Raw genomic sequence first — 72,089 nt, 5'->3', positions numbered from 1 at the left:
AAGGAGCTACCATTTTTCCTTGCGGTTACGATAACTAAGGGGTAGTTGACTTAGTTTCCTTTGTTGATTAATAATGCCCAGTGTTTAAGACAAAGATAATTAGAATATTTATGCTCACTTTATATCAACAAGGATTTAAGGTCGTAAACACAGGTACTGATCCACAAAACAATGAAAACAGCCCACTGTTTTCAGGCAGTCCAGAGTCCCCGAAATCCTGTGAAGTGAAGACCCAGCTGCACCAATGTGCATTTTGTACCTGTCTCCCTGAGGTCAGAGTGCACAGAAAACCATAGAAATGTAGACCCTGGGAGGTCTTGGGCAAGTCCGGTCACCTCTATGTACCCTCAGGGCACAAGAGCTCTCTTAGGGTAAATATTAGAAGATACATGTGGACTCCCTATGATGAATAAAAATGAATTATTATTATTATCTTTAACACTTCTTATGGTAGTAAGAGCATTAGCACCATGGGACTTTTGATAATTTAACTAGAAATAGTCTAATTTTTACCTCTACTCCCTGTAGGGAAGAGGTAAACTCCATGTGAAGTTTGAAATAAATAAGATTCAATGGCACATTTTTAATGTGCTAAAGTATTTTCAAATGCTTTCTGATGTCATTTGCATATAAACAATTTGTCTGCTAATTACACATGAGTTATTCAGTTATTAAAATAAGCCCTACAGGACTTATATTGGGCAATATTTGAGTGGGTTACTTTTACTTACTTCGAAAATAATCAATTTGTATTTCTTCTAAAGTATTTCATTTCATACTTTGTTTTTTCACCAATGCTCTTGCCCCCATTTTGTACTCCAGTCCCCCCAAATAGTCTGAATCAATGAAGTTTCCGTGCATTAAGCACAAACAGTGCTTGATAGAACACTTAGTTCTAAAGCCTGTGATTTGTTGGTGCTGCTTGGGTTCCTGTTTGCCCATGATGAACTAATGCATTAAAGACACATGAGCAATATCCCAAGGCAACGGTTGTTGATCCATTCTAATTGCAGGATAATAGACACGTTGTATAACACCGAATAATCAAAAAATCATCTATATTAGATTTTGGAGGATGGCGTTTGCATCTATATTTAATATGATTATCTTATTCAGTGAAGAATTCCTTTTCAGTGTTGCAGTGAAGCCTCACCATGAAAATACAATTCAAGGACAAGATGCAAAGGAAAGAATACTAGACTAGATGGATATATGGGGTTCTGGTCCCATTCCTGCCATCAGCTAGCTGTGTTAACATGGAGCGAGCTGTAGTGCCTCTCTGGGTGTCCCTTTGCTCGCAGATATTCAGATGAGGTTCAAAACGAAAATCTCTTAGAGTCATTTTGCAATTCTATCTCTTGCTCAATATCTCCCAGTCTACTCTTGATGGGAAGAGTGTTTTTATATCCCTGACCAAAGACCCCTTCAAACCTCTCCCAGACTTTCAGAGAATAAATAGAATATTTAGCCTTTTATTTAAACAAACAAACAAAGAAACTAACTACAAGCAAGATGTCATCAGGGCAAGTAATTAGCTAAACTAATTCAAGAAATATCAATATTTTTTCTAAAGCAGGAGGTCCAAGTTTCAGCCTTTTGACCTTGGGCAAGTCATTGGATGCGGTTACCCTGGTGGTATTTCTAGAGTGACAGGTCGTAGACACTGATTAAAGCCCTGTTCCAAGTGCTAATGTGATATATGATTCTATGTAAATGATATCAGTAAGTCATGTGCTGTGATATGAACAATATAATCTCCCTTGGATAATTAAGGGCTACTATCTTATATTTGAGTTGATCATTAATTTTCTCTGTTTACTGATTTTTTTGTATTTTGATTTTTTTATTCACTATGATACCTTATGATTTAATCTAATCAGAGACTAATGTTTATATATACATATATTTATACATTTCCCCCAAGATTACTCTATATTGCTCCAAAGATTCAATTGCTTGAGCAATGTTTTTTTTTTCTATTTGCTAGTGAATAAGCATCTTCCAAGACATATATTTACATATATATTTATATATATAAATTTACATACATATTTATATATATATAAATTTATATACATGTCAAATTATGAACAATATAATTCATATTTCACAGAGCATGTTGACATGAGTCTCTCTTAAAAGATTTGTCTCTCATGTTATTTTCACTTTCACCAGCTATAATGGAAGAGGCTAAAAAGAAAAAAAATGGCTAACCCATGCATGTTTGCTATTTTATCCACTCCTTTGAATTGTGTATTTACGTGCGTGTGTGTGTGTGTGTGTGTGTGTGTGTGTGTGAAACGGTTGTACCTTCTGGATGAGTTCTCGGCAGTAAGCCCATTTAAAATTTGTCATGCCTCATGATCCTGACAACACATCAAGAGGAGCTGATTTAGGAAAACACAGATTGTTTGCTAATCCCTACTGTGAGTGGATTTCTTATTAATTATTTTTTGACTTTGAACCTTTTAAAAATATTCTTTAAATGTCATTATTACATGGAAATAATTTTTTTTTTGATTGAGGCAATGCTGCTTTTTGAACTGATTTGAATCTTACCTTTTTAAGGTGTACGATTAAAACAAATTATTTAAAACTCACTGCTTTTTTACCAGTTTTCCAGTTTAAATAGATTTTGGTATCTGCTCACATAGTAAATCTTTTTTCTTATGATTCAGACTTCTCATCTATTCCCTTATGCTTTAATAGATACATACAAACCCAGAGAATGCTTTATTTCCTCATTTCAAGCTTTTAACATTTAAATAATCAGCCTTCTTAAAATGATAGAAAATTGGATCTTTGAGTTTAATAATCTCATAAGAAGTCAGGGCAAAATGAAATTTTTAGTTTTTATTGGTCATAGAATCAAATATATCTACAGAATAAAGTGAGATAATGTGGTTTTAATACAGGAGCTTTATTAAATTACTTTAAACAGAACTTTAAAAGAGCTTTCCCAGTTTCTATTTCTTATGTGCTATTTTTTGAAATAGTTGATGTCAGGAAAAATAACCAGTTTCAAACCATACTAGTGTATAATTCAGGAAAGGAATAAATTCAGGCCAACTTTTCTCTTTCCATGCTTATTAGATTGTGGTATAGTCATTTCATGCACCAACTACTTTCTGAGTGCTTCTGGAAGCTAGAGGACGGGGCAAGGAAGAATCTTGTCCTCAGGGGGCTGACACAGTCGTCTTGGGGAGAAAAGGAAAGTCCTAGGAAACACCCGGAGAATATCTGCATGATAACTTTCAGAAAGAAAATCCAGGTAATGAACGGTGTTGGTGAAAAACCACAGAGGTACAGAAAACCTCTTATATAGGGAATCAACAGAAAGACAAAATAATGGGAACTGCAGAAGAGAAATGTGGATTCAGCCTCTCTTTGGAGATGAAGTAACAGGCAAGGAACAAAAGGAGATGGCTGGGGCTATGGGCCTAAGCCAGAGTTTGGACTCAATGGAGAAGAAGAAATAACTTTTGGAAGTCTCCAGTGCTCACTATAGGGGCATTTGAATGGGATCCAGTGTCAGATCCCAACCAAGTCCCTAAAACAGGTGAGGACAAACATGTTTTATCTAAAGAAGGAAGTTTCCACTCAACTCCAGATGCGGTAATAAGGAGTCGATGGAGATCTGGTATGGCCAGATCTTCAGATCTTTCAAATACAGCCAGATGATTTGATTTTAAAGGAAGTGCTCCTAATTTTAAACGTTTGGTCTTCTTCACTACTTGTGAGACAAATTAAAGATACCTGCTGGCTTGATTACAGCCTAAGACTGACCTAGCGACAACTCCCAGGATAAGGAACATGGGAAGGTTTAAACCTGAGAGTGACATAATCATAATCATGAATAAGAAAGAGGATCCAGGGGCACCTGGGTGGCTCAGTGGGTTAAGCCGCTGCCTTCGGCTCAGGTCATGATCTCAGGGTCCTGGGATCGAGTCCCGCATCGGGCTCTCTGCTCAGCAGGGAGCCTGCTTCCCTCTCTCTCTGCCTGCCTCTCCATCTACTTGTGATTTCTCTCTGTCAAATAAATAAATAAAATCTTTAAAAAAAAAAAAAAAAAGAAAGAGGATCCAGGCAACCACACAAGAAATGAGCAGGAATCAGATCAAGACAAAAACGGGTCTCTGGGAACTGGAATGGAGGATCTAATTCAAGAGAAATTGCAAAAGAGTCGACAGACCTTGGAAATGTTATTAGTTCACAGATGAAAAGTAAAGTCATGAAAGAAACCTACCCCAAGGTTTTGAATTTAGGGGTCCAGGTCAATGGGGATAGAAAACAGCTTAGGGGCAATGAAAACCAATTTATTATGTATTTTCCTGCTTTCATTAGATTTTAAATTAATGAGAGGGAGACATAAATGTCAAAATTGAGTAGGGACTTAATTGATCTCCTGTATAAACACTACCTATTTAATCACATCCTTCTACACATAGAAGCCGCTCATGCAGAACCTTTTATTTTTGAATTTGAGAAATGTAGCAATTGGCTCATTTTTTCAAACGCACATTATTCTGTGTTTACCTATGCAGATATTCATCTGTTCATACATGTATAGGGTTGCCAGGTTTTGCAAATAAAAATACAGGATGCCCAGCTCAAGTTGGATTTCAGATAAACAACAAATAATTTTTGTGTAAGTGTATCCCAAATACTGCATAGGGCATACTTACACAAAAAGTATTAATTGTTTCTCTGAAATGCAAATTTAGCTTGCCATCCTGTATTTTATTTGGCAACGCTGTGCATTTACCATCTTGTTTCTCTTGGATCGAGTCTTCTTTCTCACCCCATTGTTTCCACTTTGGCTCTTCTACAAGCCATTCTTCATAGAACAGGCAGGGTGATTTTTCAAAATGTGCTTATGGTCATCTCCTTGCGTAAAACTTTTTAGGGGCCTCCCTTTGTCCTTAGAATAAAATTCAGACTCCTTCCTGTGACTCGCAAGGCCCTAAATGATCTAGCCCATAACCCCCTGCTAAACCTGGTCCTGCACGTACAGTCACCTGCTCAAACTCATCTTGAATACACGGTCCCTCCCCGCAGCTAAGTTCGCAGCCTCTATCCTTCATTTTTTTCAAACCATCCACACTGATTTGCACTTTAGGTCTTTGGCACTCCCTGTTCCCTTGCTTTGGAATCTTCTTTCTCCAGCACTTGGCTCACCCGTCCCTGTCATCATTCAGGTCTTAGCTCCAGGGGGACCTTCTCAGAAAGGTTTCCCATGGCCAGTCTATCAGTATGGTTTCTCAGCCTCAGCACTACTGACAGTTTGGGCTGGATCATTCTTTGAGAGGATGAGTTGTCCCGCGCCTTGTACGATGTTGAGCAGCATCCTTGACCTCTTCTCACTAGATGCCTTCAGTTGTGACAATTTAAAAGGTCTCACCAGATGTCCTCAGGGGCAAAATCACCCCTGGTTAGGGACACACTGAAACAATCAATCTCTTTCCACTCTATTTCGATCATATGATCCTACTTTCCTAACTTCACTCTCTGCAGTTTTTCTGTTTGCTTTTATTTACTTGTTTATCATCTCTTTCTCCCTCACTAGAAGAGAAATACTGTCTACACCATTTGATCCATTTTACTTCCCTCTCTATCCTTATTGTCCAGAACCATGCCTGACATAAGGTGCTCAATAAACATTTATTGAATATATGCCAGATACATTCAGATGACCTTTATTGAAGAGCTAGCATGCCCCAGGCACTGTTAGGTTTAGATGGAATAACAATGAACATGACATTATGCCTGGTCTCTTGTCTCTCTTATACCAAAGCCCAGTCATGAACTCCACGTTACAGGAAGTAAGAATGACAGTCCCCGACAGGCTTACCGCCATCTTGTGTAAGGTCCAGGGAAGCTAACCACGCCACACTGCTTGGATGAGTTCCGTACAACAAAGAATTATCCTTCTCCAATGAGAACACTGTCCCTGAGAGAAATACTGTTTTGAGCCGTTCAGCACTCACCAGTTGCTAAGAATGTCACTGGGCACAGACCCTGGAGGAGAGGTGGGCAAAGGAGTTTCACAAACGAAAGTTAGGTAACTCACTAGAAGGAGGAAGGTCCAGTGCTTGAGAGGAGTAACACGTGTCTCTTGTAACATGGTAAAGGAACCAAAAAGAAGTGACTGAAGACTTTCTTAGAATATGGAGATTGGAGAATTTTATGAAAAAAAAAAAAAAGTTCAGAGAGTATTTGTTGTATTATATCATTTGTGTTAACTCTGATAGAACATAATTCTTGCTATTAATCATGGCATACATTCTTCATGTGGCAGTGATACCCAGGACTTTTTCCTGTTTTTCCTAGTGTCTGTTTAGCTTCTAAAGCAAACTCCAAAAAAATTAAAGTCCGCATACCCACGAAGAAGTTCACAAACCCTAAGTGTGCTACTCAGTACTTTTTCACAGTAGCAATCTACCCACATGGCAACTTCCCAGATCAGGAAATAGATCAGGAAATCCCAGCACCCCCCCAAAAGCCCCCTCTTATTTCAGTGTCTGTTCCCCACTTTCCCACGAGAGAACCTCTATGCTGAGTCCTATCATCACAGAGTGATTTTATCAACCTTTGAAGTTTATACATATGGAATTATATAGTACGTGCTCTTGTGTTTGTCTTCTTTTCTCAGCTTTGTGCTTATGACATTCACTCAGGTTGTTCCTTAAGCTTTATTTCCTAGATCGTACCACTGCCCAAATATGTCCACAATATATTTATTGCTTCCTGGTTTGACCTTTTTCGGATAGTGCTTCTGTGCGTATTCATATCTGTGTCTGTTGTAGGTGTGAGTCTGCATTTCTGTTGGGTACGTAACAAGGAGTGGAATTGCTGGCCCATCAAGTATCTGTATGTTCAGTTGTAACAGATTCTGCCAAACACCCTCCCACAGTGGTTGATTTAATTTACTTGCATGAGTGTTCCATTTGGTCTACGTGGGAAAATAATTTTTTAAAAAGGCAGTAACTTGTAAGATCAGGTAATGATGAAAAAAAAAAAAAAAGGAAGTGTTGCCTTAAAAGAAACACTGCCTACTCTATAGTAATTTTATGTATGTGTGGCATACTTAAGCATTTATAACAAAGCTGATCACTTCCTTTTGTGAAATTTTACCCATGTGCCTACTTGAACCTCCTTCAGACCAGATAATGATGCCAAGGATCTACTGAGTCTAGGAATTTCAAATCATTCCCTGAATATTGGGGATATGGGAATAACTTACTCTGTAAGTGTATAGTGTTCCTTTAACTAAATCATAAAAATCATCGCTGTGTTATATGAAAAGTTTATGAGGTCACATGAATGCTTGCTTACTGTGCATATGGTAAGAGCTGTGCATTTCAAGTTAAATATAGGAGCAGTTCTGGCTGTAAAGAAGTAGTTTAAGAAATCAAGAGAACTATAAATGGCCATCTGCTCTCTTCTCCATTTTTATTTGCTGAATTAACCCAGTGCAATATTTTAATGAATAATGGGTTGCTATTCCATCTGCTCATTAATTTTTTTCACACCATACAATAATCCATCATTTTTACTGAGTGGAAACAATTTGCTACTTTGTAAAAATATTATTTTTTAAATAAAGGCGGTGGGTATAATTCAACTTTCCATTAACTTCAAGTATTTTTTAAAGATGAAGATACTGAGAGCATCATCAGGGTCAGGGTGCTGGGAAAAGAATTTCTATTCTTTGTGATGACACTGTACATTAGATGGCATGGATCCTCATTTCATAAGATATGTATGTTTGGGCTTATTTGAAAAGAACAAGAAGAGAACCTTTCTCTGTATCACCAAAGGTTGCGCAGATGTAAAGGCATCAGTGATAATGAACACATTGGCAGAAGAGTATAAGAATTAGTTCTTCAAAAATAATGCAAAGCATATGTCACTATCAGAATGGAGCTTCTGGTATTGCGAGTCTGTACCCAGTGCTATGCGTCTCAAACTAGTGGAACATATTAATGCGTGTGTGCATGTGTGCATGTGCACATGTGTGCACGTTTAAATTAAAATTTCATTTAAGTACGTTTTTAATTTGTTTCTGTTTCCTGGCCTCTGTCCTTTTATTTCTCTTAAGTTGGCTTGTCACATTATATGCATTATATGCTTTTGGGCCATTTAAAGTTCACATGTCCGGGAGCAGATGTCAGTTTAATGACATCTTTAATGCCTGCTGTGCTACTTCCCCAAGTAGATTCCCTGAAACAGGATTTGGCCAGAGGGTTTAAGCTGACATTTGGAGAATTGATGAGTGAGGTGAGAGGTGGAGAAGAAAAGGGAAAAGGCTTTAAAATATGCTGGTATTGATGATTTTTAAGATTTCTACATCATTTACCAAATATTTTCTCTTCTGGTGGTTTTCTAGCCCAGTTGGTTTTAAATAATTTATCAACAGATTTTTTAAAAGCCTCCACTCCAGTTCTCATAGGTTCTGGGACCTGAGGGTATTCTTACCTATCAGTAGAGATATATTATTCCCTTTAAAGGTAAGGGGTATGTTGGGCAGAGAGTATGGAAATGATTAGTAAACAGGGTTCCTATGGATTACAGGAGCCTAGCCTACATTAATATTATTTTGAAATAATCACTAAATTCTGGAAACTATGATGCTCTAATCGTCATGGAGAAAATAAATGAACCATTTAGGGGCACACATTTAAATCCCATCAAATTTCACTTGTATATTCTTTCTATCCAATTGGAAGAATTAAAGCCATACATTTTTTACTTGTTCCTTAGAGTTTATCTGTGAAATATTACATACTTACATTTTCCCAAGACTCTTGGACCCCATACATTTACTCGTAGGAGCTCCCACACCCAATTTTTCCCTATATTACTAACCAGAGGATCTGGTAAAACTAGCATTATTCCTTCCCAATACATAAAGAAGATGGTACATTGGGAAATTTTTTTTGAGAGCAAGTTACGTTAAAATTTAAAGACCAAGCAGAAAAGAGACTCCAAAAAATTAAACTATTCAATATTTTAAATGGTCCAATATAAGAAGTTAATGATTTCTGTTTGGTTGTATATGAATATAAAAATGTCCAGACAGATAGCATACCAATGGTAGAGAGGTTTTCTCTGTGGATTACATACCCTGGAGGAATTTTAATTTTCATTTTTTACATCCGTGTAAAATTTAGTTTCAAAACAAACTACATGGACATCTTTGTGAACCAATGTTCAGAGAGATGACACTTCAAAATGTTTTTGTGAGCTACAAAACTTAAATAATAAATGAGTGTTTCTTGACCACAGTCTGTTATAAACTGAGGCATGCATACAATGCACCTTTTACAGTGGAGAATCGGCTCTATTGTGGTAACACCAGGACCAGAACTCAGCTGACACTGGCTCCAAAGAGATGTCAGTAAATTCATTAGTAAGTCCTGTCCAATGGAGTCAAGATCATAGAACCATTTTCTTCAGTTACAACATGGGAATGTAATGGGGGAAAGTCATTATGTTCCATGAACATTTACTTGTGAATTAATGGAAATAATTCCATTCGAATATACTTTAATTTGAAATAGACAACACATTAATATTTCTAATACAGTGTGATGATGGAAAATGAACTATGAAGGGTGATATAGCCTTCTCCTTGAACCTTGAAGAAAATGTGCACGACAGAAGCCATTTTCCTTCCTCTCTTGAGGAATGACTGGAGGGTTCCATGAGAGTTACTGTGCTGTTCTCTACCACCCCATCCCTAGTGACAACATAGGCACACAGGCACACAAGAAGATCTCAGGAAATAGATCATAATATACAGATATGACTGTGGAAGTGGATTTTGGCATCAGGTAGCCTGGTCAAATCCCCGCTCCAAATGTTAATGACTTCTGTAGTCTTGGGGCGACTACATAATCACTCTAAATTTCAACGTAAGCATGTGGGGATAATATTAGCTATCTTCTGGGCTATTGTAAAAATTAAGATTTTTATATATAAAATGTTCAGTTCAATGCCAGACTGAGTTTGTGCTTAAGTAATGGTAATTATTTCATCTGTTAAAGTTGGTGATCTTCCTGCCCCCAAGTAAAATTATTTAGTTATGTTTAAGCAAAATTTTGGGATGGAAACTGAGGTTTATGCACCAGTGTAAAGAATGTTAGAGGATTTCTGACACACTGTTATTGATTCCCAGTGTCCCTGGTATGATTTATTCTAATCAGCACCCGGAAGATTTGGGGACTGGTTTTATTCCCTTATATACTCAGTCAGTTGTTTGCTAATTTATAAGTTAGTGTTATATTCTTCCTTTATTTTTTGGCTTAATTGTATACCTTGGTGTCCAGAAAAGAGAAATAGCATGAGAAGCTTAAAATCCCTCAGAGAGTAGAGTATGTTTATCAAAATCCATAAAGAATGTTCGATTATACAATCTCTTCCAATGAAAAGGACTGTGCTGATGATCATGTTAATTAGAATACCTTCCACTCTACTGAAATGCTGTATACAATCAATGTTTTACTTCCCTGTGTCTCCAAGCACATAATTTGTACTTTTCTGAAGTGGGAGAGACAGATAGTACCAAATCTTTGTGTTACAGCTGGTTCCCCAGAGAAGCTTATAGCTGTGCTGAAAAGAAAAAGAAAAAATAAAAACTTAAGGCGGATTGCCTGAACTATATACTGGGATATCATAGAAAAAAATTTACACCTTATCATGTGAAGCTCCAGAGTATTACCTACATGATCAGCCAAAGAAATGTATCAGGCTGAAAAACAAACACAAAAAACCTAGACACATCAGTTCTCCTTTTCCACTTTCCTTTCCTTCCTACCTATCAGCATTTTATAAATGAAGAAAAAATTTTAATTCAATGTTTATTTGATGAAATAAACAATAACAAAATCATGTAATCAACATAGTTTGAAGAGAGCACTTGCTTGCTTTCATGTCATAAGACACTGTAAGTAATACTTGTATTAATTTCATTTTGACAAAAATTTGAATGTTTTTCTTAATGCAACTGGTGTGTTAGGAACTGTTGTAGACCTATTGACATAAATAAGAAATGATCTCTACCTTCAAAGAGCATTCAGTCTACTTGAAACAAGACCACAACTACTTAAAATAATTTAGGGTAGAATGAAGTACAGGTGACGAGAGTAGAGAGCCCAAGCCTTCTGCTCAGAATTGTCAGAGAGGTTTCATCGGAGAGATGGAATTTGAGTTAATCCCTAAAGGATCAAGTAACTTTTTCTAAGGTACCTAAGTGGAGGAAATGCTTCCAGGAGAGGGAAGATCATGAAAAATTCATCACATTGTGGATGTTTGGGCACCAACATTGGGTAGTGTGGAGTGTGGCTGGAGCAGGAAAAGCGAGGACAAAATGGATGGAGACACAACCATGATGGTAGCCAGCAGGACCTTGAGTTCAACACCCAGAGGACTGGAGCTATTTCACAAAGTAAGCAGCAGGGCACACTGGAGATTTCTGAGCAGGAAAATGATCTGATCTGTGTCAGAGTAAACGTTCCCTTTGTTTGCACATCTCCACGGATAACAACTTCATCGTTGAAGAGGCTTGGACCAAAAACCTTGGAATCACCTGGGACTCCTCTCACTCTCTGTGCTTCCCTCAGTCGGGAAATCCTGGGGACTAGAAATTAACCCAAGACTAGCTACGTCTGATGTTCTTCTCCGCTATCATCTTCATCTAAGACAGACCATCTCTCACCTAGTCTGCTGTTCACTGCTCTCTGATCTTCCTGTTTTACTGTCAGGGTCTCTATCTAGCAGACACGGTTGTCCTCTTAACCACAAAAATCGAGAACGTTACTCTTCCATTCTAAATCCTCCAGTGGTTTCTCACCTCATGCTCATTAAAATGTGTGGTTCTGCCCATGACTTGCAAGGCCCTGTGGGATTACAGTTGTCCCCTCCTTATCCCCGGATTTGCTTGGTTGTGCATTCTAAGGGTTCAGTTTCCTGGGGTTCAGAGCAGAAGAGTGACATAATTCCCCTCACTTCATCTCCTCACGTAAGCATTTTGTCATCTCACATCATCACAAGAAGAAGGGTAAGCAGTACAGTAAGACAGTTTGAGAGGGAGAGAGAGAGACTACATTCATACAACTTTTATTAAAGTATATTGTTATAATTATTGGTTTGTTTTATTATTAGTTATTGTTGTGAATCTTTTAGTATGCCGAATTTAGAAATTAAACTTTATCACACATAGGTATGCATAGGGAAAACATGGTATATACAGGGATCGGTAGTATTTGTGGTTTCAGGCATCCACTGGGGGTCTGGGACCATATTTCCTGTGGAAGGGGGGGCTCTACATTCCTCCCTCAGTTCTGCTCTGACCTGGCCTCTGGCCATCTCCTGCCCCTTTATTCCTTGTCATTCTTTCAGTGCTCCAAGCATAAGATAGCAGTAGCCAACACCCTCTGTTCCCTCTGCCTGTGACATCTGTCACAGCAGTGGTCACCAGGTGACCTGTCTTCTAAGAATCAATTTTGTATCTGTCTCTTTTTTGGTAGAATTGAAACACTTTGAAATTTTGTCAAACACTTACATCACACATGTGTGCTAGGCACTCCTTAAAGAACTTTCCAAGTATTAACTCATTGAATTCTTGTACCCTCACAACACAGGTAGTATTCCCATTTTCTAGACTAGGAGATTGCAGCACAGAAAGGTTTAGTAAATTCCATAAACTCTCACAGCTCCTATGTAGTGGAGCTCAGACTCAAACTCAGGAATCAACCATCTTCACCTTTGCGTCTGACTTTTGGAGGCAGGGGCTTCATTTTGTTCACTATTAGGTTGTATCCTTGGCACCTAGGTTGTGGCCCGGCTCAGTATTTAATGAATAAATAAAATTGGCTTCATTAATTTGATGCAGTGGTACAGTATTGCTTTCTTGTGTTCAGAAACCAGTGGAAAAAATAGGAAGATAAATATTGGAAAGTTTGTTTTTGTCCAAGTTAGTATTTGCCACCAAATACTATTTCTTTTGAGAGTTTATAACTCAAGTTGCTTTTTTTTTTCAAGATTTTTTTTATTGGCCTGCATGATTCCATTTTCTATTAAAACACTGTTATTGTAAACTCAGCAGTAAATACTAAATATTAAATACTTGACTGCTTTTTTATGATCACGTGCTGAGTTGAGTAAATTAATCAAAAGAAAGCTTGTCTCTAAAAGTTCCTCCTTTTAATTGCACTGTGGGAGATAGTCAATAAAAGAATTGATGAAGAATATTAGCCTTATCAAACGGAGCAAGCCTATATTGATCGTGGCAAGTGCCAAGCACTGTGCTGTAAACATAAAGACCTTTATATAAAACTCCTACATCTGTGGAGTCCACACTGTGGTCTAAGAGACTGGCAAATAAGTAAGTACAAAAATGATCACTCGGGTGCAACAGGAGCATAGAGCTGTATGTTTGGAGAATTGGATAGAGTTGGAGAGATGAACGGAAAGGCTCAGTGGAGGAGAGGGGGTTTGATGAGCATTTGCAAGACTGACTTGCTGGGGGCTGCTTAGGGGCAGGGGCTATCAGTGACAATGATGGGAAGAGGGCTTTCCAGACAGGGAAAAATGCAAGACTAATGGGAATTTACCATATTGTGAATCTTTGTTCAAGTTGGTCTTTTATGGTGAAAAAGTCTATTAATTTGTGAGAATTCAATTTCTTATTAATTCTATAAATGGCTGCAAGAATATTGAAGGTTCAGAATTGCATGTGTAGAAATATTGCTGATACAAAGCAAAATAATGTGCTATCATTTTATAGGCGGTTGAAAATGTATTCCCATTTAATTATGAAAATGCAAAATTATGGTCTCATTTAACTCCTTCTTAGAACTGGCATTTTGGGACAGTTTTTGAAAGCAGCCAAATTTCTACAAATGCCATTAACTTTTGGCTAAGCCTCAAGTTTGTTTCTATCTCAGATACATTTTTGTGAGGGACAGTGAGAGAGAGAGAGGGCACTCATGTGAGCTGGGAGAGGGGCGGAGAGAGAGGGAGAGAGAGAATCTCAAGCCAGCTCCCCGCTGAGCACTACACAAGGGTCTGTCTCTCAACCCTGAGCTCAGGATCGGAACCAAAACCAAGAATTAGATGCTCAGCTGACTGAGCCACCCAGATGCCCCTGATGTATCTTTAAAATGTATCCAATTAGTTTATTTGTGGGTAAAACTTAGCATATATTTTGTGGTTTTCCATACATTTTTAGGAAGACACCTAGGTTTTTCTTTAAGAGACTTTAGTATAACAATGTCTTGGGTTTTATGATCTTGAAAATTCCTTATACCTACACCATGCATATTATAGTTTTACAAAGAATGTTGCTTTAACAGTTTACCTACTTTGTTTCAGTTGCTCCTAGCAATAGTTCTGTGGGTTAGCAAAGACCAGGTGGTCCAGATTTCCATGTACAAATTCCTGCTTCTCTTCTACTTGATCTTCGAATGTCTGAGATCTTTGAATGTCCAAATGCAATGCACTCAGATAGCTGTTGAGACCATGTCATTCCAAAGAAGGTATCAGGACACCAGGCAAGATCATTGATCAAGGGGGCACAGTGATAGCGATGCAGATGGACAGTGAGTCATGTGACCAAGGATTCAATCAATCTTGGCTGTTTCATGATCCGATGTGAACCCCTGACATATCCCTACACTTCTCTGTGTCTAGATAAATCATTTCTGAAAGTGAGTTGGAAGGAATGGGACTAAATCATCTCCAAGTTTCCTTTTAGTTCAAAGTTTTGAGACTTTATGTGAACTTGAAAGTCAACGAAGCAGCATAAATGTAACCGTTAGAGGAATCTGTTAGAGGATTTTGGTGAAGCATGAAGGTTTTAAGATGTGACACCAGTGAGGTGCGTTTGGACATGTCATCATAGGCATTTTGCAAATGGGCAGCATCCCGCATATAGAATATATTGAAAGTTGGTTTCATGTTGACATAGGCACTTTTTGATATTTAAAACTTGAAGCTTACTTTGGTAAGTCAGTTGCACCATTTAAGTGATCTGCTTCTATTAGAAATTTATGATTTCCCTAAATTATACTAAATAAAAGTTCTCTGCTAACAACTTTAAGACAGGATCAAAAGAATTACTTCCAGATATTGCAGATTGATGGAAACACTGTTAATACTGGTGAGGAAATGTTTGTGTTTTGGGGGTTGTTTTCATTTGTTGTTTTTTTGTTTGTTTGGTGGGGCATTTTTGGTTAAACGGTATTTTTAAAATCATCTGCCTCTGAAAAGTGTAGTGAAAATAAATTTATAGAAATGGTATCAAAGTCATTTTTAGTAAGCAAGAATGGTCTCAATTGCTGATGTCATAAGCATATATTTATTTTCTTACAGGATCTCTTGTAAATGAAGGTGCCTGTAGCCCATGATAATTGTTAGCAATTCGTTGCTTTCTTGTATTTTGGTCCATAAACTAGGTAATTGACTGGAGGTCAGAGCTAAGATTTATTGTTACTCTTGGTACATTTTCTAGGAAAATATAGAACCTCCTTGCATATCTTATTAGATCAAAGGCTAAATTTATGACTAGTCCTCAGAAAATCTATGGTTCTTTTTCTAAAATCTGTATTTTCATTTGGAAAAACTCTAAATGTCTTTTCATTCTCAGCACTTTTCTATTCTTTAAACAATTCCTACACAGATGTCAATACATGCAAACCCTAACTCTATGAACCTCTGGTCTTCAAAGTAGAAAGTCACAGTCATAGAGTTATAGTCACAATATCTTTTTTTTTTTTTTTAAGATATTGGTCTGTTTTTCAGTACAAAGATCACTATATGAGAAAAGTATGGATATCTGAACATCCATTTTTATAACTTCCATGGAATTAGCGGAAGAAAAACTCCATGAACCTAAAGCTCAACTTATTTCTACTTCTGACATGATTTACTGATAGTTGTATGAATAATTCTACTTTCTTTGTTCAAGTAAAGTAGAGAAAGAGAATAATGTAGTTGACTAATTCTTTGAAGCCTAGATGAGTATCTTATTAATTTGTGTATCTTTGGCACCTACTAGGTGCCAGTAATTTTTTGTTGAGTAAACAAAGCGCCTCATAGGCTTTCAACTAAAGGGCAAAATACACAGGATGCTTACTACAGAATAATTCATGAGATGCTAGTGACCAAAGGGTCATTTCTTTTCTTTCAGTAAACATGTTCAAGAGACATAAGAGTTCAGAGTGAACCAAAGTCTTTCAAATCCTAATATAGTTAGTGCTGGCATCTTAAAATAATTTATGGATGTGACTTTTGTATTATGTCATAGAAATAATTTGTCTACAATCATTTCATAAGTATCACTGAATAGCTGTCTTGTAATAAAAGTCCATCATTATTATATTGAATCAGGATTAAATACAGAATGTAAGTTGTACTCTATTGTAGAATGCATTTAAATACCTTGATTAAATTCTACTAACTCAATTTCAAATGACATTTCATGCCCTTAGTCTCTTAGTTTTTTCTTTTCCCACCCCTACATGTTGATTGTCTTTCCTTGACTTCTTATCATATTATTGATTTTATTTTTCTATTAGTTTGAAGAAAAATTGGGTTATTCATGTGAGTTTATGTTAACTACAATGAACAATTTTAAACTGTGCTATAGTGAAGCTAATTTAAATACACGGAGTTTATCATGGTTGAATTGTGTTTTAGGCATCAGTCTGTACTTCCAACTTAATCCTTCACTAACGTTTTTCTTTTTCAGCGTCTTTTGGATTTCAGCCACTGATAATCCAGCCTAAAGCTTTCATGAAGGGTTGGGTTTAGCTCCATTTAGCTGAGCTGGTAAAAGTAAATGTGAATGGTAGTAGTTGTAGTTTTTACCAGAGGAAGACAGCAGATGCACAGAACGCTAGAATTAACTCAGCTTCTCTAGGTCTATAGCTAAAAGAATTGTCCAGGACCAGTAGCATCAACATCAGCTGTCAGGGTCCCAGGCCCCACCCAAACTTCCTTCTGGAGAATTCCTGGAGGTGGTGGCCACCCATCTGTGGCTTCATAAGCCCTCCAGGTGACTCTAATTTAGGCTCAAATCTTCCCTTGATGTGGAGAATTCTCTAGGGCCTGAATCTATGAAGAGTCCGATCCCATCTCGAGGAGGTCCAGGCAATACAACCCAAACCTTCTTTAGTATAACCTGAAATTCAACAGTATACATGGGTTGCAATGTAGACAAACTTGAGCTTGCATCCCAAGAAAAGGATTCCTGACTCTTCACCCAGGGTAACCCAGGTAAGCATCAGGATTGTCATCTGAAGAATAATGCCCACCTTGCTAGGCTGTCGTGAGGGTTAGAATGATTTGTAAAAAGCAAGACCCAGAAATGCTTTTTTTTTTTTTTTTTAAGATTTTATTTATTTATTTATTTGACAGAGAGAGATCACAAGTAGGCAGAGAGGCAGGCAGAGAGAGAGAGAGGAGGAAGCAGGCTCCCTGCTGAGCAGAGAGCCCGATGCGGGACTCAATCCCAGGACTCTGGGATCATGACCTGAGCCGAAGGCAGTGGCTTAACCCACTGAGCTACCCAGGCGCCCCATTAAAGATTTTATTTATTTATTTGACGGAGAGAGAGAGATCACAGGTAGGCAGAGCAGCAGGCAGAGAGAAAAGGGGAAGCAGGCTCCCCACTGAGCAGAGAGCCCCATGCAGGGCTGGATCCCAGGACCCTGAGATCATGACCTGAGCTGAAGGCAGAGGCTTAACCCACTGAGCCACCCAGGGGCCCCTTGCATTCTTTTCTTAAGGAGGACCGTCAAATTGGCCTGGCTTCAGAGCCCAGAGAATCCCACTATGCACTCCTGGCATACTACAGTGCTTGGCTTGGTCCCGAGGCTCAGGAAGTGTCGGTTCTTTGAGTACAGAATCTACTCCCTATTCTGCCATTTGCCGTCACCTACGTTTGAGGCCTGAATTACATCCTGGAATGATTTCCCAGCATAGAACATAAGCCAGACGATGGGTATATAGTACATGTTCCTGGATGCCAATGAGTTGGGAATGTGTTTAGGAAACAAAACTTAAGTGCCGAGGGGTGTCAGCTCTCCAAAAGCAAGACTCTGCTTGCTTGGCAGGTCAGGCGAAGATTCCAGCCACTCCATTTGGATTTATCTAACACATGGCAAGCAAAGCGTATGGAGTTGAGTTTTTTTTTTAAGACCAAAACCTCTTTAAACTAATGTGAAATTGCTTAAGATTCAAATGACAGTTCTCTGAAAGTCAGATTGTATTCTTTGCCCTCTCTTTGACAATGATTATAGTAATTGAAGAGAATATAGGCTTCTCCCTTGAAGTGTATGAATGTAGACACGTAGGTTATATTTCCAAAGTAGCATGTATAGACTTAACCATGTGTCTCCTTGTAATACTGATGGTGTCGTGCAAAAAGTGTTTTTGCTCATTGGCTTGAAAACGTAGCCCAATGACATTAATGCAGGTATCCTTCAGCATCATCAATTATCCCATTTCTCTATATTTCTTTTCGATTAATTTCATTCCAGAATGTAGAGTTATCTGAGCATTGATTGATTGTGTGTGTGTGTGTGTGTGTGTGTGTGTGTGTGTGGCTTAATGATAATACTGCTAGCATTTTCAGTATTTATCAAATGCTGACTGAATCTTTTTGGTTGAAGAGTTGGTTAGGAAAATTACTGTCAAGCTCACTCACCACCATAGTAACCGAATTTTAATACCTTCTGGGGATACAGACATTTATGTAATCTAACTCTGTGGCACTGAGGTACAGTGTATGTAGTGTATTTATGATTGAACAGAAAGTTTCAAACAGCAGCCTGTGAAATTGGATTTTAGATGTAATGTACCATAAATAAGTGCTATAAAGATTGCCTTTAATGCTATAAATCAGATTTTATTGGTTTCAGCTATCTCATTCTGGTTATTGTATTACCCACAAAATCAGAGGAAATCAAAGAGCTGGAATATTTTTTATTTTAATATCCCATATTCTACAGTAATGGCACATGCACTCATACAGCTTCCTTTTTGGGTAGGTTGGGCAAAGTTGACAGGTGGCAGGCCCTGGCAACATATCAGTGGCAGGATCGATGTAAACAACCAAACTTTGGGACTTGAAACCTTTTAAAATTTCCTGTCTGTGAAATATACAAGGGAGGTGAATTGGCAGATCCCTTTCTTTTCTGAGAAGCTGGTTGTCATGTTCTTCGTGCAAGACTAACACCTGTAGAGATTGGCAGGTGAGATGTGCCTTGCATCTTTGCCAAGTGGATGGAGTTTGGTGATGAAGCTATCCATTGGGGATGGGGGGTACCCATGCATGACCTATCTGAGTTATTTAAAACACCCCAAACTGTTGCTATAGAAGAAAGTGTTGTCCTCAAACAATCTCTCATGTTCAATTTAGAATCAGCCCTTCTCTCCCCGCCCCTGACACTTTGATGCTTTTTATTCAGTATGGTTTAGTCAAGAAAATCAACATATTGGCATTTTAAAAAATGCTTAGAAGAGCCTGCACATGGTCTGGTAGAGCCCAGGAAGCTATAGTAATTTAAAGGTGAACTAGTTAGGACTAGAACAGTTTTCAAGCTATTAAAAATGCAACTGTTCGGGCGCCTGGGTTGCTCATTGGGTTCAGGTCATGATCCTGGCGTCCTGGGATCGAGTTCCGCATCCGGCTCTCTGCTCAGCAGGGAGCCTGCTTCTCTGTCTCTCTCTGCCTGCCTCTCTGCCTACTTGTGATCTCTCTCTGTGTGTCAAATAAATAAATAAAATCTTTAAAAAAAATACAACTGTTATTGGTTTATGTGTAGTTTTCCCAACCGTTTGTTTACATAAGTACCCGGCATTCAAGACACTGAGTAGCCTACCTAGGTCTTGTGGGTATGACTTTCATTGTTCAAGGTCAAAGCCATAGGACCTGAAGAAGGCAAAAGGAGCAGCAGGGGTTTCTTGACACTGAGGATATCAGAGAGCTACATCTTCAGGGTGCTTCCCTTTTTTATTTTTACTGCAGCATGACATCAGATATTTCTTATTAGTTCTTCTCCCACCAAAAAATAACCATTCTTAGCCATCAGAGAAGGCACGGAAATGCTGTACTTTGTCTTCATTACAAAGAAATCTAATTCCCCCCAACACTTAAATAATCTTGAACCTGCTGGTGATAAATGCCATAGATAACATTAATACTACTAATACTATGCCAATCTGAGTTCAGCACTTTTTTTTTTTTCCAAAATAGGAAATCTTCTTGATGCCACCTTTACTCGTTGTGAACTAAGCTGAAAGAACTAAAGGGATTATGTTGATTAGGGCTTGACATTTATGACTGCCAGCTCTTTGCTGAAAATATAGCCCAGAATCTCAGCCCTGGCCCTGGGAGGCAGCTGGATCCCAGAGTGTGATTTTGCACTCGTTTTAGGGTACATTCATTTTTCTGGGAGTCCCCCGGGCCACCTGCATTGAACAAGAAACTCTCCATCCCTGGAAGCGTCCATGTAATTAGGGGGTCCACTTAAGGACCTCTGTTGCTAGTTTCATGTTCTTAATGGAGCGAATGGGAACTTCTCTTTCTCCAAAACTAACCTTCTCCAGGAAGCTCTCATCAGTGAAAACACTTTCTATTTAGTTACAGATCAGACAAATGATTGTATCATTTGTCCCTTTTGTATTCTTCTCTATCTGACTCTCCTCAGGTAAATGCTAAAAATAAAATTTTATATTTTGGTTTATTTGGTTTGCTTTCCCTTGCCTCCTGGCCTAGCCTACTTGGCCTAAGGTCACCAGACATGAGCTTTTACTCAGCAAAGTCAGGTTTATTGTGCCATTGTGGTGAGAGAGACCCTCACCAGGGAAACTGTGGGGCATCTCACCAAACAAAGGGGAAGGCATAAGGGTTCTTACAGGATTTTGAGGGATAATGGAGTGTAGGTTAAATTTAAATAAAGTAGTGTTTGGATAGGCTCAGAGCAGAGCAGGGCTGTGTGCAAAGGGTTTAACATCAAGTTTGGACTGTGAAGGGGATCTAAAGTCTTGTTTCCTTGGAAACTGCAAAGTTAAGACAGACATATAGTGTAGTATCTAGAAACCCCCTATAGGAAGCTTGCACCAGGACTGGAAATTGAGGCTACCTCTGGTCAAAGTGGCTTAGATCCTTTAGGTGAGAGAGGGATGTTTCAATTTCACTGATGCACTGTTCAAAAAACGTTTTTGATAGTTAATGATTTTAGAGATCAAAGTCTCTCAGGGAGTAAAAAGCAGTAGTCGCCCAAAGATGTTTGTTGAGACACTCTCTATATCTGTAGTATGTACTTGGGAGAAGTATGGTTTCTTGTTAACTTTCAGCTCTATCTATTTTTTCAGATGTTGCACGTAGGGGTACATTTTTTTTTTTTTTTGGTTTCTCAATTTAACTAATTTTTATTTTCTTACTCCCTATGTCAGTTAGAAAAATTTATCCTGTAATGAAAAAAAATACTCAGCACTTATAGGGTTAAATAGTTAAGAAAATATATGGACTAACAACAGAAAGGTTGAGGAATAGAAAGGGCTTCAGGTAAGGTTTGATCAAGCACCTTTGAAAATCACTAAATGTCTTATTTCTTTCCCATGGCTTTCCATATTTTCTGCTTGGCCCTCATCTTATAGCTTCTTTTGGAATTCATAATGATATTGGTCTTTATATTAATACCTTTACAACTCTTTCATATTTTATATTTTTTTCTCAGTCCTACTTTCTTAATAATTTTATCCTTTCTGTATTTTAGTTTATGAATTTTGTCTTCAGCTAGGTCATATTTTACTGTTAATCTGTCTTGGGTTTTAAATTTCAAGTATTTCTAGAAATTCCAAGTTGTTATTTTTCAAGTCTGCCTGGCTTTGTGATAGTGCTTATTCCTTTTAGATATTTTCAACTTCCCCTTTTATGTCTGTAATCATTTTGAATATACTTAATTTTTATTCTGTATCTCATAGTTCTATTATCTGAAATCTATTTATCTTTCTTATTTATCTCTTGACTTTTACTTGATGGATTTTTTTCCTGTGTTCTTTGTTGTTGTTGTTGTTGTTTTGTCTTTGTAATTTGGGATTGAAAACTTCTATCTTTTAGGGCTTTATTCGTTGGAATCCTTTGCACACTGGGTTTAGCAATAGAATGGTGCTGGAGATGAAGTCCAGAATCTCAGAAATATACTAGCAGAGAATATTCTATGTTAAATATCAGGCAGAGAATATTCTATCTTAAATATCAGTAGGTGCCTAATCATGTTGTAGTAAAGATTCAGACTCCAAATCTATGTGAGAGCATACTTGTGAGTATAAATTCTCAGGGAAACTTTTATTCCCCCAGACCCCAGTATATCTGTGTGTGCATGTGTGTATATGTATGTGCGTGTGTATAAGTGATGTCATGTATTTATTTAACTGACCATTTTTCAAATGATTGGAATTTAAACTGTATATAGGTTCCCACTGGGTTGCAAATAACTTATCCCAACTTGTTATCCCCATTGCTCTTTCAGTGATTATTTTTATAATGTGAGGTTCTTAATTTTAGAATAATCCAATTTATCAGTATTTTCCTATTTTTGAGATGAAAATATTACTCTGTAACAACTTTGCAAAGGTATTCTCCCATATTGTCTGTTAATATGCCTTGATTTGATTTTTTGTCAATGATATGAGATAGGGAATCCAACTTTTTTTTTAAGTTTTTGGTGCAGTATTCAATGTTTCATTAGCTGTGTATAATACCCAGTGCTCATCAGTCATATCACATGCCCTTCTTAATGCCCATCACTTTTCCCCAACCCAGAGAATCCAACTTCATTTACTTAACATAGAAAACTAATTCTCCAGCATCATTTATTTCTCTATAGCTTTTCAACCAACTCTGTCAATTATTAGATTTCATACATGCTTGGGTCAATTTGAAAGCTCCCAGTGACACTTCTATGACTTATTTATATGTACTTGAATCAGCATCTTATTGTCTTATTATACAATAAGTACTAGTACATGTTAGGCAATTCTTCTCACCTTATTTTCTTCTTCAAGTGTATTTTGGCTACTCTTGATTATTTGATATTCCATATAAATTTTAAAATTTATTGTGTATAGAAAAATTTGGAAGACCTCTTTTTCATAATATCTGGTCTTTGTATTAATGAATTTGGTATTCCTATCAATTTTTTTTGTTTTTTGTAGGTTTTAATATTTTTTCAAAATGAGTAATTTTTTAAAGTACTGTATATCATTGGTTAAGTTTATTTCTTGGTACTTAATATGATTTGGCATTATTTTAAATGGCATATTTTAAAACTTACACTTCTTATTTTTGCTGCAGTGTTGGAAATATAATTTTGAGTAGTTATCATATATCCAACAGTTTGCTAAAATTCTCTTATTAATTATAATATGTTATCTGTATATTCTTTTTGTGTTCTATGGATGCACTCATATATTTTGGAAATGGGGACAATTTTATCTTTACATTCTGATTCTTGTATTTTAATTTATTTGTATTTCTTACTGGCAGAGATTTCACAACCAATTTTTTTAAGTTGCGTTATAATTGGTACATAATATTGTATAAGTTTAAGGTCTATAACATATTGATTTAATAAATATATATATTGCCACATGATTATTGTTTGCAATAGCGAGACCCTCTCTCATGTCATATGATTTAATCATGAATGTATGTTAAATTTTAACTAATGGTTTTATGCATCTGTTGTGTAGAAAGTCATATACTTTTCTTCTTTAATTTTTTAATGTGTTGAGTTAGAATAATCAATTTTCTAACAATTTTGCACTTATGAGAAGAAGACAAGTGGCTACAGTGAGTATATTTTTAATACAATGCTAGATTTTGTTTGCTAATATTTATGGATTTTTGGAACTATGTCCAAGATTTGTCTGGCCTATTATTCTTCCATACTCTTTCTGTTTGTTTGTTTCTTTGCTTCTTAAAGCTATATTAGCTACATAAAGCAAGTTAAAGAGTGTTTGTTTTTTATATTCTCTGAGTTTGTTTGTTTCATATATTTTTTTATTGATTGAGTGTGTAATAGTCTTCTCCATAAAGTAATTTGGGCTTGGCATTTTCTTTGTGAAAAAATTTTAAGCAATGGATTTAATTGCATTAGGGATTATATGACTATTTAGGCTTTCTAATTCTTCTTGAGCCAATTTTGGTAAGTTGTATCTTCTGTAAAGCTTACCCATTTCATCTGTGATTTCAAATGTCTTGGCATAAATTTTTTTTTTTTTTTTTTTTTTTTTTTTTTTTTTTTTTTTTTTTTAAGATTTTATTTATTCTTCAGAGAGAGAGGGAAAGAGAGCGAGCACAGGCAGACAGAATGGCAGGCAGAGGCTGAGGGAGAAGCAGGCTCCCTGCCGAGCAAGGAGCCCGATGTGGGACTCGATCCCAGGACGCTGGGATCATGACCTGAGCCGAAGGCAGCTGCTTAACCAACTGAGCCACCCAGGCGTCCCGGCATAAATTTTTTTATAATAACTTTCATTATAATTTAAATCTCTTCTGCATCTGAAACTATACCTCCTTTCTCATTCCAATTATTTTTCATTTGTATTCTTTCTCCTTTTTAAAATTAACATTACCAGCAGTTTTCCTATTCAGTTGATATTTTCAAAGAATTGACTTAGCATTTTGATCCTTTCTATTGTATGTATGTTTTCTCATTCTTTATGGATTGCTCTTTGTTAATTCTTACATCATGGCTTTATTTCGATTTATACTATCATTCTTTTTCTGTTTAAGTTTGGTACTTAACTCATTTACTTTAAGATTTTATCCTTCTTTATACATTCATACAAACGTATAGATTTCCCTCAGAACTTATTAGCTGAACTTATTAGCTGAACAGCACAAATATTAATATGCATTTATTATAATTATCATTCAGTAGTTCATTAAAATAGTTCCCATCATGAGTTTTTCTCTGATTCATGTGTTTTTTCAGAAACATATGCTTTTTAAAAATTTCTAAATATATTGTCCCCTTCTTACATAACTTTTGTTTTTGACTTTTAACCTAATTATGTTCTATTTGAAGAATACAATCTACCTGATATCAGTCTTTTGAAAAATATTGAGGTGTACTCGGTGGCCTTTCATGTAGACAGTTTTCAGATGTAGTTCACATGTTCTTAAACAGAAGATAAATTCTGAAGTAGTTTGGTTCAATGTTCTGTATTATATATGTCCATTTAAATCAAGTATGCTCTCCAGATCTTCATCACCATGCTGGCTTTTTTGTTTGCTTGTTCTATCAATTTATTAAATGTTTTATCATTATGAGGAGACCTTATTTTTCTCTGCTTACAATTTTTTCCCCTTAAAGTCTATTCTTTTTGTGATATTTTGAGTTTGTATTTGAATTAACTGATCCCTTTGCATCCTTATTTGTTCAGAATGGGTGTATGTGTATGTATGTTTGTGTATCTGTCTGCATGTGTGTGTGTGTGTGTGTGTGTGTGTATAAACTTGAATGATCTTTTTAACAATTCTGGATAGATTTTTTCATTGGAATTTTATTTTACCTTTTTTCTTCTTTTTTGATTTATGTTTTGCTTTGTTATTCACTTTTTTCTAATTTTTTGCTTTCTTTTGAATTTAATTCTGTACTCATTTTAAAAGTTTTAAAATGCCTCCTTTTAGTGGTTACTACAGGTAATTTAGCATCCATAAATTAGCACAGCTTAAAATTAATCATAACTTTACTCTCATCCCATATGATACAATAGCCTTATAATGTTTTAGCTTTATCACTATTCTCCCAACTTATATGTTATTATTGTTCATTCTTTATGTTCTGTAGTTTTTTAGCCTTTACAAATTAAACTGTTTTATCCATCAGTATTTGTATTTACCATATATTTACTGATAACATTGCTCAGAATCCCATCTTGCATTTTAGGTCTGACTAGATTTCTTTCTTTCTGAGGCATATCCTTTAGAGTGTTGGTTAAGGATAGTCTGTGTATGATGAAACCTTGCAAGTTTTACTTCTCTGAAAATGCCCTTATTTTGCCCTTGTTTTAGCAAAATTAGTTATATTGGGTATGCAATGCTAGGGTGATGATTGCTTTGTCCCAGTGTATTGTACTCTGTTTTCTGATACCCATTGCTGTGCCAAGAAGTCAGTCATTGGTATAAATGTTCCTTTATAAATGATAACCCTTTTTTCTCTCTGATTCTTTCAAATATCTTTTCTTTATTGATATATATTTTTACTTTCAATATGTCTAGGTGTAGTTTTCTTTTTATTTAGTATGCTTGGAAATCATTAAGTTTTCTGGATATGAGTTTAGTATCTTTCAAAAATTGTTGAAAACATTACTTATCTTTTCCCAACATTTCCTTCTAATTTTATTCATTATGAATAAATGAAAATATGAAACTCCATGTAAATATACTTCAGAATTTCCCAGTGTATCCTATCTCTTTTCATCTTGTTTCTATTTTTAATATTTTTCTCTCTGGATTGATTACTTCAGATTTATCTCCAAGATCATTAATACTCTCTTCAGCTGTGTTGAATCTACTAATTTATCCTACTGCATTTTAAGTTTTATTTTAAAAATTAAGAAATCCAATGTATATTTTTGGAAGTAAATTGGTTTTATAAGGATCTTATTTTTTCATGTTTTTGAATCTTTTATTTCTTGGAGCACGTTAAAATTTTGTATATCAGAAGTATTATGTATTCAGTATTTGAGACCTTTGTAGATTATTCTGTCATCTCTCACTCTTAGTGTGCTGTTTCATTTATGTGTTGTGATCCTTTTTATTGTGATTCCCTTGTTTTTCTTAGAATTATCTGTGAGAACTAGTAGAGCTCCACACTGATTTTGAGTTCTCTAAAGGATGTCCCAGATTAATACCTCTCTGACTGTACATTTAAATATTTTCTATGCTTGTGGTTTTTCAATATATATAAAAAGCATAAATGTGGGCAAGAAATCCCAGATTGTCCATAAGGATTGATTTGTGATTATGAATTCTCAGGGAAATTTATTTTTCCTCATACTTAGTATCAAGTTTATGGTAGGCAAGTTCCCTTACTCTCCCTTTCTGATGGTTAGAATTATTTATTGTTTACTCTTCCACTTTGGAATTTTAGCTCTGTGTAGAGCTCTATTAAGTTCCTCACTCTAAGCAGACCCTGGCTCTTATCTCTTACTACCTCCTATGCCCTAACAATCCATCTAAATAGAGAGTCAAGGTCACACAATTTGGCCAATACCCTCAGGACAGCTGAGGCTTTGATGCTGGCTTACCTTTCTGGGGCTGGCTTTTATTTCATTTTGGGGATTCAGTTTATCTGGGATTCCTTTTTTTCTCATGAGTTCCAAGATGGCTTTAAAAATCTATGCATTAGAAAAGATTTTATTTAGTCATTTTGGGAGCTTTCAAAGGGAAACAAAAACTTTAGCCTTCCACACTTCCAGAAATGAGAAGTGCTCCCCAAATGGGCTTTTTCTGAAAAAAGTGCCTGATGAAATCAGGCCTGATGGAATAGGGATATGAATGAAATTTACTTTATTGAGTTTTACATTTTTTTTGGAAATGCAACTCACCATAATTAGAAATCAATGGTTTTCAGTACTCTTAAATGTAAAATCAAGGCAGAAACATTCTAAATTGTAGAGTACAAATGCATACGGGATAGAGATTGTTGCTAATTTCCTACCAGGAAATAAAGGTCTATAAAACTGGGTTGTAATCAAATGAGCTGGGAGGTGGAGGTGATATTTCAGGTAGGCCCCTCTGGTTTTCAAGGGCAAGGTAAAACACATACAAAACAGCACATCTTTTCCCAAACTTCTCTTCAGAGTATTTTTATTCTGATGTAGATTATGGGCCTTTTCTCTCCTTTGTGACTGGGCATATCTATCCATTCTTCTCTGTTTCTAAAAATAAAAGTTTAGCAGCCCTTGGCCCTGTTTAGATCAAAGGGCACAGCAATAATAAATGTTTTTGTCATGCAATAATGGCAAGGAGTACTGTAAATTTCATTCTCAAAAGGCTGGTAACATAAGACACTGACATTGTCCAAGAGCTGTAAATTTAATGAGGTAGACAAGAATGTTCTAAGAGTAAACAATATTGTTTGTGTGGAAAAGAAATAGCCATTTTTTCTATTTTTCTTCTCTGCACCAACCCATACTGCCAAGTCATTCTGTTGGAAGATTCTGTTACCATTAGGGACTGGTTTTCAGCCCCAGTCCATAGTAGCATCTTATCTACTGATATCCCAGACATGTTACAAAATTTTTAAAATACAATTAACTGCAGTATACTTTGGTTTTGTATCATATTTTTAAAATATTCACTAAAGGTTTTCTCCAGACATCTCCAGATAATATTGCAAATCCCTCAAAAAGCCAATTAATTTAAATTCACTTAGTAAAGATGTCATATATTTCTTAAACATTTCTTGCATGATGCGAAGTCAGAATCAGTGCTCTAGGGCTCATGAACGTCTCCTTGAAAGAAAACCAAGGAAGTCTGATTGCCAAAGAGTGTGGGAAGGATTGCCATTTGACCAGACCAATGGAGACCGATCTGGAAATAACACACAAGTTAGAACTCTGACTAGGTGATAGGAGTGAATTGGCTGTTCTCTCATTTGAACATAATGGAGAGCTTTTCTAATTCAAGAATACCGAACAGTAGACTGGTACTTGGGGGGAGCCCCAGAATACCAGCTAATATAACTCGCTATCTGAACATCAAAATGTTTCTTGCTTTCTGCAATTCAGTCTTTTTAAAGACCTTCGCAAAGCAGTTGCAAAGCCCCAACCCTTGAAAACAGAGAATTTAGGCGACCATTAAGGACTTAGACGTATGTAAGTGGAAGAAGATGGGCTTCCTGGTTTTGTTATCTAGTCACTGCCTGGTGAGCTTGGAGAACCATATATAACAGAAACAGGATCCCTGCCCTTAGCAGCTTCCATACCAAAAGCAAATCACTGTGATTTTCAGCAGCAGTACCATTTCTTTTTATTGTTAGTGTTGGTGATGGAACTTTGATAGTTCAGCCTGTACATTGCACTAAGGATTAAGGAAAACATTGCCTCCGTCCATATGGTGTGTCATCTGAATACATCAGGCAAGACGTTAGTAGATATAAAAATCTGGGAATGCGCGATCATGAGATGGGCATATTTACAGTGAAATCAGCCAGGTCATTTGTTTGTGTTTCTACGCTCACTGTGCTGCAAGCCACACTTGTAATCAGAACCTCTTCTAATTCTTTTCTTCTTTCATCTTGCTTTCCTGACACTCTTCTAACAGTGGAAGCTGCAGGCTTGGCAGTGTACTCCTTCCTCACAGTGAGTGAAACATGGAGGAGCGGATTTCGGTACCATTCCTCGGATCAGTCAGCATGCGTGTGTGCACGGGCAGCAACCAGTGTTTCCCAGACTTCTGAAGAGACAGGCAGGCATATAAAGTGAAGGCATATGTGCAGACACACCAGGGAAAGCAGAAACGCAGAGCAACCACAGCAAGCAAAATAAATCTCAGCTTGGTTCAGGAACAAACAGCACACAGTGCCGTTTGCTGAAATATAAAACTTTCCGTCTCAAGGGACTGAATTAGTGACTGAAATCTTTGCCGAGCACTTAGGAGTGAATATAGTATGCTTCGAAGGCATTTGAGAGAGAGAGAGAGAGTATCTAGAAAATCTTTAAAATGGAAGAAAATGTAGAAGTCCATTAATCTGTCCCTTCAATTCAAGGAAGAGAACCTGGGAGCCCAGAGATGTCTTAGTGGGCTTAGTTCTAGACACTGAGCTGGGCGATGGACGAGCTAGTGTTGAAACTTGGACCTTGTGGGATCGCATTCTCAACGTTCCCAAACACAGACCTGTGACCCTAAGTATACATGAGAATGTAGCAGTGGGTCCTGTTTGTACAAGTGATGAACGGAGCGTGTCCCCAGATTCTGTATTTCCACCTTAGCGCTTGCCTCATCTGTCATCGCTAATGTGTGGGGTGGCAAGGCCTATGGAGAGCAAAAGTCAATAAGAAAAGGACAAAATGACTTGTTCTGTGTCACCAATACTAAGTAAGGGTTTATAAGGCTAGAGATTGGACTCCTCCAAAATGCAACCTTCACCTAATGAATTAAGCCTCATTCTTTATATCCTAGGGTAACAGAGTCTCTAAGAAATCTAGAGATTTGGTCTCATTCATTCATTCATTCATTCATGTATTAAGTAAGCAATATATAGGAGTGTCTTTACCACAGAAAAGGTCTTCAGAGACTATTTTGTTACCAAATTTATTCACCATTACTTTACGTTGACTTTACCACAATGTGGTATTGACAGTTTTCTGCATTTTCTTCGAGAATATTTACTGCTGAGCCTCTAGGACATCACCCTATCCTTCTCTCACATGTAGGTCTCTGAAAGGTCTCATCACCTTCAGAGGCACCTGCTCCCCTGCTCCCCTCAAGTGGTATTTTCCCCCTAAGATTCCCAGCTACTGTTTTTCCCTATTAACAAGTTCTTCATGGGGAATCTCATCCACTCTCAAGGATTATTTTGATTCCTATACATTTGGAGGCACATAATGTAATCTTTTTTTTAAGATTTTATTTATTTATTTGACAGAGAGAGAGAGATCGCAAGTAGACAGAGAGGCAGGCAGAGAGAGAGAGAGGGAAGCGGGATCCCCGCTAAGCAGAGAGCCAGATGCAGGGCTCGATCCTAGGACCTGGGATCATGACTTGAGCCAAAGGCAGAAGCTTAACCCACTGAGCCACTCAGGCACCCCACATAACGTAATCTTAATCTCTTACTCTTCTCTGAGCTTCAAGCTTACAATCCCCAAGGCCTAGTGAGTATCTCAGGCCACTCACAATATCCTTCTCATTCTTCCTTGTCAATGTTTCTTGAATAGCTTTACTCCCAGCCTAATAAAAATGCCCTAATACGGACTCCCCTGGCTTTTCATGAAGATGATTAAAATTGTTTCCCAGTTGGGCTCCTTGTTTTCTGTCTTGCACAAATAAAATCCATATTCTTTATTAAATTCCCAATTCAAACTGTTTAAAACACAGATATGAGCCTGTTTTCTCAGTGTTGAAATTATTCAGTACCTATCTTTCTGAAAATTTATAAGATTAAAAGAAAATCCTTAGTTAGTTGGACATTGCCCCTGTCTCCAGTTTTAATGGCCCACTCTTCCCAGCCAAGCCCTTGAGATTTGCAGGGCAGACCACATGCTGTTCCCTGCCCTCTTGCCTTTGATCATGCTATTGTGCATGCCTGGAGCTCCCTGTCCTCTCTGCTCATTCTTGATGTAATTCCTACTTATTTCAGGATTCAGCTCTGGCACAGTCCTCTTCCGGCATTCTTGACTATACCACTAGGATTATACACACATCTGTTGTATTCTCCTTGACACCCTGGTCATACTCTACATAACCTCGACTCACAGTGTGCATGAAATGTTATGCTTAAGCATCCATGTCCTGATTAGACCCTAAGTTCCTCAAGGGGTAGACGTATGCAACCCCCTCCTATCCTAACACAGGGTAGGGAGAGAATACATTTTTCTTGACCTGAGTGCCAGACCCCTTGCTACATGCCAACAATAGGGAGATACCCACTATGTTGGCCCAGTCTCAGGGAGCCCATGTTGGACAATGGGAGACCTAGGTACCTAGTAAGTTCCACCCCCACACAACAGGCTGTGAGATGCACACAGGAAGTGGAAACCCCCAACTGAGTCTGAGGAAGGTGAGCGGGGAGAAGAATCAGAAAACACTTCTCCATGAGATGAAGCTTCAGCTATTTTCTTCACTTACCCTCTTCTGCACTTTGACTTCTTCAATTAAGGACACACAATCCCTTCAAACCCTGACCAGGGAAGCATAGGACTACTTCAGCGACAAGCTGATGAGATCCTGAGCTTTCCCGGGGAGCTGTTTCTTTCATCTAGCTTCCGCAAGTGTTTAAGCCAAGGAGAAAGTACACTTGTGTTTGCCAGGGACTTGCAAAATGTGCTCCTGACTGGCAAAATACAAAAAGCTTTAAAAAGTGAGGAAATTGTACCTCAAGCACTGCCATCAGATAATAGCAAACAAGCTCACGTTTGTGCAGAAATTGGTGGAAAGGCACTTGCTGCATAGTAAGTATGTGGCCGATAAGAGAACTAAATGCCACTGTTGCCAAATGTCACTTTTAGAGACTCACTCCACACCTACTGACTTTGGATGAAATTGCCTACATGAAGCTCAGGGAGGATTTGGCTCCAAGTGTGCAGTTTGGCCAAGGCTGCAGCTCTGACTGTTGGGAAAATAGCAGCTTGCAATTGGAGGTAGGATCTGGGCACATCAACTGGATTTCTTGTCCTGTCTCTCACGCTCCCTCATGCCTGGAGCACAAAGTGAGCCATCTTATTTACTTTCAGTGCTGTGTGGTGCCAGACTTGTAGGAGCCCAGCCCCGAAGGGGAGCTCAGTATATTTTTCCAAGAGTCCCCATTGCTAGAAACTCAGAATGGAGCTGACACAAATCTAATGAAATGAAAGGGCTCTCTTATCCTCCCGTGAATCCCAGAAAGCAGTGGCATTTGGAAAATTGTGTTCTAAACGAGTTGACAAGGGCAGGAATTTAGTAGAAGCTAGCTATAAATCTATATATATTTGAAGAGTTCAACTCACCTCCCTCCTTACTTTTGTTTGAAGATAAATCATGTTCAGTTTTAGGGAGTTTAGTTTAAATATCATGCATGTACACCTGAGGATTCTTTTCAAAAAAAGAAAAGAGGAAGAAGAAAAGAGGAGGAGAAGGAGAAGAAGAGGAAGAAAGGAGACCTTTAAGAACCATGTTGGTAATAGGCAATACAATAAGATAAGTTAGAAATTAAAAAATGAATGAAAGTGGTTTCCTTTGTCAAGGCAATGTCTATCCTTAGAAATCTGAAGAGGAAGAAATTAGAAGAGGAAACAACTTTGGCGAATTATACGACTATGGCCTCAAAATTTGCTGGTGCCTATGGAATTCAGAGGTTTTTATTACCACTACTATAGCCTTATATAACTCTTTGTTAACCTGAGCTTTATTAATGAGAGGGGGCCCCACTGAGGTTGCCTTTATGCCAGATGTAAAAAACAAAAAGGTACAGTTTACCAGATTGGTATGATAAACAATGTTAGAAGCATGGAGAAGTGTTCTATATAAGGAATTTGTGAAGCACCTGATATTTTGTTCTTTACACTGTGTGGATAAAGAAATATTTCTTGCCACAAGCATGATGGAGTTGGAAAATTATAATACACATTTGTGGAACAAATATGAATTAACTTTGAGGTCTTGGACAGATTATTTATAATCTCTCTTTTCTTCAGTTTCCATCTCTGAAAATGGGAATAGTTGCCCCAAAATCTTGTTCTGCTAATTGATTATGATAACATCATGCCTGAACTCCTTGTGAGTAGTTCACACTATTAGCTTGTGTTACTGTTAAGGCAGGAGAATTAAAGTATTACATCAAAGCAGGTAATAAATGGTGATTAAGAGCAAGGCTTTAGAAGTTACCTGGTCCCTATTTCAAATATGTGTAGACTACTCACCAGGTGCCAGTCATTAGCTACATGGTGGTTATTCAATGGTGAACAAAAATGTGAGCCCTGTGCTCTTATGGAGTAAATAGTTTCCAAGAAGGAGAATAAACAAGTAAACAAATAATAATTGTACCCAGAATGGTAGTTCCTTCTTGCAGAATTTCTTAGTTTTGTCCAAAGCCTGGATTGAAATCCCATCTCTATTTAGTCTCTGTGTGTCCATGGTGACTGAGAAGGGTGCCTTGTAGTGGGTAGAGACACAGAGATGCTTCTGTGGTTTACTAGTCACTTAAGATTGTCAGGGGAAAGAGGGTTGTCTCTGGCACTCATGTCTTGGTGATAGCTCTGATCACTTATGGAAGGAATGCCTTCTTGTGTGACATCAACAAGAAAACACTTATAGCTTCTTTATTCCTTAGTGTGACCAATCACCCTGGCTTCCCCAGGGCTGAGAGGATTCCCAGTACTTGGGACTATCAGTGTTAACCCTGGGAAAGTCTCAGGCAAACAAACAGGTTGTTTACGCTAGTTATGTTATCCACGTGTCCATCATCAGACCCAGAAATATATAATTTCACATTGTGAAAATTTCTACAAAGAAAGAGAATAGGATGCTCTGAGAGTCAATTACAGGAGGGACCTTGTATAGATTGGGTGGGAGCAATTAGGTGAGGCAGCAATTAGGCTGGGACATCAGACATGAGTAGGACATCAAGTTTAGCTGCCACCTTTATTTCTTGATTTATTCCATCTTACAGAAGTCATATAATCCTCGCTACTATAGTAGTGGAACAAAGGCTTTTCACACTAGCTGAGCTGTAAGTCATGTCATATAAAGATAGCCATGCAAAGAGGGTCTTCTGAGGAACCACTAGACAGGTCAAAAATGATCAGTTTCTAGGAATGGGGCTTTGAAGAAGCTCCAACTCCATTCTGCCCCTTGGGAGGGCTGTGGACTACTGGTTTTAGCAGTGATAGTGGCTTTCAGTTTTCAAGAGTGCTACAAATTTAGGGGTAGGGGGTGGAAGTTAAAACACCATGAAGCTTGCTCTTCTTAACAAGATGTATCCTTTAACAACAACAAAAAGTTTTATGAATTTATGTGAGCCTTCAGCTAATATTTGGTTATAAAGAAGTAAATTCTGATAATATTTGCCAGTGTTCTCATTGCTTTTATGGAAGTGGGACTTTTTGGAGCTCAACAGCATTTTCTTGGATGTGACCTCTCACTACTAAGTGACTCAGTAAATGGCGTTTGTTTATTGTTATCAATTAGCAGAAGAATCTCATGAGGTGAACATTATTCTCATATTAGAAATCATACTGAAGCAAAAAGGAAGCAAAATATTTGGTGTCTTCCACCTCCTTTTGCTTTACTTTTTCCATTTCATCAGCCAGTGTGGCTCCCCCATTACAGTGGCATCCTTGGGAAGGGGGTTGATATTAATCAATTTTGTTAGAATAATCAATCATCTAGATTTCAGATCATATGGTTCCTCTCCCAGGAAACTGTGTACTGAGTCAAAGCATGTCTATATTCTCTTAAAGAAATTTGAAGCATCAGGTAGAAAAGTGGAATTTTGTTTTTAAGGCAGGGAAGCCCTTGAGATGCCTGAAATAGCATCTTATGGGCAGGAGACCTTAGTCTTGTTAATGGGTCTAGTTTAGAGTCTGACTCTACCCGTGGGCATGGAGATCAGCCAGGGCTCCTGTGAGATGATTAGGGCACTGCTTCAGGGGTGTGGAGCACAGGGAGTAGAAACAGCCTGGAAAAGCGATTGACATTCTTGGGGCGTGGGGGATGTAGTAAGGACTGGCTTCATAACATGCAGCCAGCAAACTCAAAATTGGATGTGAAAATCAATAGCAGAAACCCATGGCTGTACCTTAGGATCAGAATGTATCTTACTCAGAAAACCAAAGTTGTCAAACCCCCTTGTCCTCTTGTTGGTATAGCAAATAGACAATGTTTCAGAAAAACAAATCTCCGGAAATGATTTTGCTCAATGGATCTAGCTACAGAAATGATGTTCTTCCATAAATAGTAATTATTTGAAGGAGGATCTCAAAGAAGACTCTATTTGAGGTGGAGGAAATATTCTACCTCATAACTTGAACCTGAACCAGTCCTGTACCAGAAATACTAACTATTCAAATTCCAGTATGTGTGCTGTGTAAAGATCCAGATATCTAAGACTTGAGATACATTTTTTTTAAGATATGTATTGTTTATTAGGGTCCAGGGCATTATCTGAGCATCTGAGTGAGGGTTACCCCAGTGGTTTTTCTCACTGCTAGCAAATATTCTCACAGTGCTTGGGAAGCAGGTCTGCAAAACTGGGAAATTCAGCACTATCTCAGACACAAACTAGAGCCAGCTGTATCTTTGCCACATTTTCTGTCTGATTTATTTATTTATTTATTTATTTAGCTTTGCTTTGTTTTGGTTTGGGAGAAGAGAGAGCAAAACCCAGCTGTGAATCTGGTGTTTACTTGTAGCAAGAGAGACCTGTGGGATCATATGATTAAAGAAATAGTTTTATGAATGAGGAAGGTGAGGCCCAGGAGGTTTGAGGGACTAATAGAATTCAGAAGAGTCGGAGAGTTGGACTTAACCTCATACCTGTGATCCCTTCTAGCCAGTGCTTGTTCCATGTTCCTATTCTACTTTACATAATCCAATTTGAGTGAAATATTACATAGAGGTGAGAGAGCTTGAACGTGCATAGGGATCTCCAAAAGTGTGCTTGACCTTATTACTTGTACTTTGGTTATAGGATTCATACTACCTGAAAAAAAAAAAAATTAAGTGCATATAATAGAGAACATCACTTAGCGTGGACCCTCTGTCAACACCAATGCAATCTACATTGAACAAATACTCTTTTAGTTTTGATTGTTGATTTGTTGGAATTAACTCCAATTCAGGCAAAAGAATTTGAGTCCAGCTTACCAGATTAAAGGAAACCAAATGCCATGCAAATTGCTAAGAGAAGTTCTGGGTCTGCTGAACATGCAAATAGTTTATTAACAATTTGGTGGGTTTTTTCCCCCCTCTAGCTCAGTTTGCTCACGGTCTGCTTGAAACTAAGTGACCTTTCAGATTTCTTCAAAATCTATGGTGCTTGATTGGATGCCATCACAAAAAAGAGATCTGTTTCTACTAGTCAAAATGAAATTCAACAGACTCAGAAAGATGACCTCATAGTTGACAGTACTTGGGATTTTCAATGATAAAGAGGAAGACACAGAAGGACCAGTATTAAAAGCTGCTGTTTAGAGGGTTAAAAAATAAGTAATATAGCCATATTATGCATTGTGATTATAAACTGCTGAGTTGGCGTTTGCTGTGACAAGAGTCTCCAATTTATTGGATGCATGTCATTGGAATTTGCCCTTTCTTTTATGTATCTTTCCATGATGAATGCCAGTGCTGGGAAATGAAGAGCTCTTACCCTTTTCATACTTTGCTGAATGCTGGCAAACTCGCCAATTGATGCTTCTATAATTTTTGCTTCAAGGTCACCTGAGGGGACAGAGTCATCCAAACAAGGTCACTGACTGTGTTGAAAGTTAATAGTTGTTTCTTGAAAGAAAAGTCATGGAAAAATTAGGACACCAGGGAAATAATTACTATAAGACAGGAAATGGATCAAGAGAATATTTTCTTTCAATAATGTAATTCATTTACAATACAATGTGATAAATAGTGCTTGGACAACTAAGGTCATTTGGTCTGCTCCGAGTAATTCAATTAGGAGAAATCCGAAAGCGGTAAGTGCATGGTAGGTGGGAGCTGTAAAAGCACTGGACTGTTAATAATTTGAGACTTTCTCATCCCTTTATGTGGATGAAAGTGGATCAATTATGTGAACAGGCAGGTCTCCGTATTGTCCTCATTTTGTGTATGGGTCCTGAGGGAGATTGCACAAGGACCCCAAACGGTGAGGCAGAACTTTGCCTTTTGGAAGAGGTTCACTGTCTTCAGTGTGATTTTCAATCCAGGAAAAATGCAATACTTGGCTTTTTTTTTCTTTTCTTTTCAAGTCATAATTTCAATGTCCTCAGAACATAGAGCTCTTTTGATTCAGAGTAGCTCCTAAGAACTAGGAAGAACATTCACCTGCAATTTGGGAAAACTTGTAATATGATAGCAAGCCCGGGCTGGCTAAGCTTTCCTGAGAGTGCAGACCCAATGAGCATGTGGGTTAGGCTTTTAGTGCATTTCCCACAAGGAATCTTTAGATTTAGTAGGCTTCTCTCTACCATCCAGCAGATACTGGGGGTGGCATCTAAATTTAATTTAGCCCAAAGCAAATCTGCTAACAGTGTTCATGTTTTTCAAATGAAAAAATTAGAATACATGATTTGACAATTATAAATATATTTCTGAGAACAATGAGATTGTCTCCAAAAATTCTTGAAATGTTATCAGCACACATATGAACTTTACTTCAAAGGTACATAGAGCTTTTAAAAAGTTGTATCGTGTATCTGATTGTCATAACGTGTCTAGTCATTTAGATACAAGTCATGCTATGTATCCATAGCATGACTTGTATCTAAATGACTATGAATTAACTATACTCTTTTTATTCTCTTCTCCATCAGTGAAGCTAGGTTGCACACAAAAAAAGCAAACTGTCTAGACACCTCTGTTTCCTAATGGCTTTTCTTAGTATTAATCAGTGTAGCCAGGCTCTTGGCTGTTAAGTGCAATACCTTGTACCAAATGTCAGTTGGCTTAAAAAATTTTTTTCTTGACCGTGTCTGAAAAACCACATCAACTATTTAGAAATTCTAAATGGTGTATGTGTTGGAGTATGCAGGTCTCCTGATGACATTATATTTTAAGGGGAGCTGAAAGTGGTTAAAAATTATTTGTAAACAAGTTTATACTAAAATTCTTGTATAGATTTGGAAAATAATTTGTTTTGCCCATTCTCTCAGGAGCTAAAAGAAAAAAATTCTTACTGAGTCTGATATACTTTCAGCTACTAAGGGAAAAAAAGGAAAGAAAAAATAAAGCAGTAGCAAAATGATCCCAGTTTATAAAACCATTCTGGAATTTAGCTTTTTGTTCTTTCTTCACTTGGAAATCTCTCATGTCCTTTTAATATGGATATTTACCCACATTTTGCCTTTAGTTTTCTCCTGTTTATCACAATTTGTCCTCTGAAGAGTTCATCCTTTCCTGTAACTTTAATTGTTCCCTCCTTCGAGATGATTTCTCAAATCAAAAACTTGCCAAACTTTTGTTTTGGGTCTTAGTCATATATTTCCACCAGCACTAAAATGCAGTGGCTTCAAGTTGGTAGTCCGAACTTGGCAGTGATGGGAGCTTATAAACCAGGGAAACTGGCAAAGTCTACAAATTCCATTCCCTTCCCCTGAAGTCCATTTTTTAAATATTTACTAGAGTACCATTAGCTGTCACCTGACTTTCATAATTTCACTTCAAACACAACATGTAGAAAGTAGAATTCATTTATCAAGCTAGCTGTCTTGCCATACTCAGATTATCTCTTGTTGCCTTGGGGACAGCACCGTTATTCCGCCTCATTTCTTAATGTTGATTGCCTCTGGACCCAGTCCTTGGTCCTCTTCTTTTCTCTGCCTTGTCTGTACTTGCTCCTTTGCTAATTTCATCCTGTCTCATGGCTTTATGCAGATTATATGTTGAGAACATCCCCAGTTATGTCTCCATCTCACACCTCTCTGCAGACCCCTACATACCATTGCCCATTGAACATGGCCGCTTGGATAGCTGATAGACATTTTGAGCTTCATATGCACTGAACTGCACGTACACATCTCTTCAACCTCAGTCCTCTCTATCTTGGTTTATGGCAACTCTATCCTTCTAGTTGTCAAGGCCAAAAAAACAAAACAAAGCAAAAAAACCCAAAACGAACAACAACAACAAAAACCCTGACTCTTCTCTTTCTTTCACACTCCCTATTTAATTTGTCAGGAGGAAATCCCATTGGTTCCACCATGAAAATCTATCCTGCTCACTTCTGACCACCTCCTTTTCTGTATCCAGGTGTGAACATTGTTGTGTCTCATTTGGATTCCTGTCGTGCCCTCCTCAAGGATCTCCCTAGTCTATCCTTGCACCTTTATAATTTTCCCCGGGGCACACCAAGGGCTTAAAAATGTAAGCCAGATCTTGTTATTCTTTGACTCTAATGCTCCAGTGGCTCCGATTTTATTCAGAGGGAAAGCCAAAGTTCTTATGATGGCCTGTAAAAGCCATTTAAGATTTACCCCAGATTTACTGTGATTTCATTTCCTACTCTACCCCCTCCTGCTTACTCTGAAGTTAGGTACACCGACATTCTTATTGTCATTGAGCTTGCTACATATGTTTCCGTTATTCTTCCTGCCTGGAATGTTTTTCCCCCAGGTAAAAGCGAGGCTAAATTCTAACGTCTCTAAATTCTTCCGTCTCTTTCGTGGCTTTGTTCATCTCACCCCTCTTCAATGAGGTCAACCTTGACAACCTTATTCAATATAGTGTCCTGTCCCACCTCTTCCCTCAGTGCTGGTCTCCCCATCTCGTGCTCTACTTTAACATCTTCAAACATGGTACATCATTTCTATTTTTATGATACTGATTGTTCATTGTTTATCTCCCCCACCTAGAGGTCAAGCTACATGAGAGTAGGAGTTTGTCCATTTGCTTCCCTGATTTGCGTGAAGCATGAAGAGCTATGGTTGGCATGCCATGGGAACTGTATTAATATCTATGAATGAATGATCTGCTTTGAAAGACAGTTCATCTTTGACCTTTATTTCCTTCCCACTTCAATATATACTGAAATCTATCCTTTTAGAAGTCCTTCCTTGGTGAGGACTCAAAGGTGAGGGCTCAAAGAATAGGATGGGTTTTAAAGGAGTGGGCCACCTGTAGGGTTTTGGTCCAGAAACTTGAGGCTGGCCTGAGGGCTATGTTTATCTGAAATAATCAGGTACAGAAAGAGTACAAGAATGAGTGCTGAATATCAAATCGGAAATTCGAACTTACTTTAAGTCCAAGAGGCATGTGGAACTTCCCTGGAAACAGGTAACAGATCTAAAGGGTCAGAAGGTGGAATTCGATGATGATGCAGTAGGGGAAGCAAGGTGTGAAGACCACAACAGTTACAAGTAGGCCTCTGGGCGTATTTCTACGGGCCTGCAAACCCTGCTACGGGTGGGTGGGTCGTCTGATCGAGCTACGGAATAGAGGTAGATGGTTCTGTCTTTCTGATGTTTCTTCCATTCATTCTGTCCTTTTCTTTCCTACTGCTACCTAAATCCCTGCACATGTGATTTGGTGATACAGGAATAGCCTGTTCTTCATGAGCACTGCTCTCCAACCCGACCTCTACCTCAATACCAGATGGATCTTCCAGATCAGGGTGTCAATTCTGTCCCTCTTTCCTTTTAAAATTCTTTAGTGTCTCCTCAATTGCTACTGGATAAGGGCCTGACTTGTTAGTTTAGAATTCAAGGTTTGGCTCCAACCTAGATTTTGAAATTTCTTTTTGCCTTACTTTCCTATAATCAATCATTTATTCACTCATTTAACAAATTTTTATTGACCTGAAGTATGTGCCAGGAATGAGCAAAGGTTTATCATACATGTACCATTCCTTAAGTCTACATTTTATGTTCTTATCTCTGCCCCCTTCCTAAAGCAATCCTCTCTTTCTGGGGTGTTCTTTTTCATCACACCTCTGACTATAGAAATCATATTTATCTTTTAATACATAGTTGAAATGCCTCACCGTCCACATTATCAGTCCTAACCATATCCATGACGACCCCATCTTCTGCTATAGACTTACCATGGCATCCACACCAGTGTATAATTTTGTCCCTCCTGTTACCGTTGCTTTTGCTCCCTTGTGGCACTCTCCCCTCTGGAAAGTGAATCTACTTGTTATCCCTGAGCATGCCGTACCCTCCTTACCTCGGGCTCACATTCCTCTATGGGCTTGTAGAACTCTTTTTTTTTTTTTTTTAAGATTTTATTTATTTATTTGAAAGAGAGACAGTGAGAGAGAACATGAGCGAGGAGAAGGTCAGAGGGAGAAGCAGACTTCCCATGGAGCTGGGAGCCTGATGTGGGACTCGATCCCAGGACTCCAGGATCATGACCTGAGCTGAAGGCAGTCGTCCAACCAACTGAGCCACCCAGGCGCCCTGGCTTGTAGAACTCTTATTCCTTCTTTGGCCACTCAAATGAGTTCAAAAGTGTCTACTTCAAGAAACATTTCCCTGTCTCGTTCCCACCCTCTGACCAAATTCTAACAACCTCTTCTCCCTTTGGACATTCTCAGCATCTGGCTTTGTGTGCATTGAGGTACCTGTTTCATACTGTTCTGTATTCAATGAGTTACTGACATGCCTTTTCCCTCATGTGGCTTGAAGCTCATTTGGACCACAGGAACCACATTCTCTTTGGTGCTCTACCCCCACAGTATTTGGCCCAGTTCTCTGCTCATAGGAAAGCCTTCAGTAAGTGTGGAATGAATGAATGCAGAATGTGGAACAGGTAATTTGAACTTGTATGTTAACTGTCATGACAAATATCAGATCTGTGAAAGTTTAATACCTGGTATATAGTCTCAGGTATATTGTCTCAGACATATAAACTACATTAAATTCTATCATATATAATGCAGTCACAAAATAATTCTATAAATAAACATATATATATATGCATACATCTGTGTATGTATAAAAATACCATATTAAGTTTCTACTATATATCTGGTGTATGTGTGCTCTATAGTAGATATATATGTGTGTGTGTGTGTGTGTATACATGTGTATGTGTATATATTAAACTGTATTAAATCTCTACTATTTTATGTAATACACATAGTACAGTCTTTCTGCATAGATACATATAGAAACCCATCTCTATGTATATGCACACATAAGCATGTATGTATATATATAAAATTCGGTATGCAGTGCCTAGTACATAATGGAAATTCAAGGCCATTGCCTTCCCTTGGGCTAAATGTATCAAGAAACTCAAAAGTTCTCTAACAGGAAGTACAGGTCAGAATATCATGGTCTCACGGCTGTCTAGTGCAGAACATGGGTCACATGAGTGAAAGTGGTGACACCTGGGTGGTGTTGGCACAAGCCACCTGGATACCTCTTGACCCAGGAACATGCTATGAGCTGTGAGAGTATCTCATAAGTTTCCCGATGGGAGCCAGAAATAATGGTGCTTTTCCAGTTCCTGACCTTGTCCCTTTGTCCCTCATGTTCTGACACTGTGTCTGTCGGGCCAACCCTCTTATTAATTCCTGACTCTCTGTTCATCTCAGGGAGCCATCATCCCTCCAAGAAGAGTTTACGCCTTTTGGAACACTGGCAAATGTAGTAACAGGGCATGCTAGATGACTCTTCTGTATGAAAAATGGATTTCCCGGAGTGTAAATCCATCCCTCCACCTGACCCCCCCCCATTCAAATATAGATAATTCACTCCCTGCCAGTCACATCAGTGAATCCCCATCTGTAGTCTGAGGTCCAGGAAGAGATGCACAAACACATATTGTCTTTGCTTTTCAGCATCCCTTTCTCTTCCTTCCCTCCTCTCCTCCTCTCCTTTCCTTCCCTTTCTGTCTGCCCGCCTACCTCTTGCCTTCTGGTTCCTGAAGATGTGGCTCTGCTTTGATGTACTTGGTACACACAAGAAAACATTCTGATGGTTAAAGTAACCGTTGTCACCTTCTATGGAATTGTTGATATGTAGGCTTATGGATTGAAAGCGTCTCACCATTTGTTCTTATTGTACACTGCGTTAGAAATATTTTTTTGTTTGCTTCTTTGGAAGGAAGATGGAATTCAAACACATAATTAGCAACCTGTGAATTATGCCTCTAGTCTTTGAAGACCTTTGTGGGCTATGGGTTCTGAAAATACTGCTGCAGTCAGCAAGCAATAGGACTCTTGATTACTCTAAAACTGAATTTCAGGAGGCCTTGCTGGCCATGTTTGATCTCATATTTGGTAGCTCTTTAGAAATGCCATAAAACAAGCAGCACTGCTAGAGGAAGTAGGGAGGATTTTCTTATGGGATCACAAAGTTCAGATCACATCATAATGATCACCAATGGTTTGACAATCAGATTCTCATGGTTGACTGCTGTGCAAGAAAATAGAAATGCTTTTTAAAAAACATATTTTTAAAAAATGTCAATACTATTTGGGGTCTAGTGTTTCTTAAAATCTTTTCTGAGGTAAATGTTAAGGCAGGAGATCTTCACTTCATTACTCATCCTGGTCTTGAACCAAGAAGGTTGGAAGAACCCAATTGTCTATGCGTGGCATGTGTCCGCTTGTTACCTTCAACCTTTCCCAAAGAAACTGAGGCTGAATTTAGGCAATGCATAAAATCCTTTGAAATTTTTGCATTTAAAATCACCACTTGCAAAAAATAAATATTCTGATTGAAACAAAGGAAATCTATAATCAATGATACTCTCTATGATCCATTTTTTAATTATGAGTGTAAGAACACATTCCCGCTTTATCTCTTTTACACATACTAGATGTGCCTGTTCCTCAACCCATCGTTATTAGAAAACAGCCTGGAGTTAACGTGTCTGAAGCGATTATTTAATTTGACAAGGGCAGTGCCAGTTTTTCCCTTAGAGAATTTACATTACAAAATGTTGAAGAAGGAACTTCTTGGCCGAGTTGTCTGGCTTACCAGTAATTTTTGTTATTTTTAGGGTGTTTATAAGTGAGGTAAAAGCTCACCTGAGCCCTTAGGACACTGTTAAATTTATATTTTCTCTCTGCCAGTATCTGTAAGGGAAGAGTAAAATGAGCATCTTAGTTCCTTACTTTATGCTTTTCAATGCAACTAAATTCCTTAATCTAACACACTTACGATGACAGGGTCTGGAGAAACTGAAACCTTGAGCGTGGTTGGGTCATCCACCTTCCTTGAGGGGGCTAAATCAGGGGACATTGAGGATGTGTTAGAAAATGCACTTCAAAGTCTAGTTCAATAGGGAATACCAAAGTCTTTAGAACACACGAGATGACTGCTTATCTCCAGGGGGGTGAATGCATTAGAAAACATCATTATTGATGTTCAAAACATCATGGAGTTCTTACTTGAAACTTCTAAATGGGCTGCCAAAGAGAGGCTTGCTGATTTTTTGTTTAGGTTTTCGTCATTCACATCTATTGCAAAATTGTTAGTCTTCTTGGAAGTCTATTAAAAAACAACAACAAAAACCAACCTAGTCCTTTCATTTACAAGATTGTTGGAAGACTGTCTGTTATGTCAGTAATGAGATGTCTCCAGGAAGAAAATACTGATTGTATGCACTGAAGAGTATCATTGCTGGTGCCGAGAAAAACCAGGCATTATGGATACAGAGTAAAATGAAACTCTACCAAGCACACACAGATCTTGTCCCTTCCATACGTGCCACATGCACATCTTGGTCCTGGGAATTGGGTGAGGATGGCTGGGAAAGGAGAGATAAGCAATATGATGATAGAAAGTAAAGATGTGTCTTCTAACACTTGTTTACTTGTCAGCCTTCTATCATGCTGTTCAGGGCTTTCTACAGATTTCTGGAAGGAGATACCACATCTTAGGAACAAAGGAGTGGGCTGAGCATAGTTCATGCTAGTAAAAGATGTCATTCAGTTTCATTGTTATTATGATTACCACAATTACAATTCAGAATCTGTGGTTGCCAAGAGGAAATTAGATAATATATAAAACATAGCAATAGATAGAATCCTCTCCAGAACTTCCAATTTAGACTCCTATTTCTGTGCCTTTGTTCATAACCTGAGAGAATTATGAAGATCATCTTTGGTCTACCTTTGAAAAAGCATTATTAAAAATAATCCATGTGATTTTTTAAAAAGCAGGAAAAATAAATTAGAGATACCAGGTATAGTTAAAAGTTTTACACTGAGCTGAGCAGAGCAGACCACTAATGCAATTAGTAATTTATTCTCCATTCATGTTTTCCATCCATGATTTCTCAGGATACTTTCCAATATCCCAATTATATCACATGCCCTTTCATTTATTAAGGGAAACCTCATTTTATTCCTATCACAGATCAAAAGTTCAGATATGTAAGTTATTAGATAGTGAACTGATCTTCAAAAGATAGACCAAAAATACATTGTTGGAACTCATCCTCAATCCTATTTCAAACTTCTACTCACTTTGGGACTAGAATAAGGGTCAGGAACCTAGATGAAACTGAAATATGATGGTATGAAAGAGGTGTGTTTGGGGCCAAGCCTCTGGGCTTAAAATAAGGGCTACCATAAATGTTTCTTCTTTTGATCAGTGCTCCACTCTGAGCCATTCCACAGAACAGGAGAAAGAGGGGCATAAGAGGGGTGCTGGTTGGGTCCTTCAACAAACAGGCTATACTGTTAAACTAGGGTTGATGTGCTTGAGTTCAAGATTTAGGTGGATTTTAAATCTTAAATCTCCTTCAACAAACAGGCTATACTGTTAAACTAGGGTTGATGTGCTTGAGTTCAAGATTTAGGTGGATTTTAAATCTTAAATCTCATAGTCAAATGACTGGATTTATATAGATTATATCTAAAACAGTGTCACTGTTGCTCTAAAGCCATTTTGGGATGCCTCTACACTGGATGCTAGTTGACAAAACCTAGATGTGTTAGAGTTAAGTGGATTATTCTGACTTCCTTTAATGGTGTGTGTGTATCTCTCTGTGTGTGTGTAAAAGAGAGAGAATGCCTGTGTCTCTATGGCCGTTTTTTTGGTTTTGCTTTATTTTGTTTATTTGTTTTTCTGGGACATGCTTCACATAGCAAAAGGCAAAGCAAGAAAAGAAGAAAGGTAAAATTCGGCCAGCTCTCATATTGATTCAGTATAAGCAAAAAGAGATATTCTTTTCTTATTTTTATCTATTGCAAAGCAAAACTATAAGTATAACAAGGATAATTTTAAAAAGAGAAAGACATCTAGAACTCATTCACTTTTAAGATGGAACAGAAGGGTACTAGGACAAGAATGCAAAAGTATATCTTGTCATCATTGTTCCAAAAGAAATCTTTGGGTGAGTCTGAAAAGTGCTCTGGTGTGAGTGCTGGTGGTTTAGAGATGCTATTGGCAACTTTTGCAGAAGGAACTTTTGAGAAGAAGCTGCCTGGCTGTGGTCATGCTGTCACCAGAAGTGTTCAGTAGAGTCTCTCAGAATCGTACATGGCAGTAGACGTGGAAGAAGTGGAGCGAGAAGGAAGGAGGTGTGTCTTTTCCAGAATTCTGTTTTAACAAGGGTGAATTCAGTATTCAAAGTTATCATCCAGACAATTGTGAAGGAGGAACGCACCATGACCAGTATTTGAACTCAGGCTTTAATAAAACAATTAAGAGAGTGGCCATAAAGAAACACATCCAAACTGAAGCAACATCTGAATTTGCAGTTGCATGTAACTGTCACCCACAACAAGATTAAGAACATTCCTGGCATTCTAGAATGTTCAGTTATACACTTCCCCCTAGAGGTAGCAATGATTTTTTACTTCTGTCACCATTGATGAATCATGCCTTATTACTGATGTTTATAAAAATGAAATAACACTGTGTGAACTTTTTGTGTGTCTCTGGCTCCTCAACATGATGTCTTATGAGATTTATTCACATTATTTTATGTATTGTTAACTTGTTTAATTTTTAATTCTGTCTACTATTCTATTTTATGTCACAATTTCTTTATGTGTTCTACTGCTGATAAACATTTGGGTTGTTTCCAGTTTCTGGCTATTATGAACAAGAATTTTCTGAATATTCCTGCACATATCTTTTGATGGATGTATGCATTTGTTTCTCTTAGGACTATGCCTAAGAGTGTGACTGCTGGGTCATACAATAATAATAGCAAACAGTTTTTCAAATTTGTTTGCCACCAGTTTGGCTTCCTCAAGGAAGATATGAATGTTTCAGTTTCTCCACATTCTTCCCAATAAGTGATATTATCAGTCTTCTGGATTTAGCTATGCTAAAAGGAATGTTTAATTTTCATTTCACTAATGATTAATTATATTGGTTTTTGCTAATTTGTTATGTGAATATTCTCTTTTGTATAGTGCCTGAATGTTGTATATTTGTCCAATTTAAAAAGTAAGTTTACAGGGCATCTGGGTGACTCAGTCGGTTGAGCATCCAACTCTTGATTTAGGATCAGGTCATAATCTCAGGGTCGTGAGATCAAGCCCTCATTGGGCTCCATTCTGGGTGTGGAACCTCCTCAGAATTCTCTCTCTGGGGTGCCTGGGTGGCTCAGTGGGTTAAAGCCTCTGCCTTCGGCTCAGGTCACGATCCCAGGGTCCTGGGATTGAGTCCCACATCAGGGTCTCTACTCAGTAGGGAGCCTGCTTCCCTTCCTCTCTCTCTGCCTGCCTCTCTGCCTACTTGTGATCTTTGTCTGTCAAATAACTATATAAAGTATTTTTTTTAAAAAAAGAATTCTCTCTCTGTACCCCTCTCCCTTCTGAAAAAAATGTAGAATTATCTTTCTTTTACTAGTTTGTAGGAGTTTCTGAGATATACTAATCTAAGCTTTTTTATTGGATATTTGTATTAGAAATATCTTCTCTTCCTCTTGGATTTTTCATTCTCTTCCTGGTATATTTTGATAAATTAGTTCTTAAATTTGATGTATATTGCTTTTGTGTACTAATTAAGGAATTATTTTCTACCCTAAGGTGTGAAGATACTCTGTTTTCTTTAGGAAAAAAAAATTTTTTTTTCACATTTTGTTTCTTGGGCTATTTCATGTTAGTTTTTGAATATGGTGTGAAATAATGAGGCAAGGGTCATTTTTTCCCCTCATATAGATACCCAATTTCTCTAAAGCCACTTCATGAAAATAATTTTTTCCTACTGATTTTTAGTGGCATCTTTGTCATAAACCAATTGACTGTATGTATGTGCATCTATTTCTGGACACATAGTCTTCTGCAAATTTCTTTTCTACTTAGTATATCATGGTTATATTTTTATGATAATAAATATTCAACATAATGTCCTTTCAATGAATAGACAGGATTTAATTTATAGATGCACTAAAATTTACTTAATCCCTATGGCTTATGAATTCACTTATTAAATTTATTTTCTCTCTTACATATACAGAATTATTATGAATCTTTATTCCATACAAAAGCTGTAAGAACATCAAGACAATTAAATTTTTAATGAAAACAAGCTCTATTATATACTGTGAAGTGCGTTAACATCACATCAAAAGAACTGAATTCCAGTGAAAATTCTGCCATTTTATTAAGTCTCAGCTATAATTTTGGCACAATAATACCTACTTTTCAGAATTACAACAAGAATATAGCACATTAATGGACATGGGAATGCTTTGTAAATTACAAATTATTATAAAAACATCTTTTGTTATTGATAAATAATAAAAGCTTGACAAGCATTATATCATTTTATCTTATTTGACAAACATAAAGTCATTTGAGCTTGTTCATGAGAAAATGGACCTTACCTGGGACAAGATTCTAATTTAGAAGAGACCTCCAATCTTTAGTAACTTTATAGTAATCTTTTAAACATTAAGTACCTGTCTTATCTCCAAAATTGGCACCATCCTAAATCAGTAACTGTTGGGTTAATCAAACAAATGATTTCAAAATTTCAAGAAGTACTTCCTCTGTGTTCCTTGTCATCACCTGATGAGACATGGCAGGCAGACTTGCTCACCTAGATTGCAAAAATCAATGAAGGTGTCTCAGGCATAAATTCAAAGACCTGGGAAAATGATGAGAATAAAACAGCCCATAAATTTACTATGGTTGGGGTCAGATAATTATGCATTGCTTGGACACTTGCAATTTCAGCCATGACATTGCAGAAGGATGGTCCTCTTAGACATTTTAGAATGGCCTGCAGGAGACATGATGACCTTGACATCTTCAGCCTTCCCAAAGTAGACAGCAACAAAGATGTGTCTGCCTTTGCTCAGTCCAAGGTGTTGGTGCTCACACTTAGCTCCTTGCATAGTTCCCAGACCTACATTCCTAAGCTCCAGGGAAATATGGATTTATTCAGAGCCACTAGTCCCAGTCCTGTGACATTTTAGTCAACATAGTGTCCTGTTTGTTGCATGTTAGCCAGTGGAAATAATAATCTAAATGACATGGAAACAGTGCATTTCCTGAAATCAAAAGACTGGAATTGGATGCAATTGTATTCATAGTGAATGCAATCTATCATTACAAATGTTTTGAAAACACAGACTTTGGAAAAAGAGTACATTTTATTGGTGAGCAAGGAGAAGATGAAATATCCACATGAAGTTGCTGAAAAGAAGCAATGAGTCATTACTCATAGGTGCAGTGTCCAACAGAGTCATGAAATTGTTGAGGGTAAAATGTCACATACCTGCTTTGTTGGTATATCAGTCACTGACCTGGTTCACAGTTTTGTGAACAGTAAGAAAAAAGTGCATTCTCCTTTAGTTTCAGTGAAGGACTATTATGATATGAATAGTGAAACTTTAAGTTTTCCTTGTATCCTTAGAACTAATAGGGTATCTGGAATCATTAAAACCACAGTGAAAGAAGATAAAGTGACTGAGAAACTAAAAATCATTTAACTGTGTTCTCCCAGAGAAGTTAAGCATTTAATTCCAAATTGCAGAGATAAACTAAAAGAAAAGCTATCCAAAATTTCCAAAGAATAGGTTGTTAAAACTTCTTTATCTCATTACCTATTCTCACAACTGTTTGGTTAAGGTGGAGGATGTCTTCATTAGCTTTGTAATTTAAATCCTTAGAGTGTTAATTAAGGAGGGAAAAAGTCACAGCTTTTTTGGTGTTTTGTGGTTACTATGTACTGTCTAGAAAAAACAGAACTTAGATGCAGACACAAAGAGCTTGAAAGTAAAAGGGCTGGAAAAAGATATACCATGAGACAAGTAACCATAATGGATTTGGAGTAGTTATATTAATATCAAACAAAGTAAACCTCAATATAATAAGTATCATTAGAGACAAAGGAAGACATTTCATAATGTTAAAAGGGTCAGTGTATTAGAAATATACAATCATTATAAATGTGTATACACCTAATAACAGAGACCTCCAATACTTAAAGCAAAAAAAATAACAGATTTGAGAGGAGAAATACACAATTAAAAAATTGTTAGAGATTTCAGTACTCCACTCAATAATCAATATAACATAACAGAAAATCAACAAAGGTATAAAAGACTGAATGACATTATCAACCAATGTTACTTAACTGATACTGTAGCACATTTCACTCAAGAACTATAGAACACACATTTTTGGAATGGAATATTCTATAGGATAGACTATATGCTGGGCCGTGCAGTAATTCTCAGTATGATTTTTAAAAATTGAAATCATGCAAAGCGTATTTTCTGACCACAACAAAATTAAATTCGATATCCATGACAGAAGTGTGCCAAATATTTGGGTACTCATATACTTCTGAATAACCCACGGGTCAAAGAAGAAACCAAAAGGGGAATAAAAAATTATTTTGAGTTGAATGAAAACCAAAACAAAGTAGGTAGAAATTGTGGAATGCAACTAAGGCAATGCTTAGAAGGAAATTTATAATTCTAGATGCTTATACCACCAAAGAACAAAGTTTTCAATCCCAACAATCTAAGCTTCCATCTTAAAAAAATTAAAAAAAAATAGAAAAAGAAAAGTAAACTAATGCAGAATAAGCAGAAGGAAGGAAATAATAAAGAGTAAATTAGGAAATTATGTTTATAAATTACCAAAATTTACTCAAGAAGAAATAGAAAGTTGGAAAAGATGAGAACAAGCAAAGAAATTTAATTAGTAATTTAAAATCCTCCCACAAAGTCCTGCGTCTCCTGTCCTCAATAGTGCATTCTATCAATGCCTAAAGTGAAAACAATTTTTACAGACTCATAAAATAAATGAAAAGAAACATTTTTCATCTCTTTTTTTTTTTTCAGGCCAGAATTACCCTGATACCAAAGTCAGACAAAAATATCACAAGAAAAGAAAACTATAGATGGATATCCCTCAAAAATATAGATGCAAAACTCTTAACAAAATACTAGCAAAACAAATTCAGTGGTATATCAAAAGGATGCTATGCCATGAGCATGTGAGATTTGCTTTAGGAGGGCAAACTTGGTGTTACAGCTGAAAACCAACTAACTGAATAACTATATTAATGGGATAAAGAACCCATTAATTAATGGGATAAAGATAAAGAACAGAAACCACAATGGCCATCTCAGTAGACACAGAAGACACATTTGTTACGTATATTTCTGGCCAGAGATATACAACGGTACCTCTACTTTGGAAAACATTTTGAGAGTTTCCTAAAAAGTTGACTATATCCTTACCACACAGTCTGGTAGTTCAAAGTTCCATGTCTAGGAATCTACACAAGAGAGGAAAAAAGCACGTGCACACAAAGAATTGCATATGAATGTAAACAGCACTACCATTCATAATAGTCCCCAACTGGAAACAATCCAAATGTCGATGAATTTCAAAATGTGGTTTATCCGTACAATTAAATGCTATTCAGCAATAAAAAAGGGAAGAAAACACTGATACATACTACAGCATGGATGAACCACAAAAACATTACCCTAAGTAGAAAAAGCCACACACAAAAACACAAATCTCTATGTTATTCAATTCCATTTATAGGAGATGTTCAGAAAAGGCAAATTTACTGAGACAGAGAGCAGTCAGTGGTTGCCTCGGTTTGGAGGTTGAAGCAGGGTTGAGTGCAAACAGACTCAGGGGAATTTTTTGGAATGCTGGAAATAGTTGAAAACTGACTTGTGATGGTTGCCACTCTGGAAATTTATAAAAATCATTTAATTCTACATCTGCAGTGGGTGGATTTTATGGTATGTGAATTACACCTTTAAAAAGGTGGTATAAAAAAGTCCGTATTTTCATCCGTAGAAGAAATGGATATACACAACATTATGTTTGGGTGTGTTTAAGAAGTGAAATAATTTAAACAAGTGTTTGACAGAGTAACAGTGAGTCCATGTTTGTCATCATCTTCCTCTTCCTCTTCCTCATCCTCCTCATCTTTATACTGAAATTAAACATCTGTCTTCAAGACCGTAGTTGCTGAAAATAGCAACAGAAAATACCACCCAAGCCAGTAGAGATTGGTATCATTTAAAATTCATGGTCTCTAACTTTGGCTGAATGCTTTGATGCCTCATGGTAGTTCTACGGCTCTCACTCAGAAGTTTCTGTTCTTTTCACAAAGCTCTTCAAAACCCCATCTCCCTTCTCTCATGTACACGTGAATGCCACTTCCTACTTCATGGAGAATAGCATGTCTATGAAGGGATCCTTTGAAACTATTTCTGTGTCTACAATGATCTTTCTGTGTTCTTTCTCTTAGTGTCAAAATTGCCCCTCCTCTTTTTCTTGGGCAATTCTTCTGCCAGGTGAAGTCCTTTGACTTCCTCAGAATCCTTATCAGTATTCCCCCATTAATAAACAAAATCAGATATATTTGCCAATCCAAAGCTCTTTTTCATTTTTTTTTAAATCCATTCATACCTTCACTGATGTACCCAGTACAATACAATATTCATTGATGTATCCAACAAATTTTTACTGGATGTCTACATTGTGCCAAATACTTTCCCAAGGAGACGTGATGGCTAGCAAGAGAGAAATGGCCCTTGCTCTCAGGGAGCTTATACAGATTAGTAGAGAAACAGTAGTTAAAAGTAGTAAGAAGAGGGGCGCCTGGGTGGCTCAGTCAGTTAAGTGTCTGCCTTTGGCTCAGATCATGATCCCAGGGTCCTGGGATCGAGCCCTATGTCAGTCTCCCTGCTCCATGGGGAGTCTTCTTCTCCCTCTCCCTTTGCTTCTCCCCCTTCTTGTGCTCTCTCTGTCTCTGTCAAATAAATAAATAACATCTTTAAATGAAGTAAAAATAGTTGGAAGACTAATTAACTAACTTTAATTATTAATAAGTACAACAAAGGAAAAATATGGGAATACTAAGAGAACATATAGGAGAAACTCCAGGGATAGATCCCTGAGAGTTATATTTAAAATGGATTGTGAAGTATGAGTAGGATTTAACAGGCAGTTGGAGATGTAGGACAGGGAGATAGGGAAAGGAATTCCCAGCAGAGGGACCAACAGGTACAAGTGTCCTAAAGCCAAATAGAGGAGAATTGCTTAGGTTTGGGACTAGACAGGCATCATTTGAGTCCCAACTCTGCCACTGACTTCTTGTCATGATATGGTCATAAGCAGTGTGTGACAGAGCCCATCTGAAGATCTAACGACACAGTACAGTCTTACTATCCTGCACAAATAAATTCGTACTTTCCATACATTCTCTCGCTTAGTCCCCACAGTAACTCTAGGTGTTATTACCTCCACTTTGAAACGTGGGGTCAGAGATTCACAGGACTTGATTCGCTCAAGGACACTGACTAGTTAAGTGTTCAAAAAGGCTTTACTAAGTCTTTTGGAATAAGTTATGTTATAGTGATTTTGCATACAGCAAGACCTCGATATGATTTCCTTTTTACCTATTTCTTTCTTTTGCCCTTTTCTTTGTCCATCATAGAACCATCATGAATTCACTGAAATACATCTTTTCTCTACAACATTTTTGTTAGATTAAGATTTCACTACTATTAAATAGGGATATGGTTAATTTTTAAGTGGCTGAAGGTGTTTTCATTTTCTCTTCACAATCACTGCTATTTAATATCACAGTTAGAAGGTCATAGCAACATTTTTGAGCTTCAGCTTCCTTATTTCTATAACACAAGGGTTTGATCTAGAGAGTAAGTATGGCCATTGCCATCTCGAATAGGCTGTGAATGTATCTTTCTGAATTTGCGTGTAACTCAACTTTCAAAATTTTACTTCTTTATTTTAAATAGTAGTTATATTTTATGCCTTCATAAGAATAAGTAGATGAAAGTCATCCATATAACTATTTCATCTTGTTTCAAGATATAGAATTTGCAGATGGGATGTTGCATCTAGTTAGGTGACTTTTTATATAGAAAAATTTACGAGCCAAAACATTCCAAGTTTACACTGTAAGACATTTAAAGTGTCTTAAAGGATTATATCAATACATTTTAATTATAAAATGTCATCCATGATGAATTACACCAGTACATTTGCCGATTTTTTGTTATGTAGGATGTCATTTAATCATGGAATCAAAAATGTCTTTCTCATGCTAAGATAGATGGTCTTCTAAGCCAAGATAAACACCACATTTCCACTTGTATTTGTTTTATTTAGGATACTCACAAGATAGTATGGCTACGGATTGTGCATAGAGTAATTTATATTTTGCTAATGCCAAAGTCTATAAACGGTATTGAATATGAAGTAAAAGTACATTTGTAAGGCCGTATTTAAACACAGAAATAGATAACGGAAAGTAGTCACTTCAGGTAGATTTTTCTATTCTCTTAATATCTAACTTTAACTTGTAACAAAATCTTCTGAAAGGGTCAGTATCCAATTAAACTCTTGTACTAAATGTTGAATACAGAAGCAGTTGCTTCTTTACAGAAAATATGCCTTCTGGAAACTTCTAAAATACATGTCATCTTTTGAGTATAAAAAAGCACATTTGTTATCCTAGTTCAGAGATAATTGCTTGCCATTAGGTTGGTTGGGACGTAAATTTTACTCGTTTCTGTCAGCTAGTGTGTCAACTTCCTAAGCTCCATCTCCATCTGCCCCTCCAGTGACAAGCTGAATATCATTCTGCCTTCCGCCAAAATGATAATGACTCGTAAATGTAAATTTCATTGAAATCACACGTGTGGAAACATTTATTAACTTTTCTTTCTTCTTCTTTTTTTTTTAAAGAATAGAGAAATCAGATGAGTTGATTGTGGTTCAGCAACATTATTTAAAAAATCCCTTCCAAACCAATTTGCTTTCCTGTTACAATGGTGTAAACATATTATTTATTTCCTCCTTACTTACTGCCTTCCTCTAGTTTGGGGGAGAGAGGTAGGGAGACCAGCCACCTGCATATGCCCTTATGCCAGGATTCTTATTTCAAAGTCCCAAAACCACAATTTAACACCACGGACTGTGACTCTAAGGAAATGCCTTTAATAAAAATGGCTGTAATTTGCAACATACCAACTGCTTTTGGTTTTTTCCCTAATGTTCACCCTATTTGACATGCTCTGTTTTAAGCTATTGGCTCTTATTAACCCCTTTTAATCCTTACAAGAATGCTTTAAGAGAGATGCCATTATGATGTCCATTTTGCAGATGAGAAAATCAAGGCACAGAGAGGCCTCTCCCGCACACTCATGCATAGCTGGTGAGAGGTGAAACCTGGATTTGAACCCAGGCAGTTGGTCGGGTGGAACCTACCCTCTTATCCATGACCTGTTGTGTTCATGTTTGTTTGCCTTTTAGCATACTATCTTAATCCAAAAAAAAAAAAAAAAGCCAACAACCAAACAAACAAAAAAACACAACCTTAATCACACAGAGTGGGAAAACTGATGATTAAAAAGTTTAGACAACGTCCTTGAGTGTACACTGCTAATGAATTAAGTGGCAAAGCCTGCCTAGCTGGTACTAAGGCGCATGCTCAGAATGCGTTCCCACGGGGCGCCTGGGTGGCTCAGTGGGTTAACCCGCTCCTTCGGCTCAGGTCATGATCTCATGGAATCGAGTCCCATATCGGGCTCTCTGCTCAGCAGGGGGCCTGCTTCCCTTCCTCTCTCTCTGCTGCCTCTCTGCCTACTTGTGATTTCTCTCTGTCAAATAAATAAATAAAATCTTAAAAAAAAAAAAAAAAAAAAAGAATGCGTTCCGACATCCTAAGAAGCTCCATCCACTGGCCCATTCCCTGCAGGGCATTGTGCTGCTGAAGCGGACAGGGTAGGAAAACCTTTCAGTGTTGCTGTGCCTGCATTCTATCCTATGCCTGGAAGAATTCTGTCAGAGGGCTGCTGACGCGGCCGGTGCACGCTCGGTGCTGTGGCCCGCCAGTTCTGGGGAAAAGGGAAGACAGACAAGGCAGATGAGCCCACAAGTATAACTCGCCTCTGCTTCCCTACGCCTTTCTTTTTTTTTCTTCCGGTATTAGGTACATTTGGTATTATGTACATTCAACCTGTTCATCCAGGCTTTAAAAAAAAAGAAAGAAAGAAAAAAAGAAAGAAAGAAAGGGGGAAAAAAAAAGACAATGTAGTTTCCTTATAAAGATATGAGATTCTGGCATATTAGTCTTACATTCACCCTTGAGGATAAGCATTCTTGCTGATAAGAAGTGAGCTATAAAATATGGATACCATGTCTCAAGTATTTAAGGATAAAGTGATAAACATGCAGATGGGGCTATTAATGAACATTAATTGCTTTAAATTAGGTTTTATTGTGCAGTGGGTAAATTGGAAAGTACACATTTGCATTGGTAATAGAAAATTAATTTAAATGCTTCAGGAAGCAAAATATCACCTGACATGCTAAAACCTGTTATTTGTGGTAGACTTGAAAGAAAACTGGAAGGGCACTGTGTATTAAAGTAAAATAAAATAAAATAAAATGAAACTATATTAAACAATGCTGGAGGCATGCACATATGTCAGTACCTCCTTAGGTATAAACCCTAGCCAGCTACTGAGTTTGCTTGGGCCAAGATGGCAGCTGATTTAATGTTATATGTTTACTGTGCCATGTCACAGTATGTGGTGTGATATAATGGTTCACTGTAAATCTAGGAGTTACATGGGCTCTCAGGCAGTCATTGGATCCTTCCTCCCCCGTCCAGGGAGGACATGTCTTGAAACCTTCCAGAACACATTGTTACCGATCCACATCTTATAAAGTACTCAGATGGATGAATGTGGCTCCCCTTTCTCAGTGGCCTGTTGCTAGCCAGGACCCATCTGGGTGAGGAAGTCCTCTTTCATGCACCTTGTGGTCTCTCCAGTGACGGTTTAAACCTCTGTTTTCTTATTTTATTTCTGAAGAGCTGGATATAAGATTTGGTGGCTCTTCAGCTTTCCTATGCTTGATATACTTTCCTTCTCTTTACCACTTAAAATTTTTTTTAATTTATTTTTTTTTCAGCATAACAGTATTCATTATTTTTGCACCACACCCAGTGCTCCATGCAATCCGTGCCCTCTCTAATACCCACCACCTGGTACCCCGACCTCCTACCCCCCGCCCCTTCAAACCCCTCAGATTGTTTTTCAGAGTCCATAGTCTCTCATGGTTCACCTCCCCTTCCAATTTCCCCCAACTCCCTTCTCCTCTCTAACCCCCATGTCCTCCATGCTATTTGTTATGCTCCACAAATAAGTGAAACCATATGATGATTGACTCTTTCTGCTTGACTTATTTCACTCAGCATAATCTCTTCCAATCCCGTCCATGTTGCTACAAAAGTTGGGTATTCATCCTTTCTGATGGAGGCATAATACTCCATAGTGTATATGGACCACATCTTCCTTATCCATTTGTCCGTTGAAGGGCATCTTGGTTCTTTCCACAGTTTGGCGACCGTGGCCTTTGCTGCCTTAAACATTGGGGTACAGATGGCCCTTCTTTTCACGACATCCGTATCTTTGGGGTAAATACCCAGTAGTGCAATTGCAGGGTCATAGGGAAGATCTATTTTTAATTTCTTGAGGAATCTCCACACTGTTCTCCAATTTTTTAAAAAAATATTTGTATCATTGTTTTGCCCTGGATCCTGCTCTAAAAGGAATGGTATTTAAAAATGTTAAAATTTCTCTAGCAACCTTTCATCCTAAGGCAAAAGGAGCAGGAAATTGTCATCAGCGTTGTTATACTGACTTAGCCAATGGTGCTGTTGTTCCTTAAGGCAGGGAAGAGTGAGAGAGACAGGGATGGGTCTGGGAGACAGAGCAGGGAACTGAGGATTAAGTAAGCAGAGAATACACTGGTGTGGGTTGTGGAGACAAAATGAGGCTGGAGATTTCCATGTGAGAGCCTTCCGTTCATAGATTATTTTCAAAGCAGTAGGATTGAATGAGCTAACTGAAAGAGTAGATGTAGAAAGTGAAGTTACGTGTAAAAAGAACTGAGCCTCGAGCCTCAGGGCATTTTGGCATTTTGAGGTCTGAAATGAGAGGGATGAACCTGCAAAGAAGATGCAGAACAAGTGAGGCCAGAAACGAATGGAAAAATTAGGAGAATGTGGTGTCCTGGAAACCAAAGGAAGAAATGCTTTAAGAGAATAGGAGTAGCCAGCTGTGTTTGATGCCACTGGGAGGTCAAATGAGAGAAGGTTGACCTTGGCAAAGTCATTTTTAGTGGTGTCATAGGGCCAAAGTCTGTTTGAGGTAGATTCAAGAGACAATGGCAGATGAACAGCAGAGCTAGGTGAATACAAACATCATTTTCAGGGAGTTTAATAGAAAGGGGGTTAGAGAGCAGGATGGCAGCAGAGGGGAATGTGAGATCCAGAGTAAATGTTTTTCAAGTAGGAGATCTACCAGCAAGAATGTATACGAATGGGAACGTTTCAGTAGAAAAGAGAAATGATGATGGCAGAGAGAAAGGAAATGCCAGGGAGGGAATGGTATCCAGTGCACACGAGTGGAATATTTTGACCTTAGATCTATCCAGGATAGTTCATCGATGCTTCTCCGATGGCAGCTAAATATATGAATTAAGATGGAGGAGGTTTAGAGAGTGGGCTCATTGAATAATGTATTCAACTCTTCTTTATGGATACTTGACTCAGATTTGTTTCAGGTAATCAGATATTTTCTTAGTTCTTTGAATAATCCATTGGTCCTTGGGAGAGAATGTGTTGTGCCAAATGAATAGATAATAAACAGTTAACAGAAAAAGAATGTGTTGTGGTGCTTGTGCAGCCAAAGAGCTTATAAGTGTTTTTTGCCAAGCATAGCTGTCCTCCTTGGGGACCACCACACGAATGCTCCATATTGTCCTATACATGGGATCAGACCCTCCCAGTGCAAACAGGAACCAGCAATGACCTTTAACAGGGATTTCCTGAACATTTAGAGAAAATGAAGGCACTTTTAAACTATACATAAAACAAAATATAGCACAAGAAAGGAAACGTAATTCCTTTCTGGATTGTCTGTGAACAATACATAGTGACAATAAAGTAAATATTGACTATTTAACCATTTGGCAGGATGGGAAGTGTGTGTAAACTGTACAAGAGGGTAAAAGATTTACGTTCTGCACTATGGAGCCAACACATAATATTTACAATGAAAAACTAAGCAGAAGTAGAAACATGGTATTCAGAAATGTTGGTATAAATGATAAGGAAAAATACTCGAAGGCAGCTACTGTGGAAGAAGAAATATTATAGATGGGGCTGGTGGGGTGGGGAGCACTGATTTCACTGTAAGTTTTGTAATACTCTAACAGTTTAAACTATTATTTGTTTTTATTTTTACTTTATTAAGGATTTTATTCATTTTATTTGAGAGCGAGAGAATTTGTGAGTCAGGGAAGACTGAGAAGCAGATTCCCCACTGAGCAGGGAGCTGGACACAGGGGTCATTTCCAGGACCCAAGATCATGACCTGAGCGTAAGGCAGCCCCTTTACCTGCTGAACCACCCAGACGCCCCTATTATTTTGTTTTTCGATGTTACTTCAATAAAAATATTTTAAAACTGAAAAAATTATAACTTAACGTTAAGGGTTGAATTGTGCCTGTCCTCAAACGTTGAGCTTCTGAACCCCATTATGTCCCCAAATGTATGTGTTGAAGTTCTGAACCACATTATTTCAGAATATGATGCTCTTTGGAGACAGGTTCTTTGAAGAGTGATTAAATTAAAATGAGGCCATGAGGGTGGAGCCCAATCCTAGAAAACTAGGGTATCCTTAGAAGACAAAATTTGGACACAAACAGAGGGAAGGCCATGTGAAGACACAGGGAGAAGACACCATCTACAAGCCAAGGAGGGAGGTCTCAGAAGAAACCAACTCTGCCAGGGTCTTTGACTCAGATTTCCAGCTTCCAGATCTATGATGGAAGGATTGTCAGTTGTTTAAGCCTCCCAGTTAGTGGTACTTTGTTATTGTGGTCCTAGGAAGCTAACCTGATTGGGAACTCCTGTATGGCAGTTGTTGTATGGAGGACATGGATCCAGGACCTATCTTTGTGATTAAGTATTGATTCAGTTGAGGGCTGTTGCCACTGTCATTCCTCTGGGGAACAGGGTAACTTCAGGTGTGGGAAACAAGCAGTCTTGAAATACCTAAGGCCAGAATCTTCACATCATCTCTGCTTTATCTTCACGTTACTTTCTCTGGGTGTGTTCATCTTCCCTCTGGCTCTCTTTGATAAGGGCACTTACGGTTGCTTTTAGGGCCCACTGGGATAATCCAGAATAATCTCCCCATCCCAAGAGCCTTAACGTAATCACATTGACAAGAGCCCTTTTTCCAAATTTACTGTTGCCCAAATTAGGAGGCAATAACTTTGGGTAGCCATTGTTCAGTCATCTAGAGGAGGTAGCTAGTATTTTATTGCTCAAAAATAATAGAATTTTTCCTTCTGAAATTTCAATATGATGTGTTTTGGCTTAGTTTCTGTCAGTCATTTGCTTTGTAGGCACTTTATGGGCAATTTCATCTATAAACTTATGTCCTTTTTTCAGGGATATTTTCTTTATTGATTCTTTGAACTTCCTTCTCCTATGTCTTCTTGATCTTTACCACGCGTTCCTGACTGTTAGTTGTACAACCTCCTAGTTCTTCCAGGTGAATTCTCTGGTCACTTAGGTTTTTTCCTTGTGTTTTCTGGTCCTTGAACTTTTTGCTCCAGTTCCTGGGACCTTTCAATTTAGATCATCTAAATGCCCTATCGATATTTTACATTTCTGATACTAAAATTTTAATATCTGAGAATAGTGGTCCTGACTTTCATAACATCCAATTCTTATTTTATATCCAGAATATTTTGTAAGCTCTGAGGATTTATTAACGAGCTGTTTTTGTTTTTTTTTTTTTAATTTTCCATATCATCTTTTTTTCTTCCCAGGGGCTTTAAAAAATCAGTTTGCTTGTTTTTACCTTTCTCACTTATGTGGGAAGATTTCTTCAATGTCTGGATGTTTGCTCAAATTTCATGGTGAGGTAATGAACACCTATAAGTTGATTACAGTGAGTCCGCTATTTTGGTGGGTGACTTCCGACCTTCAAGTCGGAAAACAAAACTGTTTTTTTCCCTTTAGGTGGTCCTTGCTGTTAGAGTGATACCCTCTAAATTTGGGGGTGGGGGGCAGGTGAGCTAAGCTTCCAGTATTGTGGGAACTCAGTGAGGAAAGGAGCCACATTTTCACCATATATGAGCAAACTTTCACTTAGTCTTCCATGGCCCTCAGTTGGACATGTTGTTCCTGAGTTCACGTGATCTCATTTCCTCTCAGCAGAGGGTCAACATTCCTTCTTTAAGGTGGGGAAAAGCCATGGAAACACATGGCACCTCCAATTTCTGAGCTTCTTCTGTTCAGCAGGTGCTCAGCTCCTCGATTCCTCATGGCCTGGCCCCGTCCCCATTCCTCCCTCCCTCACACAGAGACAGGCTTTGCAACTCTGTTCTCAAAACTTGTGCTGGTATTCTTACTTGCCCCTATGTCCTTTTCTGTTCCCAAAAGAAATGTCCTTGTGGGTTTATGCCCTTTTTTATTCCTTTACTCTTTTTCAGAGTTGTTGTTTTGTTTTTTAAAATCATGTTTCAGGAGTAAACAGATATATGTCTAGACTCAACTTAACCATATTTAAGCTTAGTCTGAAATAACAGTAAATTTAGCAACCAGATAATCCATTCTAGCTTTAGCTTCATGCCTACCCTTCTTCCAGAACAACATGAAGAGAAATTCAGGCCTTCCTGCCTTATCTTTGGAAAACTAATACTTGGACAAGAATATAAAAAAAAGAAAAAAACAGACAAAACCAACACATACACACACACACACACACACACACACTCACTCACACCTAATATAAATTGTAATTTTAAGTATAAATTTGATTTTACAAATTAGCTATCTTTTTAGCTATATCATCAGAAAGATATATATAAAGCTAAATCTAAATTTGAGAAAATGTATTTTCTAATTTTAAGAGGGAATCATCCTTCACTCTCTTCTAAATGTATATAAAAACCCTCTTTCTATTATATACTTTCTATTTATATATTCCCTATATAAACTCAATTTCCAATTCTAAAAGATGTATTCTCTATCTCATTATAAAGAAAAAGCATTTTGGGTATTTCATTGAGTGTAGGGCTTCCTCCAGAATAAAATGGTAAGATGGGCAGGAGCTTTCTCATATTTGCAGAATGAAAGGCCCCACTTTTTAGAAGAGAAAAAAAAACATTATTTTTCCAATTCCAAAAAACAGTTTACCAGTTTCAAAAATGATATAAGATCAAGTCTCTCCTGGACATCTAGTTCTATAAAAGTGTTTTAAGAAAGCATCACTAGTCACCAGGAAAATACAAAGGAAAACCACAATGATACATCGTCTCACAACTGTTAGAATGGTTATCATCAAGGACACAAGAGTTAAGTATTGGTGAGAAGAGGGAAACTTGTGCGTGACTGGTGGGAGTGTAAATTGGTGAAGCCATTATGGACAATAGTATGGAGGTTCTTCAAAAAGTCAAAAATAGAACTACCATGTGACCCAGCAATTCCACTGCTGGGTGTATGTCCAAAGGAAATGAAGCGAATTTCAGAGAGAGATTGGCACTTCCACGGTCACTGAAGCATTATTAACAGCAAGATATGGAAACAACCTAAATGTCTGTCAATGGATGAAAGTTTAGGATTGTGGTATATATACAACTGAACATTATTCAGCATGAGAAAGAAGGAAATCCTAGTGTTTTCAACAACACGGATGGACTTTGAGAGCATTATACTAAGTGAAATAAGCCAGACAGAGGAAGATGAACATTGCACAGTATCACTTATATGGAGAACTAAAAAGCAGAAGTCAAATTCATGAAAACAGAGTAGAAGCATGGTGGCCAGAGGCTAGGGGATGGATGAAGTAGGGAGAGATTGGTAAAAGGGTACAAACTTTCAGCTATGACATAAACAGGGTCAGGAGCTAATGTATATCATAGTGACTAGAGTTGACATCATTGTATTGTATAATTAAAAGTTGCTAAGAGAATAGAACTTAATATTCTCATCAGAAAGAAAGAAAGAGGGAGGGAGGGAAGAAGGAAGGAAACAGGAGAGATTATTTTAAGGCTAAATGAAGATTGGAATCAAATTTGGAAATTGGTCTGAAGCAGCTTGAAGGACTAACTTCTCCGTCCAGTTTTCAAAAACAGACCACATGGTCGCTCCCTATAGTGTCACTTTTTTCTGTATAGGTCTATACCTTCTTTAGATTTTGATTATGAATCCACCTTACCCACCAGTGCAAGTGCTGGGGCGAGCCAACCTGGCTGGGTAGCTCGTTCTCATTGCCCACTTGCACAAAGCGCTGTGCTCTTGGCCACCATATAGGTCAGGCCACCTTCTAGATGAGTTATCCTGGTGTCACTTGCTAATCCCTGGTCCAGTCAGAACCACCTGCACAACACAGGGGACCCAGGGCTGCTTCTTGGCACAGATCTCTGTATTAGTCAGCTCAGGCTACTGTAACAAAGTACCCCAGACTGGCAACAAGCAGAACTACTTGAACCAGAAGACAACTCTCAGGGTGTAAACACCATCACTGACACACCCAGTGCAATGTTCAACCCCATTACAGTTCCATTAAGCAAAAGTATTTTTACTGAATTGAATGCAGTTAAATTGTCCAAGATAGGAATGCCTTGCATCAATTACAGGTAGTACCGAGCTCAATACATTTCCCTGACAAATTGCTTTATGATTCCTATTCCACCCCAGGAGACAAAGGCAACTATTGTTTTTTAAAAGTCCCCATTCCCAGGTTGTAGTTGCCTGCCTTGAAGTTTTTGAGGTCTAAGTCATAATTTTCTAAATTATTTATGATTGTGTTCTTCAGAAAAGACCAAGAAAAGTTGACAAGTCTTGTGAAGTCAAGATAAATGACACCTTGTGCTCTCTTTCATCTGTAAGATCCATTACTCTGTCAAAGGAGTAATTTAGATGGCTGCGATTTGTTCCTCAAAAAGTTATTTTGATTTTTCCAGCACCCTCTCCTAGGTCATGGTGGTCAGCAGGTTGCATTGGTTCGAACACCTCTCCGAGTAAACTAGAAACAGGACAAGGGGCTAGGTCGTTGTCAGTAAAGAAAAGTGGGCTTTAAAAAAGACAAATGTCTTTTGTCAAATGCTTTGTCACGATGCTTGCAGCTGATCTCTGAGGTGGAGTGCGGGTCACTTCTGTGGGTGGTTGGGGACGTATTCAAATTAAAAGAAAAAGTTGTTTGCCACATCACTGGATCTTCGGTTACAGTAAATAGAGGTAGAGCACAAGAACCTCCATGTGGTTGTTTTTTGAATTAAAGCAGGTTGTTTAGATTTGTTTGCATTTTGTAGGATATACTTTACTCTACCAAAGAAGAGGAAATAAAATGTAAGATAGGAAATAACCAGGGACGCCTGGGTGGCTCAGTGGGTTAAGCCTCTGCTTTCGGCTCAGGTCATGATCTCAGGGTCCTGGAATTGAGCTCGGCAGGAAGCCTGCTTCCCCTGCTCTCTCTGCCTACTTATGATCTCTCTCTCTCTCTCTGTCAAATAAATAAATAAAATCTTTAAAAAGAGAGAGAGAAAGAAAGAACCATTAAGAAAGGAGGTGAATGAGTCAGATTTCTCGATTACCTTTTGGTTGGCTTTGTGTTCCTCCCATGGCATACTCGTACCTGGCTGGATCACAAGCCTCTCCACTAAATAGGATGCGAATGCCTGGTCTTCCTACAATGGCCATAGGGGTGCCTTGGCATTTTAAATTTCAGTAAGGTGTCTCTGTGTGTGTGTGTACAGTTGACTCTCGAACAATGTGAGGTTAAGGGTGCCAATATCCCGTGTAGCCAAAAAAATTTGCATGTAATTTTTGACTCCCACAAAACAACTACTAATGACCTATTACTAACGGGAAACCTTACCCATAATGTAGACAGTCGATTATCATGTTTTGTATGTTTTTTGTATTATATGCTGTATTCTTAAAGTAAGCTGGAGAAAATCATTAAGAAAATTATAAGGAAGAGAAAATACATTTATAGTACTGCACTGTATTTATTGAGCAAAAATTTGGGGGCACCTGGGTGGCTCAGTTGGTTAAGTGTGCAGCTCTTTTGTTTTAAGTGTCCAACTCTTGATCTCAGCTCAGATCTTGATCTCAGTTTCCAGAGTTCAAGCCCTGCACTAGGCTCCATACTGGGTATGGACCATACTTTTTAAAAACGGTCCATATATGAGTGGACCCGTGCAGTTCAAATCTGTTATCCAAACGTCAACTCTGTTTATACATACATATATTACACATATATGTATGTATCTATGTGTGTATATACGTCATGCTTTTTTGTTGTTTAAGAAAAAGTAAAGCGAAAAAGAAGTTCACGTGTCATTTTCATTCCCTGTGGTCTATTTCTTTTTAAAATCGATTTATCTTCAGGGTATTATTAGCAGCCCTGTGCCCATATCACTTTCCATTCAATTTTCTTATATATCTTATGACATTGTGTTGTAAATATTTGATTACATCTTTTTTCTCTCCTCAAGAACTTGAGTCATGCTAGATTCACATAAATCTCATTTCAAATTTAAGTGAATGTTGTACTTGGTCAAAACGTTTATTTATTTATTGTTTCATGCTGAATTCTTTAGTGTGGAGAAATATTTTTTAATACTTGGACCTATACAGTTTGATAATACTCCTATTTGTGATACATCCTTGTAGTATTCTAAGAAAAACCAGTTAAAAGCGAAATTGACCATCTGACCTCAAAAGCAGTACGAAGAAGTGACAGTGATACAGAGTTGCTTTGATTCAGATTCAGTTTATCTCATTAACTGTGTACCTATTAACCACCACGTTATGCACTTCATTATTTATTTGTTTTTATTAACAATCGAGCTATTTGTGCAGCCCGCGAAGCCTTTGGAAGAGGGAACAAAGAATGCAGCCTTTCAAACTAGAGCTTTTGTTACCTATAAAACGATTTATTAAAATGTCAACCCTGCACTCACCCTGAGTGTGAAGATGATAGGAAAATTACATCAATTTCCTCAAATGGTCATGGAACAAAGAGGTCACTCCTGTCGGGACCAGAGGAGGCAGTGCCCTGGCTCTGGTTTCTTAATCACCATGCCCTCAGCCCTCGGGCTGGCCTCGGCAAAGTTCTTCTATGCTTGTTATTTCCTTTCCACACAGGGATATATAATCTGCAGACACCAACCTCATTGCTTGGATGGGGCTTGGGACTTCTATTTGGGTTCTGAACGTCTTAATAGTATCCGTAGGCCGCTAGCATCCCAGCGTCATCAAAGTTAACTGATGTCTGAACTCGTTAATTAATTAGTTAATGATGAGAAGCACAAGCATCACTTTGAAAAGCTCTGAGCAGGCTCTTGCAAGCCCACGGCAGCTGGACCAAGGACTCCTCTGCCCTGCACCCCAGCGACTACGCAGATACTTAATGTGAGACGATTGCACCGACAGATCCACATGTGCATATGTGGATGCCTTTATTTGGGAGCTTTATCCCCCACTTCTCTGTCCATTCCATCCCACACCCTCTTGAGCATTCAAACCCCAGCCCACCTGAGCAATTGCTGCAAGGCAGAGCCAAAGACCCTTCCCCCTTAGCGCTTGTTGCTGCTTCCCCGTCAGTCTTTCTTGGGTGCTTTTTGTTTTCCTATGAGGACTCACTTGAAATGCTGCTGTTCCTTAGCTTTCTGCCCCCAAGACACCTTCTGATAGGGAGGTCACCCACTGGTTACTGTGGCAACCGTGCTGCGTGAAGCAGGCTGTTCTCTGCCATTTCTTTCTTTGAGGCAGACATCACACATTCATTCATCAAACATTTAAGGATCTGGTATTGGCTAAGACATAATAATGGGATCAAAAGTTCCAAGAGAATAGGTCCTGGCCTTGAGAACATTAAAATCTTTTGGGAGAATTTGGACATAATAAAAAACAGTGTGCCCAAGACCCCAAAGGCCCTGTTCCAAACCAAAAAACAGAGAAGGTAGAAAGAGAGAGAAGGAGTTCCGGGGGGATGGTGGGGAGAGGGATACAGCTCAGGGTTTTAAGGGAATAGCTTCTGAGCCCATCTAGCACAATGCTCCAGAACAGGTTTCTCCCCTGGAGATGCCAGTTTTGACGGATGGGAGATTTGCTAAGAAAGACCTAATACCCATCCTAGCGTCTCTTTCTGGGAGACAACAGACGCAAGCAGGCTACCACATAGTCCTTGGCCTCCCAGTGACTTCACCCTGGTATCCATGAATCTTGTCTCCTCATCATTTCATAGGGCATCAACCCCTTCCCATAACCCAAAAGATACTGCATTGCATTAGAACCCCTGCCGTATGGATAAATGTAGCTGGGCACTCCTCCTATATATTTATAAGGTATATGAGATGGCTGAAAAGGTAGGGAGAATGAGTTCAAATGAACTGTTATTAGAAGCCAACCTGGGGTGGAGGGCCCATTAGAGCCCCCCCTCAGGGATAAACTAAAACACTTTAGTGTACTCCAATCTGGGGACATAGGGGAGAGGATACATCTATTACTCAAGTATAGTAAAATGTGTTTCCACAGAGGTGTAGACAGTATGTCAGCGCAGCTCAGGAAGGTTCCAGTACCACCATATTCTTAAGAGGTTAGACCATAGCTCTTGGCCACATCTGCATGGGTCCCTATGGCCAACTTGGGAAGGGGGGGTTGACCCACCATCTTGGGGCAACTGTCCCTTCCTTCGTTCCTGGGCATCATTTTCTACCCACTGCAGGAATATTTAAACTTTCAGTAGACTTTATACTTCAGAAAAGTTATTTCTAGAATCCCAGGCATGATGAGAAATAGTAGATAAGAGCTGGGAGTGCAGATAGGCAGAGGATGGGAGTGCGATGGCTTTAGAGCTACATTAACATGATTTGGAATATAGGCTTCACCCCTCATTAACTATATGACTTGGGATAAAGTACTTATGTTTTCTGGGCCTCAGTTTTTAAATCTTTAAAATGGAAATTACTTACCATCATTAGGTTATTTTTTCCTAAAATGACCAAAATGTGCCATATAGGTGGCTGCTGACCTTGCTTGGTTCAGGTGGTAGCTCTGCTTATGTGGATTTTCCACAATTTCGGCTCCAATAAGAATAATAACACTTGATCGTATAAATTGTTTGGATGTGCCACATGTATGAATGTTAGAAATGAAACTAGTCCCCCCAAATGAGCTTAACTTGGGTCAAGATAAGAATGACACCTGTTTTCAACCAATCCCTTTTGTGGAATCTGAGAAAAGCCTCTTCTCTCAGCCTCATAGTCAAACACTTGACAGTACCTTCTCTCCATCTGGGTTTCCTTTGCTCTAGGTTCTCGTGATCTTTACCATCCTGCTGCTCCTAGACTTACCTTCCAAAAAAGCACAACTGATCACGTCACTAACCATATTACCACCTTCATTGGCCTGAGGGCTCTAGATTCAAGTCCATGCCTCTTGGATGGGCACGCAAGGCCCTCAATTAGCCTAGAGTCTTTTTAGTATCGTCCACAATACATTCCACCATGGACTAGGTGCTGCTAGTGTATTAATTTTGCAGTGTGTTTTTTTCACAGTAGACTACTCTTCAAAGAAAATCCAGTTTAAAGCCTGGTATGAAAATGAATGAAGCACCCCCTGTTCGTAGTTGGGGGTGGGGGTGGGGCATTCATTCCCACTCCCGTCCCTCACTTTCTCCTGCATTGAGAGATTCTGTGTCGCCCATGTTTTAAACCAGTCCAAGTCCGGACTTGCTGAACCTGTTGGTCATTTTCTGACTGGTTCTCGTTGGGTCGTGTCTCATCTAGAAACCTCCTCTCCTCCTTTCTCTTCCACACGGTCCCTGTGAAAAATACCTCCTCTTCCTTTGGTGTGCAGGTCAGCATTACTGTCCCCCGCCCACCATCCCATGCAAAGCCTGTGCTGACTACCTGGGCAAAATCAGAGGCTGTTGAAAGTAATTGCTTGGATGTATTCTTATCTATCCCATAGACTGAACTGCCGGAGACACCAGTGAAATACATTATTTATCTTTGTGTGTGGACTCTTGTGGGAGTCTCATAAATAAATAAAACAAAAGTCATAAACATATTCATTGTTTTCCCCTTCAAAAACATTAATTAACACACAGGGCTCAATATGGATATTAAGGATAGATGTCACCATGCAGACATATATGTATTTGTAAATGAATATACAACCTTGTTCTATTCACAAATAACATTCTAAACTCAACTGAAATTGTGCATAAATATTTAGGTGGCATAATGCCAGTTTTTAAAGCATGCATCTTCATATCATTTATTTTCTCTTCATATTTACCGTGCTCAGTAAAACCTTGCCTTCTGAGGCTGAATGTTTTATTCCTCTTCTATGTTTCGTCCACCCTGTGTAGTTAGGTTTAAAGATTTATAGAAACATGGTGAGTCTGTGGTATATGTGGAATTCTCAGGAGAACTCCAGCTGTACATTGGACAAATGAGGACAATGACTCGGACTCCAGAGGCCACCAGTGACCCTTAGAGAACTGAGTGCTGTGCACTGCACATAGATCCTAAAGCCGTGGTACCTGGATTTGAGACTCAATACAAAAGAGACTTCATAATAGTAAATTTTGTTCATTAAGCTAAAGTGCTTAAGGTGAATTCATGGTGGAAAGCTCATTAAAGGCCAATAAAGAAAGAAGCTCTTGTATTGATATTTTTAAATAAATGATGGGTTTATTTCTTTTGTCTTGATCATAATGAAACCCTGCATTAGTTGATCGATTTTTTCCCATGTCTTTTGTTACTACCAAATGAAAATAATTCCAGAAAAGCATCTTATTAGCATTATTAAAAAAAAATCCTTGACACACTTTCAGAAGCAACTTTATATTCTTCTATTCCTTTTTATAAGCCTGAAATTAAATTACTTTCAGGGATTCTCTGGGAGGCTTTTCCCTGCAGGCATGGAATGGAAGTGATTTCACAAAGGTTTGTTTGATGCAACTGTGTTGCCATAAGGTTTATTTGCATCACTTGTGCTCTCCTCTGTGCCGGGTATATTTAAGGATCTGCTTATCCTTCTTAACATTGACAGTGCATTAGTGAGGGGAGCATATAATATATCGTTTACGATACTTAAATGTCAAACACTTGTTCATCCAGCTAGGGTCCAGCTATATATAACTGCTCCCATTAAATCTGTCTTATCTGTGCCTCAGTTGGAAATGTCAATTAAAGTAGGCATCTAATCTCATTAGAAAAGCTCAGTGACAGTGCCATGATATCTACATTTATCTGTCAAATTGTGTTTCTTCCTCACATTTTGATGTTTTAATTAAACTTTGGTATGCCTTGGTGGAATTTTTACTGCTGGAGACAATCTTCTAAAGCAGTCTCCTTTTCCTTCTTAATGTTCATTAAGACATTGTGGAAGCATGAATACTAGCAGTATTATTTCATCATAGGTATAGTACATTCGTAATTCATCTATTGTTCTCCCTTTGGTTCAAGCAAGTGCTAGCCAAAGCAGAGGGGAAACAAGATTGGTAGGCATTTGTACTAATAGATGTTGGTTAATTTGGCTAAGTCATTGCACCGTTGTGAAACAATCTTCAGTCTTTAGAAAATACTCTCATCACCTGTTTAATTTCTGTTGGGGTTACTGGACTATTGTTTGCTTGCACAATAGTCTTCCATTTTTTTGGTAAGGAAAAAATCTTCAGTAATAATAACAACAAAACCAAAACAATTAACAATTTCAAATCTTTTAGCACAACAGAACACAATTACTACTATTTTCAGTTGTACAAAAACTGGGATAAGAATCCCCAACCACAGAGAATCTGAAAACAAGTGAAATGTGGGTGGATGGTTTTGAAGGCTATGTTTGTCGTTTTTTTTTTTTTTTTAAGTAGACATTTCTGTGCCACATTACTATGCATACCTCTCTAATTGGAATGGTCTCTGTGTACTGGGGAATCGGAAAGGTTGTGCTGACTGGTAAGTCACTTTTTGCAGGTCTGCTAATATTTACTTACATAGAAATAGTTGAGCAGTTGTAATTCTGAAGAAAGTAGATTCAATTAATACTGATTATGCACTGAATTTACACATACATTTGTTGTCCCAACAACTACACTATTTTTTTCCAAGTAAAAAGTTCTATATATGTTTTAAAGATTTTATTTATTTATTTGACAGACAGAGATCACAAGTAGGCAGAGA

At 38.0% G+C, this 72,089-nt stretch overlaps 1 pseudogene; it reads left to right on the top strand.

Annotated features, from left to right (window-relative positions):
• The first annotated feature begins 29,196 nt into the window (after positions 1-29,196).
• On the top strand, positions 29,197-50,305 carry LOC106005209 (annotated as a pseudogene).
• Positions 50,306-72,089: the final 21,784 nt, after the last annotated feature.

This window comes from Mustela putorius, unplaced genomic scaffold (assembly GCF_011764305.1).
Source record: "Mustela putorius furo isolate JIRA1106 unplaced genomic scaffold, ASM1176430v1.1 tig00000551_pilon_pilon_pilon, whole genome shotgun sequence".
In the NCBI taxonomy this organism is placed as follows: domain Eukaryota; kingdom Metazoa; phylum Chordata; class Mammalia; order Carnivora; family Mustelidae; genus Mustela; species Mustela putorius.
The sequence above is the reverse complement of the archived record's forward strand: the minus strand, read 5'-3'. Positions and strand labels throughout refer to the sequence as shown.